The sequence below is a fragment of the Capsicum annuum genome, chromosome 6, assembly GCF_002878395.1.
Source record: "Capsicum annuum cultivar UCD-10X-F1 chromosome 6, UCD10Xv1.1, whole genome shotgun sequence".
NCBI lineage: Eukaryota > Viridiplantae > Streptophyta > Magnoliopsida > Solanales > Solanaceae > Capsicum > Capsicum annuum.
In genome coordinates this window covers 158,694,544-158,766,632 of record NC_061116.1, presented here as the reverse complement: position 1 = coordinate 158,766,632, position 72,089 = coordinate 158,694,544, and the positions used below count along the sequence as shown (strand labels likewise).

Sequence of the window (72,089 nt, the reverse complement as noted above, 5' to 3'; positions counted from 1 at the left end):
CAATCTATGGTTCTGCTTTATCTTCAAAGCATCTCTGATCTCTGATTTCTTGTCTATCCGAAGGACTAAAACTGTAGGCATCAATATTGTCATCCAAATCCTTTCCAACTTCCTTCCAAAGGACCAAAAAGGCCAGGCTGGTGTAGTCACCCAAACCTTTTTATCTTCCTTTCACCTGCCTCTCTCCCAGCTTATCAAGGCCTCTTTAACGGTCCTCGGGATTACCCAGCATACCCCAAACAATGTCAAGCCATAATCCACCACTGCTTGGCTATCTGACAATGCAATGTAATAATTAGTGGTTCACTTCTTCCTTGTCCGCCTTACACATGAATAATTCACTACAGATGGCTATGCCCCTTTGCTGGAGATTTGAGTGAGTTAAGCCGGCTTTAGGTGTTGCAATCCAGCAAAAACTGGCCACTTTGGAGGGACCCCGGTCTTCCAAATGATCTTTCGCATGGCCATTGTCTTTTGGCATTTGCTAATCAAGTTAATCTGCTATAGCCTGACTTAACAGAATACAATCCACTGTTATTGTCTTTCCATATTAGCTTGTCTGGTTCCATATAGATTCTGTCTCCTTCCAGCTTTGTTGGCGCTGAAACATCTTCTATATCCCAATCTTCAAAATGCCTTCTGAATGACAATTCCAAGCCATTTTGAGACCAGTGAAGTGCGACTCTGTTCTCTCTTCTGCATGCAAAGCTACATAAATCAAAAACTCAATCCTTCAAGGGAATGTCGTCCATTTAAGTATCCTGCGATTTCAACTTTTTCTTATTGCCCATAGAGAAGCAAATGTGTGGTAAATTTCTCCCTTAACTGTTTGATATTCTTTGAGACTCCTACTCCTTTGTTTCTATCACAGGATTTTGTACACCAGAACCTATCTTCTAGTTCTAAGTTATACCTCGACAGCCATTTAAGCAGCAGGTTCTTGTTATTAGACCAAGTTTCTTATTACCAGTCCACCCTGCTTCCTGTTCTCGGCTACCTTGCTACAGCTGGAGGGAAGTTGCTTTCTCATTGTCCCCCTCCCACCAAAATTTTCTCCTTCACTTATCAAGCCTTCTCTCATTTGTCGGCAGACTTTTTGGGACACTCTTCATGAGTGTGATTCTCCTTCCCAGAGTTGTGTATTGTCTCTTTGTAATTGCTAGCTTTTTCTCAAACTTCTCTAACCATTTCAGATACTCTCATTCTTATTCTTTGCTCCCAGGTGATATGTCAGGAAGCGAGCTTAAGTTCTCAGTTTTTACATTGTAAATGCCAAGTGCAAGTAGCGGCAAACTGTTCGCCACAATGCATTTGAAGTTTTAAAAGAACTAATATGACTCCTTGCTCCATTTGTATAGTTGTTTGTTACCAACAATATCTGAGTCATAAATAATTTAGGGTTGGCTATGAACTGACCATGTTTCTTCATTTAAATTCATCTCAGGCCAACCGTATACAAAATTAAACAAAAATAAAGTAATCATAAATTAATTAAATGTTATGACAATTAATACTTTTCCATGCTTCTTTAGAAAAATTCGCTACTTCAAACTTAATTTGCTTCCAGTTCTCCAAACACAAAAAGGAGATTCCAAAAGCACCCAAGGGTGTGGCCTAGTAGTTCAATGAAGTGGGATGAGCACCATGAGGTCTCTTCAATTCCCAACAGAGACAAACACTAGGTGATTTCTTCCCATCTGTTCTAGGCTTGGCGGACAGAGTTATCTGGTACCTGATGCTTGTGGGAGGTGGCAAGTATCCCGTGGATTTAGTCTAGGTGTGGACAAGCTGGACCGAACACCACAGTAATTAAAAAAAGGAGATTCCAAAAAGGGTGTGAGAGTGGTTAATGACTATGCGCTGTCTGGTAAGCTGAATGGTCATTAGATACGGCCTGAACACTTCGATCGAGGATTTTAAACTCACTCTTTTTTCATTGGATGCTCTCGCTTCATGAGTAGCAATTTAATCAACACACATGGACTAAAGCTTACAGCGTTAATATTCTTCTTATTTTCGTTATTAAATCATTTGATGTAGGTATCTTGATGCTGGAAGGGATATGCTTACTAGCTTGCAATATGGTGCTCGATGCACGTGTGGATATTGCCATATATCTGATGTTGAGTTTCACAAACAAGAAGATCACATGGAGAGCTTCTTCTTGGCAGAAACTGTAAGGAACAAGGCACAGTTTTATTTGACCATGTTCTGTCTCTGGTATATCAATTTATTCCTGTGTTTCGTGTAGACGATATGATACGATTATGAGGGCCTATCTACATGAAAATATACTATCCTGGTGGTTACTCTCTATCCTGGGTATTATAAAGAGATGGAACACTGGAAAAAGTAAAAGCACTAAGTACAAGCAAAACAACAACTATTCCTCAGGCCCAAACAAGTTGGAGTCGGCAATATGAATCTCCACCAGCCATGTTTCCTCATTTATATAAGGATTCCTCATGAGTTGACTAGTTTTACGTTGGCTGCCAGCCACTCCAATCCTCCTCCTTTATCCGGATTTGGGACCAACAAATGTGAGCAAGATCACATAGGCGAAGTTAAAAAGTAAAAGTACAAGAAGATATTTTTTTTTCATTTGTTCACGAATTATTGCGGTTATCAGTTTAAAATAAAACGTTCTTGAATTATTTCATAATTCCAATTTTAGTCCTTCTATTAGTGCACAAACGTTTTACTTTGAATTAGCGTGTTAAGTATGTTTAATCCTTTTGCAGCAGCATGCAGCCAAATTAACAAAAACTAGTGGCCCCTCCAGCTTAATTTTTTCCTCGAGGCCTTCCACTGCCTCCTGACCCTATAAAGTATAAACCTTGGCTTACACTGCATTCTTGACACCAAAACCTGCAAAACATTGTTGTGAAAACCTCATGAAGCACTTAGGCTAGCATTGATGTTTAAAGTAGGGTTGGGCTGTGAATCTTATAGGCGTCTAACTTAGTGACATGATTAAGGCAATTATCATTTCTCTTGTTATTTCTAGAGTGGGCCTTAATGAAAAGTCATTTAGGGACAGCAAAATTAGGTCGGTGCACAATTACTATGATACCATGTCCAGTATTGCTAGTGGACCTAATACTATAGATGATTAATGTCCGTTGTTAGTCATCTAAAGCAGTTTCAGTTGACTTCAAGTACTAGGTTGAGCTGCTTAACTTTTCTTTTTGATTGTCAACTTGTTCTGTGTCCTAACAAGTAATCCACTATTCTTTCTTTATATAGTTTTGTTAACTAACATAGACTAGCTAAATAGTAGTCATGTTTAGATTGAAAGCTTTTTCTTTCTCAGTTTTGTGCATGTACACACTTATCTTCTGTTAACTACTCACTGTTTTTGATGTAAAAGGTAAAATATTTCATTAAAGAGTACCAAGAAGGTACAAGAAAGAGTATAAGCTAGAAAATTCCCTTCTACAGGTTTTGAATGAATGCAAAAGATTTACTGTAGAGTTTATATCCAATACAATATTCTTCCTACACCATAAGTACAGACTTTGCAAAAATCTAGATTTAACATGAAGTATGTTTTCCCTCCTATCATTAAAACATCTGTTATTCCTCTCCTATCATTAAACTAATCGCTGTTCTGATATGTAAAGACTCTGTTAATAATGAGGTTGATCTTTTAATCTGATCTTAGCATAGTACAAGAGAAGTAACCTTCTGGTGTTTATCTCTTATTACTTCTATTTATCTATGAAAAAAACAAACAAACTAAAGTAATGGTAATTATATTTGACACAGCTCTTGCTTATAAGTGCTCTCTCCATTGACCTGAACAAATGCATGATTATTCTTGACAGTCATCTGTAACAAATCTATGTTTCTATGTGTCTGTCCATCTATCGATCTAATTGATATTCTACTCTCTTTTTTTCAGGTTAAATATTTGTGGCTTCTTTTTGATTTAGCTGCTGGTCCAGATAACCTGGTAGAGAATGGCCCATACAAGTAAACTCCTATAGCCTCCTTCGTATTCATTATCTAGGATTTCTTTAAAAGATTTGTGCTTCCCGTCCTCCTCTATCCACACAAAGGAAAAAGAAATATATCCTAGGGGAAAAAGAAGAAAACCCAGCACTTTCTGTTCCATTTCCTTTATTTTTTTATTCACCATAATCCTTTCCCAACAGAGATGCTTTCACTTATTATATTTGGCGGTTTTTGTTTTTCTTTCTTTAAAGGTATATCTTCAGCACAGAAGGCCACTTGTTGCCTGCAACTCCTCAAATATCCTTAGTACGTGAGCATTGTTCATACTTCGGAGCATATTGTGGGAACAGCAGTTTGATACTGAAAACTCATTCACCTGAGAGTGCAGAAACCAATTCCAGTGGCTCTCAAACACGACATGCAGATTTCAGTTTCTTATCGCGCTCCAGTTATCAAAGTTCACCCGTCTCTGGTTTGAAGGTCAGAAATTTAATGGTAAAGGATTTCATCTACTAGTTCCCATTAAAAGTTTCGTTCAATCACTGAGACTTCCCTACCATGAAATTCCCCTTGTTTGATTTAGTTAGCTAATTAAGCATGAGTCTGGTGAGAAGTTGGACATAAGTCTTAGGTCTTGATACGATTCCAAATATTGTGCAGCTTTGTCTTCAAGTTAAAAATTTGCAAGCTAAAGTTTCTTAATATTGCATCAAATATGTTCAGTCCAATGCTCCCTCTGTCCCATTGACACACTTTCCTTTTCGTTTGTGCCAAAAAGGATGCATCTTTTTATATTTGGGTAAAAGATTAGTTTTAAACTTCTCATTTTACTCATAATGAGATGATCTACAGCCACCCAATTGACTATGTCTTGTTTTAGACCCCAAGTTTCTATAAAATTTCTTGCTTAAGCGCCATATGATACTTGTTTCTTTCTGGGACCTCATCGATTTGGTAATCTTCAAATCCTTGGTACTTGCTTCCTTTAATGATCTTTAATCCTCCTTCAATATTGCTCCGTAATCTGCGCTGGAATCTTCTTCCTTGACTTTATTTGTTGGCCGCCTTCTTTTATTTCCTTTCGTCGTTATTGCTGGAAAGAAGAACAACAACATACCTAGTGTAATCCCACAAAGTGGGGTCTGGGGAGGGCAGAGTGTATGCAAACCTTACCTTTACTTCCGAAGTGAGGTAGAGAGGATGTTTCCAATAGGCCCCCGACTCAAGTCAAAAAAAGAGACCAGAAAAAGACGTTATGGAAGGACAAGAGAACAGATAGTTGCAGAACAATACTACAACAAAATAATACTACAATCAAACTACATGAAACAATAGATAGTATTAGAATCTTTATTGCTGGAAAGATTTGATATATTTGAAGTCCTTCGTACTGGCCAAACTTCTTTTAATTCTGCTTGACTAACTTCATGATTGAGTAAGTCGACTTTTCATACTTGACATCATATATTTTGAAGGGCTCGAGAGTTTAGTGTTACATAGCAAAGGTTCTCTTTTGTCTGCTTTGTACTTTTGGTATAAACAGAAAGTACCATTCATATAGATTCTTAGATTCTTTGGACGTTTAAGGTCTTAGTTGTGTAATACTATGGTGAAATAAAACACTAGCTTGGCATATATCAATAGGTAACTACTTGGATATAACAAGCAAAAATTAGAATTATTTTTTCAGAAAAGGTACACATTCATATTCTTTTTGGTTTTTGAAATTGAAGGTACACATTCATATTCTTAGATGTTACTCGTCAGGGAGAAGACAAGCCTAGCTCATGGCAAACTCCTATAAACTGCCAATTTCTCTAGTTATAGGGAGCTCATGTTTTTCCTTTTTATAATTAGCACTATCTTCAGATATGCAGAATAAATACATTGACATACTCCTATAGTATGCACTAAATGAAACAATCTCATAGTAGAAAAGTGCGAATTCCAGGTTGAACTAAATTCCCAATGTTCTTTCGTAGCAGGGAGCTTAGATGTCTTTCTCAAACCTACCCAAATTATCATCTGTAGTAACTGTTTTATCCTTCTAATCTTAAGCTCAAGGTCTTGTGGTTCCTTTGTGGTTCCTTTCTTGCTGGAATTTTGAAGTCTATAAAAGAAGGGGGAGTAATTTTATTGATCTAAATGTGTGAAATTCTTTGGATGTCCCAAAATGGAAAATTTCACATAAAAAAGGGGAGAAACTCCGTTGTTCTGTACCTTCATTCTATTTCATATAAGATACCATGACAAGTGATGTTCCCGCTGCTTTTTCCCCCCATCCCTTACTCAAGAGAAAAAAAAGAGCTAGTCAGATTTCCAATGTACTGGAAGATTCATTTTCACTCACCATGCTGAGGAAGATTTGTTTTTATGACAGGGACTCTGTCCAGGTCTAACCCATGGACAAAGGTATGGCATATCATTCAAGGCTCCAGTTGATCCAAGTAGTGAGGATGAATATTCAAGCCAAAGGGAGACAACTGAAGTTCAGAGCCATTCAGTAGTGCTGATTTCAAACCTCGATCCTGAAGTTCCCCCATCAGGTCCTCATAATAATCATGACAGTGGCCCAGCTCGTGCGCACCAAGAAGAAAGTTCCTCTTCTAAACAAAAAAGATGACTGGTCGCAACCTGTAATGGGATTTAGCCTTTCCCAGTTTGCTGTCCATTTAAGGACTTCTCAGAGTTGGCCATGATTTAGGAGGGCTTTCAATCTCCAACGTTCTTGAACTTGGGTTCTGCAAGTATATGGCGATTTGGCTGATACTCGTTGGGACCAGAAGATGGTGTTTGTGGCAAGTGCTCAATGGTTATTAGGATTCATAGTCATATATGCATCTTATACATTGAGCTGGTATCCTGCAAGAACGTTGGAATCAGCAGGTGACTTAAAATGTCTAACAAGGTATCATCCAGGACTTTTTACTGTATACTAAGTTTGCAAACCTATTAACTGTTGCGGCAAAGTTGGGCAGGACTGAATTTTGGGTGATTCAAATCATAGACAGGAAGAGAGAGTAATCAATTTTTGTACATTAAGTATTGCTAGCACCGTTCTTCGTCTGTTATTTTCTCCAGGTAATTTGGTTATAGTTCGCGCGATTTCATGTTGTAATATATCAGTCAGTGCCGAATTGACTCCATTTTTGGAGTACTTTGGACCACAGGCTTTCTGTTTCTATAGGTGTGTCAAATTTAGAATTTTTGATACTTGTAGCTGAGTTTAGCTCAAAATTGAATTAATAAATTAAACAAGCCAGTTCCAGCTTGTGAATAACAAATTTGAATTAATACATTAGAAGGCTCGACTACATGGCGTATTTGCATTTTGAACTGTTATTCATGTCTATAATGTATAGGTGAATCTTTTCCTTTAATTGTATCAACATCATGTTATGGCTAGTGCAATGGTGTTTCCTTCTGAACTTGTTTTCCCCATACTGCACTAGTTTTGTTTTTTAAATTATTTTATTTCATAATAATTATGTTGCAAAGGTGTATGGCTTTATTATTATTACAGGCAGAAAGGACGTTGTGTTTATTTATAATTATAACGTTTAAAAACATTAAGAAATGTAACACAACTTTGGATTGATATGGTATGTGAACAGCATCTGAAGAAATTAAAAAATGCGTAAGTGTCGAATATAGATATTTCTGTCAACCTAGTGTATTGAGCAAAGTATGCACTTAAGCTCATCAATCCTATTTTTGCACTTGGTGAAAACCAAAAATCTAAAGAATTAGACGAAAAGGAAATCAACGTTAAATTTAAATTTAATGAATGCATGACACGTGTTGGAACTTATTCAGTGTTCATTGATACTTAGCGCGGATAAGTATTGACCTTTCCATCTTTTTATGTTCTTTTTAAATTTAACTTGAAGGGATGTGAGTTTCAGTTTAGCTCTATTTTATATAAATATTATTTGAATTTTTTGTTCTTTGTTAAAAATTCTTGATTTTGATAAAATTGCATTTTCTCTATTTTTTTAATATTTAAGAGTTGAAAATTAATTAATATTTATGAGTCCTATAAAATATGATATTAGGAGAATTAATATAGACTCGTAAAATATATGGAAAGGAGAGTTAATATGAGGTGAATGTAATGTAATTTAATAAAAGCAAAATAAGAATTTTTTTTTTTTTTTTTTTTTAAATTTTGATAACGTCGTTTTTTGGCTAACAAATTAACAAAGATCAAATTGGCGTAAGTTTAAAACAAAAGGAAGAAAAAAGGACGGACTTATTAGGATTAAACTTGATCAAAATTAGAGAAATAATTGCACCATAAATATATTTCAAATTGTCGGCTAATTTTTCAATTTGCTTATCTTATTAAATAGTATTACATTACATAAAAGAGTTTTGTTACAAAAAAAAAAAGAATTATATTTTTTCAATTTTTTTAAGGAGTCCTAAAATATATAGTATGTTATAAAATATAAAGCAAAGAAGAAGAATAATAGAGAAAAAAAAGAGAGGTTCTTATTTTTCTTAAGGGGTGAATAACAATGAAGAAAAATGCCTTTATCTATAGGGAAAAACTAGCCTTGGGGTTTCTAACTTTTTCATAAATAAACCTTCACTATATATGGTAATACATTTATAATACTCCCCCTTGAATGTCTAATTGATACAATACGCATATAGACTGCCTCATTAAAAATCTTACAAGGAAAATCTAGTGGGATAAAACCTCATACGGAAAAAAGAGTACAACACGTATTAACTCCTTCTAATGAGAACATTCTTGAACTTTTGCATCCCGATCTTGTGCACCATCTCCTTGAAGTTGCAATTGGAAGAGACTTGGTGAATAAATCAACCACATTGTCACTAGAACGAATCTGTTGCATGTTAATATCACTATTCTTTTGTAGCTCATATATATATAGAAAAGCTTTGGCGAAATGTGCTTTGTTTTATCTCCTTTTATGAATCCTCCCTTAAGTAGTGCTATGCATGCTGCATTATTTTCATATAAAATTGTGAATATTTTGTCACATTTCAAACCGCATTTTTCTCGAATGAAATGTATCACAGACCCCAACCACACATACTCTCGGCTTGCTTCATGAATAACTACAATCTCAGTATGGTTCGATAAGGTGGATATGATAGACTGATTTGTAGATCTCCAAGATATCAGAGTACCCCCACATATGAACACATAACTTGTTTGAGACCAAACTTTGTGCGGGTTAGATAAGTATCCAGCATCAGCATAACCAACATGATCGGGACTGCAATCTTTAGAATAAAATAAATCCATATCGATAATCCCTTTTAGGTACCGCAATATGTGTTTGATCCCGTTCCAATGTCTCCTAGTAAAAGCAAAACTATACCTTGCCAACAAATTAATCGAAAAGGCTATATCAGGCCTTGTAGTATTTGCAAGATACATTAATGCACCAATTGTACTAAGATATGGTACTTTAGGGCCAAGAAGTTCTTCATTCTTATCTTGAGGCTGGAATGGATCCTCATTTACATCAAGTGATCGAACAATTATTGGAGTACTTAATGGATGTGCTCCATCTATATAAAATCTTTTCAACACCTTTTCTTTGTAGGCGGATTGATGGACAAAGATACTATTTGTCAAATTTTAAATTTACAAATAAAGGCATATTTTGTCTTTCCAAGATCTTTCATCTCAAATTCTTTCTTTAAATAATCAATTACCTTTTGAAGCTTTATTGGAGTTTCAATAAGGTTTATGTCATCGACATAGAAAACAAGCACAACAAACTCCGATGTTATTTTCTTTATAAAAACACATGGGCAAATTTCATCACTCATATAACCTTCCTTAGATAAATATTCACTAAGACAGTTATACCACATGCATTCACATTGCTTCAAACCATACAATGATCTTTTCAATCTAATGGAATACATTTTTCGAGGCTTTGAACTATATGCTTCCGACATTTTAAATCCTTTGAAAGCTTTCATGTATATCTCATTATCAAGTTATCAATATAGATAGGCTGTAAACACATCCATCAAATGCATTTCAAGTCTCTCATGGACAGTGAAACTAATAATGTTATTGCATTCATAACTGGTGAACATGTCTCTTCATAATTGACACCAGGACGTTGTGAAAATTCTTGTGCAACAAGGCGTGCCTTATACCATTGTATTTTATTTTTCTCATTTCTTTTTTGCACAAAGACCCATTTATAGCCAATAGGTTTAACACCATTAGGTGTTTAAGCTATAGGTCCAAAAATTTCACGTTTGACATGTGAATTCAATTCCGATTGAATTGCTTCTTGCCATTTTGGTCAATCATTTCTTTTTCGATATTCTGTGAAAGATTGAGGTTCAAGATTTTTACTATCTTCCATGATTTTTGTTGCACATTATATGCAAAGACATAATCCATTACTATTTCAAATCAATTCAAATTAGTTCCAACATCACTTGGATTTTTGGATAGTTTCTCATTTTCTTGAGTCTCAAGCTCACTTATTCCTTCAGGGATATCAACATTGCTCAAATCTTGAACATCCATATGAGGATATTTCATAGTGTCATTTTGACCTTTTATTTTTTTCTAGAATTTTGATCCTTAGAACCCAATGGTCTACTACGCTTCAAGCGTGCTTTGAACTCATTAGTTATGACACTAGTGGATGTTCCTTTAGGGATATCAATTTGAATTGGGACATTCTCTGCAGGAATATGTGATTTGGTGATCCTTTTCAAATCTGTAAATGTGTATGGTATTTGATTTGCAATTTTTTGTAGATAAATAATCTTTTATACTTGTTTCTCACAAATAGAAGCACGTGGATCAAGATGAGATAGTGATGAATTCTTCCATAAAATTTTTCTTTTGATATTACTATCTTCTCTCCCTAATTTTGAAAAAACTATCTCATCAAACCGACAATCTGCAAATCGAGCAGTGAACATATCTCTCATTAATGGTTCAAGATAGCAAGTAGTAGAAGGTGATTCAAATCCAACATAAATTCCTAACCTTCTTTGAGGCCCCATCTTGGTGGTGCTATAGGCACTTATACTACGCATTAAAAATTTCACAGATGAGATATAATAGGCTTTTGACCTAAAAATAATTGCAACGGAGAAAATTTATGATAATTTATCGGTCTGAGATGAATAAGTGTTACAGCACGTAAAATTGCATGACCCCAAACAGAAGTAGGCAACTTAGTTTTCATAAGCAATGGTCTTGCTATCAACTGCAAACGTTTAATTAATGACTCTACAAGGCCATTTTGAGTGTGAACATGATCTACAAGATGTTCCACTCTTATTCAAATTGATAAGCAGTAATTATTAAATACTAGGGATGAAAACTCTGCAGTATTGTCAAGGTGAAAAGACTTAATCTGATTATCGGGAAATTATTCCCTTATATTTGTGTCAAGAATTTTGCAAATGTCAAGTTATGAGATGATAATAGGCACACATGAGATCATCTAGAAGAAGCGTCTATTAGGACCATAAAGTATCTAAACAACCCACTAGGTGGGTGAATTGATCCATAAATATCATCATGTATGCGTTCTAAGAACGCAAGTGACTCAATCCCAACTTTTGTTGGTGATGGCCTCACAATTAACTTGCCTTGATAACAAGCATTACATGAAAATTCACCATTTAAAAGAACCTTCAAGTTCTTTAATGAATGTCCATTTGACTTTTCTATATTTTGTCTCATCATTATAGATTCAGGATGTCATAGAAGATCATGCCAAAGTATGAAACTATTAGAATTAGTAAACTTTTTGGTTTACAATAGAGTGTGCCTCAATTGGACAAATCTTTGTCCAATACAGGCAAGAAGATAAAATGGGAAACTTTTCTATAACACGTCTTCCCAGATACATTCTTGGTGATACCAAGATATTCAAGATTCATCTCATCAAATTTTTTGATATGATAAATATTTTCACGGATATCTTTAAAACTCAATAAGTTTCTCCAAGATTTTGGAGAAAACATAGCATTATTTATGATGAGTTTAGCTCTCTTAGGCAAAATTATAGTAGTTTTTTTTGAAGCCTTCAATTAAATTTGTACTACCAGATAGCATGATAACATTGATATTGCCCATTATTAGATACGAAAAATATTTCTTATCTTTGAATATCGCAACCGGCAACCAATATCTAATAACCAAGTCCATAGTAATATCCACAAAGCCTCTACTAAACCGAAAAATAATCTAGGTCGGGACATGTCCCCGACTCTGACAATGACAATGATAATGTTAATGTGAACTTTTTAATACTAGTTTATGGAAGGAGACCAATGGAATGTGAAAGTCTTCCAGAGAATGGAAGCTCACCACTTCACTGCAAACGGCCGACGAACCGAGCTGATCCACCTAACACTACATAGGCAAAGTAAAAGTATCTCATGTGCCTGTATCGTGTGGGATACAATATTCGGAGATGGTTAGTTGTTGAAAACTGTAAATCAGGAATAAGGGATAAAATAATGCCATGATCCACAATTTAAAAATCATTCAAAGCCAATGCACATAATCATATAAATATATAAACATGTCGTGCGGGGAAAGGGAACAAGGCTTAGCATGAAGTAAAACTTTATCCTAAACTATGTAGCTCAACCTTCATAAATAGGAACCCACGGACTATATGGGTTCTACTCCCCTGCTGAAAGGTCCCTAGTACGTATTAGCCACAAGAACCAGAGGTATAAAGGAAGACCAGGGAATGCCTCGACTACACGTCAATCTAAGATATAATTATATCAATAATATAAACTTTGCACGTGGTCATTAAGACCAAACCTCACGTCGGCAAACATGAGTTTTCAGTATAAGTCATCTAAGACGTATACCTTCACGGCTTAGCTACATAACCGTCACTAAGCTCAAATTAAAACAAGTTTCACATAACCCATTTATTTAACCAAGGATTTAACCTTTAAGGCATACCATGGGTATCGTTATTCCCTTACGCTTGCAAGCTTAACTTTATGCCATAACAATCACATTTACTTGGGGGAATGCCTCGACCCCCTTTTTCATTAAATCAAATTGAAGGAATGCCTCGACCTCTTTAGTTTATCAAATCAAATTGGGGAATGCCTCGACCCCCTTTGTTCATTAAATCAAACATAGCCAACAAGGCCTTCAAAATCCATGTTCATTGTTTAACCATTTATGCAATGCAATAGTATAGGTGAGCGAGTCAAACCAAGTAATAAATCATATTCCAAAACTAATTTCACAAGTGGGTTGGGGGAACACAATTATCCAAGACCAATTTCAAGTCCAAAACATTAATTTGGTGGATTAGCTCAACCCCCATTTCAGTTTTCATACCCATGCACCCCATTAGTTAAAAAACATTCAATTCAAAGCATGAACAACTCATGAAAACTATGGGAAAATAATTTAAGAATTAACCATTCCAAAACCCTCAACCACATTAAAACCCACATTCAATTCCATATAATTTAAACTATTTAAAACACATGCTTTTCAAAAACTAAGAATTGGAGAAGAGTAATATGCCTTAAATACCAAGGTTTATGGAGTGAAATCAACCCTTGATCCCTTAGATGACCAACTTCTTGGAAACCATAAGTATCTTGACCCTGGAGAATTTAGAGAGTTTAAGAGAGTACTTTGGGTGATAAAGTGTTGAAAATAATGCCCCAAGGGTGTTTTATGGTCATAGGTATTATGTGGGTAAAAAGAAAAATATCCAAAGTGCCCTTAATTAAAAGCTAAAAGTTATTGCTAGTGACTATGGGTCACTATACGATTCATAAGGACTCACTACGGCTCGTCACCACGAGTCGTAATCTGGACAGTAGCTGAGAGACCTCTTTTCTGGTAACCCTATGACTCATAGGGTTCAAGTCATAGTCAAGACAAAATACTTTGAGGCATCGCACTAGTTTGGCTATGGTGGAGCCATACAACTCGTTTTGACTCTTTACGACTCGTAACCCCTAGTCATATTCACAATAACAACTCCAGGCCGACATATTGGCCAGGCCACAATAGGGTCCTTAAGACCCGTAATGACACGTGATGACTCGTAGAGAGGGTTGTCGTCTAAGCAGTAAGTCTAGAAACTCAGAAATTTTCAAGGACCAAAAATCCAGGGTGTTTCATTCTCCCCTATTTAGGATCATTCGTCCTTGAATGATGAGACAAGGCATCCCTTAGCATGATTTAACATGGAATACAACCACACTTACCTTTAACAAAGACAGAAAACAAATATGTTAAGGAATACACATACCTCAAGCACGATTATCTAGAACGGGGAACAAGAACGAGTATTTGGACTTCATGTCCTCTTCGGCTTCCCAAGTAGCTTCCTCAAACTTTAGATTCATCCATAGAACCTTCACCGAAGCCACCTTCTTTGTCCGCAACCGCCGGACTTGCTGATCCAAAATCTCAATCGAGATCTCCTTATATGACAAAGAGTATGAAAAACCAACATTTTCCAATGGAACCACCAAGGAAGGAGCACCCACGCACTTCCTCAACATTGAAACATAAAAAATTGGGTGACAGGAACCTAAAAAGGGAGGCAACTCTAACTCATAAGCCATATTACCCACTCTCTTCAAAATTGAATAAGGGCCCGGATAATAGGAACTGAGTTTTCCCTTCTTTCAAAACTGCATCACTCCCTTCATGGGAGACACTTTAAAGAATACCCAATCGCCCACTTCAAATTCCAACTCCCTTCGCCTCACACCTGCATAGGACTTTTGGCGACTTTGGGCAGTCTTAAGCCTATCCTGAATCACCTTCACCTTCTCCATAGCATGATGGATCAAATCAGGATCGAACAACTTAACCTCGCCAACTTCAAATCGCCCAATAGGAGAACGACATCTCCTACTATACAAAGCCTCAAACGAATCCATCCCAATGCTAGAGTAATAACTATTATTATAAGAGAACTCGATGATAGGTAAATAATCAATAGGTAAATAATCAATCCAACTACCACCAAAGTCGATCACATAAGCCCAAGGCATATCTTCCAATATTTGAATGGTCCTCTTTGCTTGTCCATAGAGGTGGAAATCGGTGATAAGGATCATCTTAGTTCCCAAACCCATCTGAAAATAATGCAAAAAATAAGACAAGAATTGCATGCCACAATTAGATATAATAGAAACGGATGCACCATGCAACTTGAAAATTTCCTGAATGAACAACCTTGCATAATCCTCTATCAAATAATTAGTCTTGACTGGCAAAAAATCAGTGGACTTAGTCATCCTATCTACGATGACCCAAATCGAATCAAACTGATGACGAGACTGCAGAATACCGGTGATGAAATCCATATTAATTACTTCTCATTTCCACACGGGAAACTCAATTTCTTGAAATAATCCACCAGGCCTCAAGTGCTCCATCTTCACTTGTTGACATACCATATACTTGGACACAAAATTTGCCACATCTCGCTTCATGTTATTCCATCAGTAAATCTCTTTCAAGTCACGGTACATCTTCGTCAAACCAGGATAAATAGTATACCTCGACTCATGAGCCTTAGCCAAGATCCTCTTACATAGTCTAACAACATTGAGAACACATAATCTACCTGGATACCTCAGGATACCATCTCCACCAATATCGAAAGCTATCACTTTCTACTGACCAACATCATTCTTGATCTGTATCAAGATAGGATCCAAAACTCGTTTCTCTTTCACTTTAGTACCAAGAGATGACTTTACTACCTCTTGCACAATCACTCCTCCATCTTTGGAGTCTAAGAAACGTACCCTAAGATTTTCCAAATGGTGAATATCCTTTACCAAACCCCGCTTCTCATCATCAACATGAGATAAGCTCCCCATAGACAACTTGCTAAGAGCATCAACAACAATGTTAGCTTTACCTGGGACTCATGTCGTAGTCCTTAATCAACTTAAGCGATATCCTTTGACTGATATTCAACTTCTTCAGGGTGAACACATACTGCAAACTCTAGTGGTCTGAGAAGATGTCAACATGAAGCCCATACAGGTAATGGCACAAAATCTTCAAAGCAAAGACTACCGCCAACAATACCAAGTCATGAGTCAGATAATTCTTCTCATGCATATTCAGCTGCGTAGAAGCATATGATATCACCCTACCATGCTGCATTAATACACAACCAAGTCCCACACCGGATGCATAATAAACCACGAAGCCACCAGTACCCTCGAGCAGGGTCAAAATAGGAGCAGAAGTCAACTTATCCTTCAACTTCTCGAAACTAACCTCTCAAGCATCAGACCATAGAAACTCTACTTTCTTCTGAGTAAGTCTAGTCAATGGAGCAACAATAGAAGAGAAACTCTCGAGAAACCTCCTATAATATCCGGCCAAGCCTAAGAAGCTTTGAATATCGTTGGAGTCACGGGCCTCAGGTACTTCTTAACCACTGGAAATTTTTTGGAATCCACCATTATCCCCTCATTAGAAACAACATGACTAAAAAAGGAACAATACTCAACCAGAATTCACACTTAGAAAATTTAGCATACAACCGCTGATCCTTGAGAGTCTGCAATACTATGCAGAGGTGATCGACATGATCCGCCTCACTCTTGAAATATACCAAAATATCATCAATGAACACAATTATGAACAAATCCAAGAACCAAAGGGATAACTGATTCATAAGGTCCATAAATTCTATCATGGCATTAGTCAAGCTAAAAAATGTCACCAAAAACTCAAAATGACCATACCGAGTTCGGAAAGCAGTCTTAGAGATATCCACAACCCGATCAAAGATCAATCTTAAAAAAGTACTTAGCTCCCTAAAATTGATCAAACAGGTTATTAATCTTAGGAAGAGGTTACTTATTCTTCACAGTCACCTTATTTAGTTGGCTGTAATCTATACACATTTGAAGAGACCCTTCTTCTTACGCACAAAAAGTACCAGAGCATCCCACGAAGAAATACTTTGTCAAAAAGATCTTTCAACTGCTCCTTGAGCTCTTTCAACCCAGCTGAAGCCATTATATAAGGAGGGAAATAAATAGGATGAGTGTTCGAAAGAAGATCAATTCCAAAATTGATTTCTCTATTGGGAGGAACACCGGAAAGGTCATTAGGGAAAACCTCAGGAAATTCATTAACCATAGGAACAAACTGTAATGAAGGACCATATGAGTTAGAATCTTTAACCCAAACCAAATGATAAAGACACCCCTTTGAAATCATTTTTCGAGCTCTAAAATATGAAATGAATCTTCCCTTGGGAACTAAGGAACTCCCTTCCCACTCAATCACTGGATCATTTGGGAATACGAAACTAACCTTTCATATTCTACAATCAAGAGATGCATAGCATGAGTGCAACCAATCCATCCCCAAAATCACGTTAAAATCTAACATGTCCAACTCTTTCAGATCCATTAGCGTCTCCCTACTACAGATAGTTATCGCACAACCCCTATAGACTCTTCTATCCACAATAGAGTTACCCACTGGGGTGGACACAGAAAATGGATTAGGAATGTACTCATGACCAAAACTAAAGTGAATAGCCACATATGGGGTCACATAAGAAAGGGTAGACCTAAGATCAAGCAGCTAATATACATCACAAGAGAAAAGTTTTAGCATACCATTAACAATATCAGGAGATGCCTCCAGATCCTGTCGGGTGGAAAGGGCATACAAATGGTTCCGACTAGTGCCAGAGCTAAAAGTATCACCCTTTTGTACAGGAGCTAAAAAAGCAGCAACCCAGAACTTATTAGCCCCAGTAGCAACGATGCTTGAAGGATAGTTCCTCTGAATATGGCCAGGCTGGCCACTTCTGAAATACTTATTCCTTACCTCATCACAAAAGCCATGATGAAACTGTCCATGCAATCTACAAGGAGGATAGGTTGGAGCTAACTGGGCTCCTTATGCCTTAAAACCACTGTTGCTCTGAAAAAAGGCGATCAATGAATGGGTTAGGACATGATGCACTAGCCGTGGAATGCAAACCAGAATTCCCCCACTTTTTCTTAGACCACTGTCTGCTATTTTTCCCATTATTCTACTGACCTTCATTCTGCTCAGAGTATTGGGATCTCTTACTTTGCCTCTCCCCTATCTTAGCTTGTTTTTTCTTTTCATCTTGAACCTGCTGTATATACATCATAAGCCTTGAGATGTCCATGTCACTATTCAGCAAGGTGGAATTGCACTCCAACACCAAGTCTCAAGACAAACCTGAAGTAAATTTCCTCATCTTAAACCTCATACTAGACACTAGCTCAGAAGCATAGTGGGAAAACTGATAGAACTTTAGAGCATACTCTTTCACTGACATCTTACCCTATTTCAGATTCACGAACTCCATAGTTTTTGCTTCCCTCAACTCCTGAGGAAAGAAGCGATCAAAAAAAATACCTAAAAAATTATCCCATAATGCTGGCTTAACATCATCACCCCTAGACTAATCCCACTTCTCATACCACTGATATGCCACATCTTTCAGCCGATAAGCAGCGAAATCCACACCCTCCACATCGATAGAATGTATCACACGAAAAATCTTCTTTATCTTATTTATGAACCCTTGAGGATCTTCCTAAATCTTAGAGCTAGTAAAGGTCAGGGGATTGAGCCTCATAAACTTCCCAACCTGAGTAAACTCAGAAGAACTCACAGCAGCACCAACAGGACCAGACTATCATGATCGAGATATCACCATCTGGGTCTACAGATGAATAGAACGACGAAACTTAACATTTGTAATATCTTCTAAAGGTGACTGAGTAGGGATGCCACAAACGGAAGAAGGATTAGTGGGGATCGATGGAACTCCATGAGGGAAATTAAAAGCAACGACCCTAAACTGAGTCTAAATTCCATAAGTAGGACAAGTTCCATCCACGTTGTCCTCAAGCGGGATAGATGAGTTTCCACGAGCATCCTAAGAACTAGTTTTGCCCTTTTTGATCTTTAACTTCTTGTTCGACTCTAGGATTGATTCAGTTAAACTTTAAACATTATAAAAAGTTTTTACATACATAATTACACAATCAAACCATTAGGAACTCATTAAACACATTAGAGTCTATCAGATCAACTAGAACAACACCTAGCTCAATCTAGTAACACTAGTTTTCTCGTTTGAACTCTAAGTGACCAAGTTTAGTACAAACTTGTTTAAAAACACCTTCAACATTGTAATTAAGTACTTAAACACTTATATGCTCAAATATTTCATTGTTAACACATTAAGCACATAATAAGTCCTTATAACAAGGCTAAATAAGCTCAGATAACAACATTGAGGTACATAAATCTACCTCAGATCAAGCTTGGAGAATTTAGAGTGTTTGAAAAAGTTATTTGGGTGATAAAATGTTGAAAATAATGCTCCAAGGGTGTTTTATGGCTGTGGGTATTGAGTGGGTAAATTGGAAAATATCCAAAGTGTCTTTAATTAAAAGCTGAATTTTTTTGCTAGTGACTACAGGTCACTATACAACTCGTAAGGACTCATTACGACTTTCACCATGAGTCGTAGTCTGGACAGTAGCCAAGAGACCTTTTTTTTGATAAAACTACGACTCACAGCCTATGACTGGTAGGGTCCAAGTCATAGTCAAGACAGACTACTTTGGGGCATCACACTGGTTTGGATACGGATGGGTCCTAATGACTCATTTTGAGTCTTTATGACTTGTAGCCCCTAGTTGTATTCACAATAGAACTCCAGGACAATATACTGGACAGGCAATGATTGGGTCCTTAAGACTCATAATAACCCGTGAAGACTTATAAGGAGGGTTATCTTCTGAGCAATAATTCTAAACTCAGAAATTTTCAAGGAACAAAACTCTAGGGTGTTTCACCTTTAAACCTAAATTAATCTTAAATCCCAAAGATGAACGGTCAAATTTGTATGTGAATTAGATCTTAGTCACTAAGACCATGAACAATGTCTTTTACGGTCAAATATTAGCCTAACCCAAGTAACAAGGCTAGCCGAAACTCAAAAATTCATCTAAGTCTTTCTAAGTTTCAAGATTTAGAATAAGGTGACAGATGAAGGCCTCTTAAATCTACAGGAGCTAATTTAAGTATTTGATTAAAAAGGAGGGTCAGCAGGGCTCGCTATTAGTCTAAAAAATCCATGCTGAGAAAATCACCTACCTAACCTAGACTAAGGCTTTACAATCCCATACCAAGATATTAAATTAACCAAAACTAGTCCTAAAGTATAACAATAACTATTATAAGGGAAAACATGGCCAATCTCTATGAAAAAGAACCCAACCGACTAACATTAACCAATAAAATACTAAAATATTAAATAACCCATAGCTAAAATAATACATTAATACTATAATAAAGCTCAATCTATGAGGAAAGAAAGCCTAGTCTGCCTGGCCTCCGCTAAAACCTAGTAAAAGTCTACTACTTCAGAACTTTTCCCTTTTGAGAGGCCTCCAAGCACTGTCACGCTATCAAAATATTAATTTATGTATTAATATGAGAACAACAAGTCCATATTGCATATAAATGCTCTGGGCCAAAATTGAGTTAAAAATCACACAGGAGACCATTTATGAAATCAAAGAATTAAAATCATCAACGCATCCCTCTAAGCTCAAGGATCATTTAACCTCAAACATGGGTGAAACCAAGCTAAAATTATTCCTAAATAAAACTCATCACTATTATAGGGATTCAAGGTTAACCATAGAACTAAATTAGAAATTTAATCAAAACTTACAAAAATAAAATCTCCAACTCACTTCCAATAACTAGGATCTCCCTCTCAAGATTCTTAGATCTCTAGGGTTATTAATAGTGTTGAACTTGTAATAAATGAGCCAAAACTAAGAAAGCCAATATAAGTAGTAGAAATGGTTTTAACAGCTAAATGACCTCTAAAACGGTCACTGCTAAAACATTTGGAGATCGCTAAAGCTGCCTAGACCTCAAGTGGATGAACTCCACTTAAGAGGTCACCTTCCAATTAAGCAACCTATACTAAAGCGGTGCCAAGCTTCTAAAGTAGTTGCACCAGATGCAGCAAGCATCATCAACTTTACAAAATTGCAAAGTTGTCGATCGACTCCTCGAGATTCGCTCGAAATCTCATGAACACTAATAAAATATGCCACCCTAGTAAATTTGGTAATCCATACTCAACCATACTATTGAAATTTCCATTTAAGATTATTTTGATTAAAAATTGTCCCACACCCAAACCACTCAATAACCCAAAAGGAGTCTGAGACCCTCGAGAGCTGAGCCAAGGGTATCTCCAGCCTAAAATTGACATTATGGAGATATCAGAACTATCGAAATTGGAATATGAGTTTATTTACCTAAGGTTTAGGTCTGATACCTTTTTTTAACAAAGAAAACTCCAATATAAAAATTGGCTCTAAACACTAAACGAACTGTCCGATAACCGAACTGTTAGTCCTAGCACGTCATAAATAACTTAGGGCAGCCAAGGAAAATCTCTAAACACAGAAAATGCACAGAGCACCGATAATAAGCTAGACAATTATTACATCTCTGTACCTTTTGCTTTTGATTAAATGGAAAAGGGTCAGAAATATCCTTCAAGTATTGAAATCGGGTCAGAAATACCCTTCGTTAACCTATTGGGTCAGAAATACCCTTCAAGTATTGAAAATGATTTAAAAATACCCCTTCATCCACCTTTATGGCTCAAAAATACCCTTGCAACTAACGGTTTTTAAAAATCATAATTAAAAATTTGAAAAAGGGTCAGAAATACCCTTTAAGTATTGAATTGGTTCAAAAATACCATCCATGCACCTTTATGACTCAAAAATACACTTGCAACTAACGATTTTCTTAAATCATAAATAATTTTTTTAAAATATGTGAAAACTTTCACTTGGTTGAAACTAAATTAATTAAAATGTTATATCCAATCCGACCCCAACTCAAGCTACCCGATCCGAACCGTATAAAATTTGCCCCAACTAAAACTATCTGGTAGTATGTGTAATTTTTGATATCAAATGTAGGAACTTTGTTAACTTAGAATCCGCCAATCTAATGTAATGTTGTGAAGAATCCACTACTTATAATGTTAGTTTCGTATTTCTTTGTGATGTATATTTCTATGTGTTAACTAGCAAAATTAATTGAGATGTCTTGATTGTGCCACGTCTTAAGCAACACTATTTTTTTACTTTCTCCATTTCATTTTACGTGAAACCTTTAGTTTGTATCGAAAAAATATTACATTCTTTTCAAAATAGTTGTCTCTATTTTTGTTTATACATATCAAATTATCTTGCCATCACTGGAACGTGCATTCCCCGTGAGAGACCACCTCGCTCCTTATACTTCATATCACTCACCGATCAAAATTATGATTAATTGTTATGGTTTCAGAAGGATATATAGAACCATCTTTCAAGAGATTGAATGCATGTATCTTTTAAAGCAAAATAGAAGTATTAATGACAAGTAAGATAGGAAGTGCAAAGAAGTAAATTAGTATCTTAAGCAGCAGTCTCAGCACCCACACAACCGGCTACATCACATTTATCTGTATTTTGCATCAGGTGAAGTCAAACAAGTCAAGCAATATTATATTCAATACACATACTTACCATATGCGTTACCTATTTGTCTTTGATTTCTGAATCCAGCAGTCACAGTGATGCAAAGCATCATAAGGATCCAATTTCTATCAGGAATGTATATCTGGCCAAGGAACTTTTTTGATGTATGTACTACCAAGGATCCAATTTATACGATTTGGATTGGGTAGTTTAAGTTGGGGCCGGATTGGATATAATATTTTAATTAATTTAGTTTCAACCAAGTGAAAGTTGCCACGTATTTTTAAAACATTTATTTATGATTTAAGAAAATCGTTAGTTGTAAGAGTATTATAAATGTGGATGAAAGGTATTTTTGAACCAATTTCAATACTTAAAGGGTATTTTTGACCCTTTTTTAAATTTTTAACGTTAGTTGCAAGGATATTTTTGAGCCATAAAGGTGGATGGAGTGGTATTTTTGAACCATTTTTAATACCTAAAGGGTATTTCTGGCCCAATAGGTTAATGAAGGATATTTCTGACCCTTTTCCGTTGATTAAAATATCTTTGAGGATTTCAGCACCTTAGGATTACTCCATTGAAATCTTGGATATTTTTGTGCCACAGGACTATTAAATGAGTTATTACTGTTGTACCTAACAACATTTACATGTTCGTCATTGTTCACTCATGATTTATATGATTACCTCCACACATATCACGATTTTTAAGTTAAAGTGAAGATGGAGAACTTACCTAAAAAACCTCGAATTTTTATGTGAGAGCTATAATTTGTTGTGTCAATGAATTTAAAGCTTCATCTTAATCGACTCATGCTGCTTTCTTGATAATTATTTAGTCAGATGACTATTGAATTGTATTTTTCAAATTTTCATTGAGTTGTTGTGTTACTTTTATAGTTGTTTTGCTCATTATAGATCCTCTTCATGTTGTATCAATTATATTTCTTGCAGACGGTTTAAGGCTATGATAAAAAATGTATAAAATGTTAGGATCTAAAATTCCATAGTGTGGACATTTTCTTTACATAACACCATCTTTTTCATGCCCAGAACCTGTTTGTATAAAATTGCTAACTTCTTACTTCATTTTAATTATTTTTTCTAGTGCAAAGTACTTGTTAAGAAATCTTTGGGTCATTTGATCCCATTTAGTAATGGAGCCTTTTGACAAGCTTCACAGCCCTGTCTTGTCTTCTCCTTTTAGTGAAAAAGAAAAGAAGTCATAACTTGATAGTATCTCTTATGACTTCACTATACTTACAAGTGTCAACTAGTTCAAGAAATTTAAATAGATGGGTATGAGGATCTTGACTTACATCATCAGTAAATTGACAAGAATTTTGGATAGTTTGAATCAAACCTGTGCAAATTTAAAATTTATTTGCTGCTATTGGTGGCCTCCGCACACTTGATTCTCCTTTAAAATGATTTGGTCTTGCGTAATCTTTAAGTATTCTATCACGTCGTGGTATTACCTCATCAAATTGTTCTTCCACTTGATGTGGTGGAAGTGGGTTGTTAATATTATATATTAAGCTCGTCGTTCTCCATTTCTTTTTGGAAAGAAAGTTTAGATTGAGAGGCTTGTTCTTTTTGCAATAATCGGAGGAAATTTTTTAATTTCAGGATTGTACATAACTAGTTCTCTTGAAGAAAAATGGGTCATGCACTTCCTAAAATCTCACTTTAAAATTAAAATAATTGTAGAAATCAAATAGTCTTAAATTAAATGGTAAAAGAAGGAAAAATAATTATTTAAATTTTTTAATACTAAACTATCCCAAATTAGTAGTAAAGTAATTAATCTGTAGAAGACTTTGTCAATTCCTGGCAATGTTGCAAAATATTTGAAGAAGCACTAACGTATATATATTTTTAACTTGCATTATGTCAAATAATAATATAGAAAAATATCAAACCCACAAGGAATGGTTTATCTATTTTACAGACATTTCTAGTTCTAGTTACTAATTGAGAAAGTCGGAAATAATTGAGTGGTGAAATAACTAATTAATAACTTATAAGTAGAGAAAATATTATTTTTCACAATATGTTAAAGGTGTCGGGATCTTGCTCACTTGATATTTCTAGTATAAAGTAAATTATTTATTCCTTAATTTTAGTTTCGCATAAAAGTATAAATACCTCTCAAGATTATATTTATATATTATCTCTGAAATTGCACAATTAAATGCACTCCTCTTGGTCATACAATCTAATCCTCAATATAGTAATATTAAAGAACCAGAAATATGTGTTTGAGCTAAAGCATGCTCTTAAAAGTAAGTCTCTTTCGATTACCTTACTTATAATAACTAATTATTACACTATTCACCTCTCTTGATTATAAATAAGTCTAGAACTAATTATAACATAAAAGAAATAGATGTCATTAAATAAATATTAACAATCTATCAATACCCAATTAACGATATTACTTTTTTCGCCTCTCGATGACAGAATTCGTTATATGTTAATATGGAGTACAAAAATAGATAAATGTTAAAAAATTAAATAACATCTAACTGTCAATAGGATAAAAAGTTAAATAGAAAGTTTCAGCTCAAGTACGTGAAATTTAGAAATAATACTTGCTATTATGTAGAAATATCAAGATCCATCATTTTTCCAACACAATAGAAAATTACTCCATACCAAAAATAATGCTATTAATGAAAATATTTCTCACGAACCAGTTTCTCAGGTTATGATGACACCTACTTCAGAAGAATTTGTTAACTTGAAATAAGGGAGAATGATAGTCAAGGAGTATGCCTTGAAATTTCATCAGCTGTCTTGGTATGCTCCTGAGTTGGTGTCTAGAATGAGGGCTAGAATGCATAAGTTTGCTTCTGGATTGTCCCATGAGTTGATCCTTGAGAGTAAGGCTACCTTGTTGAACAAGGACATGGACATGTCCAGATTGGTTGTGTATATGCAGCGGGTTGAGGAAGAAAAAAGAAGCAGGCAAAGATAGGGGAGAGGCAGAGTAATAAATTTTGGTATTCAGAACAGGGTGAAGGCCAGTAGTAGAGTGGGAAGTGGTCTAAGAAAAAGAACTGGTGGAATCCCAACTCCTATTTAACGCTAGTACTCCCTACCCAAAGCCGTCTGGTGATCAACGTTTTTAGGGTATTGATACTTTGAGGGAACAGGGTACCCAATATCAGTCCAGTGGGGCCCAATCAGCACCATCCTACCCCCTGTAGATTTTATGGTCAGTACCACCATGGTTAGTACGAGAAGGGGAAGAGAAGAGCCAATATTTTATATATGGTTAGATTGGACATATACAACGGGATTGTCACTCTAGAGTTGCTTCTGGGGAAAACAAGGTTCATGTTGCCTCTTCATCAGCTCCTACACCAAAGAGTTCCACTTCAGGCTCTGGTACTGGTCAGAACCGTCTTTATGCTCCCAGTACTCATCAAGAGCCTGAGGCATCTCCGGATGTTGTTACTGGTAGTTGAAACTCTTTTCCTATGATATATACTATTTACTTGATTTGGATCCATTCTTTCTTATGTGACCCCATTTGTGGCTGTGCATTTTGGTTTAAGTCCCGAGTGTATTTTGAACCCCTTTTTTATTTATACCCCGGTGAGTGACTCTGTGATAGATAGAAGGGTCTTTAGAGGTTGTGTGGTATCTATTGGTAATAGATAAACTCTGGTGGACTTGATAGAGTTAGACATGGTTGACTTTAATGTTATATTGGGGATGGATTGGTTGCACTCGTGCTATACTTTTCTAGACTGTCAGATCTGTAAGGTCATGTTTAAATTCCCTAATGATCCAACTGTTGAATGGGAGGGAAGTTCCCTAGTGCCTAAGAAAAGGTTCATATCATATCTTAAAGGTCGAAAATTAATTTCCAAGGGTTATCTCTATTATTTGGTCTGGGTTAATGATTCTAAATTGAAGGCCCTTCCTTACATTCTTTCCTAGTGGTAAATTAGTTTCCTGAATTTTTCCCTAATGATCTTCCTGGTGTCCCTCCCGATAGGGAGATTGATTTTGGTATTAACCTTATTTCGGACACTCGTCTTACTTCTATTCCCCCGAATAAAATGGCTCCAACTGAGTTGAAGGAACGCAAGGAGCAGTTGAAAGACCTCTTAGACAAGTGTTTCATTCGTCCTAGTATGTCCCCATGGGGTGAACCTGTCTTTTTCGTACGTAAGAAGGATAGTTCCCTTCATATGTGCATTGATTACCGATAGTTGCAAAAGGTGACAATAAAGAATAAGTATCCACTTTTGAGAATTGATGATCTCTATGATCAACTTCAGGGTGCCAAATTCTTCTCTAAGATCGTTCTTTGGTCTGGGTAACATCAGTTAAACATTAGGGAGGGGATATCCCTAAAATAACTTTCCGCACCCGCTATGGCATTTTGAGTTCTTAGTCATGTCTTTTAGGTTGACTAATGCCCCTACGGTATTCATAGACCTAATGAATAGGGTCTTCCGTTAGTTTCTAGATTCGTTCATGATTGTCTTCATTGATGACATCTTAGTGTACTCTAAGAGTAAGAAGGAGCATGTCAATCACCCCTGCCTTGCATTACAGACCTTGAAAGATCAGCAGTTGTATGCTAAGTTCTCTAAATATGAGTTCTAGTTGAATGTTGTGACTTATCTGGGTCATGTTATATCTGGTGAGGGGATCATGGTGGATCCTCAAAAGGTTGTGGTAGTTAGAAAGTGGCCTAGACCCATGACTCCAATCGATATTTGGAGCTTACTGGGTTTAGCCAGTTATTGTAAGAAGTTCGTAGAAAGATTTTCTTCTATTGGTTCTCCATTAACCAAGTTGAATCAGAAGAAGGTAAAGTTTTTTGTGATCTGATGCTTACGAGGGTAGCTTTGAGAATCTAGAAAATAAGTTGACTTCAGCTCTGGACTTGACTCTGCCTGAAGGCACTGAGGGTTTTGTCATCTATTATGATGCATCCCAAGTGGGACTTGGTTGTGTACTAATGCAGCATGGCAAAGTGGTTGCTTATGCCTTTAGATAGTTAAAGGTCCTTGAGAAGAACTATCCAACTCATGACTTGGAGTTGTTAGCCGCGGTGTTCGTGTTAAAAATCTAGCATCACTATCTGTATGGGGTCCATGTTGATATTTTTTCTGATCATAAGATCCTACAGTACAAGTTCACCCAAAAAGATCTTAATCTCAGGAAAAGAAAGTGACTTGAGCTACTCAAGGATTATGACATGAGCCTTCACAACCATCCAGGTAAAACTAACGTGGTTGTTGACGCTCTTAATAGGTTGTCAATGGGTATCTTATCGTATGTGGATAAGAATAAATGGGAATTAGTGAAGTATATTAACCATTTAGCTAACCTTGGAGTTCGTCTCTTGGACTCTGAGGACGGTGGTGTATTTTTGAAATAGGTGGCGCAATCATCTCTTGGTTCTGAAATAAAGGAGAAACATGTATTAGACCCTCTCTTGATGAAAATACAGGATGATGTGGGTAAGCAGAATGTAATGGCCTTTGAGATCGGTAGTGATGGTATCTTGAGGTACCAAGGGAGGTTGTGTGTTTCCATTGTCAATGGGTTGCGAGGCAGAATCTTGGACGAGGCCCATGAATCATGGTATATGGTTCATCCCAGTTCAATAAAGATGTATCATGACCTTAAGGAGATTTATTGGTGGATTAACATGAAGTGGGATATAGCCAACTTTGTGGCTAAGTGTATGGTGTGCCAGCAAGTGAAGGTGGAGTACATGAGGCCCAGTGGGCTAATCCAAGAGATTGAAATATTGGTGTGGAATTGGGAGATAATTAATATGAATTTTTTTACTGACCTTCTGCGTTCGTGAAGTTAGAGTGACTTCATTTGGGTCATCGTGGATAGGATGACTAAGTTTGCTCACTTTTCGTCGGTGAGGACTAATTATTTTGCCGAGGACTATGCAAAGTTGTTCCTTCAGGAGGTCGTAAAGTTGCATAGTACACCTGTCTAGATTATTTTGAATCATGGTATTCAATTCTCATTGCATTTCTGGCATTTTTAGCGTGGTTTGGGGACTAAAGTGAGCCTTAGCACCGTCTTTCACCCACAGACAGATGGGCAAGTAGAAAGAACCATTCAAACTTTGGAATATATTTTGCGATCTTGTGTAATCGACTTTGGTGGTAGTTGGTTCAACCACTTTCCTCTCATTGAATTTGTCTATAACAATAGTTACCATTCTAGTATTAGTATGGCTCCGTTTGAGGCAATGTATGGTAGGAGGTGTAGATCTCCTATTGGATGGTTCGATATTGGTGAGACAGAAATGTTTGACCCAAATTTGGTTCACCAAGCTATAGAAAAGGTAAAGGTTATTCGAGATAGGCTTAAGACCACCCAAAGTCGCAAAAGGTCCTATCTGGATGTAAGGCGAAGGGACTTGGAAGTTGAGGTTAGAGATTGGGTGTTCCTTAAGGTGTCTCTGATAAAGGGAGTAATGCGGTTTGGGAAGAAGGAGAAGCTCAGTTCCCGATAAGTTGGCCTCTACTTGGTTTTGAGAAGGGTTGGTAATGTTGCATATAAGTTGGACTGACCCTCTAGCATGAGTTCCATTCATCCGGTATTCCATGTGTCCATGTTGCAGAAATGCATGGGTGATCCTTCGTTGGTTGTTCTCTTGGAGAACATTGGTATTTTGGATTCTTGGTCCTATAAGGAGGTCCCAGTGAAGATCTTGGATCGGCAAGTTCGTAGGTTGTGAACGAAGGACGTGGCTTCGGTAAAGGTTCTATGGCAGAACCAAAAGTTTGAGGAAGCTACTTGGGAAGCTGAAGAGAACATGAAGTCCAAGTATCCATTCCCATCCCCCGCGCCGGAAAATCGTACTTAAGGTATGTGTTGTTCTTAACATCTTTGCTTTTTAACTTATTTAAAGGTAAGAGTACAGATGTTTGGGCTTTAAATCTTGCTAGTCAATGCTTTGTCCCATCATTCGAGGACGAATGATCCTAAGGGGGGAGACTGAAACACCCTGGATTTTTGTCCTTGAAAATTTCTTGAGCTTTTAGCTCACTGCCCGATGACGACTCATCATACGAGTCATATGGTGTGGTTACGGGTCTAGGGACCCAAGTTATAACCAAACCAGCATGGAAATGGATAAGCTCTGCTCTGAGTACTAGTGACTCACTACGAGTCGTAAGACCATGTTATGAGTGGTAGGGTGGAGTCGTATGTTGTCCAGTGTCTAATCCCTTTGGGTTTTATCTTGGATACGACTAGACCATTTGAGTAATATAGTTAGGTCACTAGTGGGATTATGCAGTCGTAAGATGGACAGTGTATGAATGTCCAACTCACTGTTTAGGATACGACTAATGACCGTGAGTCGTATGATATGGTGACGAGTCGATGGGTCAACTCGTAACAAAGGATGACCTTTTTACAGTTTTTAGTTGGGGGTACTTTGGGCATTTCCTACTTAAAACCCTTAAGGCCCCACATCCTTGAAACACCTTGGGGTATTTATTCTACACTTTACAAGATCAAAATATCCTCTTTACTCTCTCAAAATTCTCTCAAGCAAAATTGGCTAGGGTTGCTCCAAAATGGTCATCCAAGGGTTCAAGAGTCAATTTCTCTTTGTGAATCTTCATAATTCAGGCATGTGACTCTTCCCTCATTGTTAGTTTACTAAAATCATATCCTTAAATCATTGTTCACAAATCATTAATGGTAGTTGTCAAACCAAGGTTGAGGGGTTTGAATACATATAATTGAATATTGCTTTTTATGGTTTAAATTGTGATTATGCATGTTTTAATTATGGTTTTGCACATGTGGGTGCATGTGAATGGTGATTTAATTAAGGGGTCATGGGTGAGCCCTAAATTTAATGATTTTGGGTTTGATAATGGCATGTCCTTAACCTATTTGTGAAATTGTTAATGAGAATGATCCTGTCACAAGTTGAATTGTGCTTTTGAACTAAGGCTTTGGCATAACCATGATAATGGTTGATGAAGGACTTTGTAAAGGCCTTGATGGCCATAGATTGATTTAGATTGTAACCTTGGGTTTTGGTTAGCTAAATGGGTTCGAGTCCCAAATGTTAAATTAACTTGATGTCCATGTTTGGACAATGGGTTAGAGTCCCAAATGATGAAATTATTGTTATGACATAATGTACACTTGCAAGTGGAGTTGGTATGACAATACCAACGGGGTACCTATATGTAAAATAGGTTAATAAATATTGATGCATATTAAATGTTTTAAATTAAGCTTAAGAGCGGGATGTGTAGCCGAGCCATGAAAGTGGAGGTCCGAAGGACTAACACTGGAAACTGTGCTAGCTAGTGCGGGTGTCTAAATGACCGGGAGGTTCGAGTCTCCCGTATTGGTTATATAAATGGGGGGTTCGAGTCCCCAATATTGTATACATTGGTGCTTAAGTAACCTTGACTATGTCAGGAGGTTCGAGTCCCTCATAATGGCACATACGGATATGAATATTCTCTGATTCGTGCAGCTACACGCATTGGGGCCCTTCCAGCTAGGGGAAAACTGGTCCCATATATCCCATGAGTGCTTTATTTTATGACGGTTATGCTACATAACTCAGGTTAAGGTTTTTTAAGTTCATGCTAAGCGTTGCTCCTTACCCCAGCATATGATATTATATATGTATACGTGTTTCATATGATATTATGCATTGAATGTTTTATTAGTTTTGAACTGTTATCATGGCATTATTTTGTTCCTATATCCCTGATTTACATACTAGCTCTCCAACCGCTAACCGTTTCAGATGTTGTATCCCCACGCGATGCAGGAACTGGCCATACTTCCACATCTCCTGCTCACATAATTGGATTCGGGATTAGCTAGCGAGTCAGATTAAATGGTGAGCTTTCACCCATGTTTATATTGTGGTTTTCTTTTTATGTTTAGACTATTTTTTTGATATTGGGTTTGGCTATCGTCGGGGGCAAGTCCCAACATTTTATCGACCTTCAGTTTTGTAAAGGCTTTATTGGATTATTGTGAACTTGGGTGGTTTGTTTGATTGTTTGGTGATGAAAGGTTGTCCGGTTATCGGTGGTTGGTATGGACATATCATGAATTATCATTAGTTTAATTATGCGTTATCTTATTATATATTCGAAATTCATCTGACATTCGAGGATGTTGTGTTGGCTCGATTAAGTAAAAGGGTGATCTCTGGTCCACATTTGACTTGAGATACCCGTTATGGCCAGGCCCTGGTTCGGGTCGTGACATACAGCTAAAGTGTTGATTCACTGCTTAAGCAAAGGGAAAGGAAAAGGCAAAGGTCGCTAAAACGGCACCCTATACACCAAATTTGCGCCCTCTAAAGTGGACCTAACCATTAAAACGACCTTGACCGCTAAAGCAGACCTCAATCGAGTAGCCAAGGCCGCTGAAGTGGCTCAAGGTACTAAAGCGACTACCGGTAAAGCGTCTCTTTGACTGCTTTAGTGTTCATGTCAAATATCAAGTACCAAATTTTTGCTAAGTCCAAATAAACTCTAATCGGATGCGCGAGATTCGATGGAACCTCGCGCACATAAATGAGCCATGCTATCATACACAATTTAACATTCTGGATTCGACAGAGCCATCAAAATTTCCGTCTGAGGTTAGTTTGAATAAATATGGGTCCCATACATAGTTTTATTTTAACCAAATTCTACCCAATAGCCCAAAATAAGTCTAAAGCCTCAGGACCTCACCAAGGATCACCTTAGCCTAAAGTCAATATTGCAGAGCTGATGGCACCGTCGGATTTCTCATCCGAGGATGTTTACTAAGAATTTTAGTTTGAGACCAATTTCTGAACAAAAAAAACTCCAAAAAGGTTACATGAGCCTAGAACTCAAAAGAACTTTTCGATAACCCAAATCAACAATTTCAGCAAGTCATAAATGACCTATAGCCATTGTGAAAAGTCTCGAAACGCCAAAAATGCACAAAATTGAGAAAATAAACTGGAGGGTAAACTTTTAATTAATTCACTGAACATTATTTTATTCTTTTTATTTTATTTTTATAAATTATGGGTCACATTGTAATGCTTTGTGCTATTTACTTTTAATATTTGTACTTTCTACATATTTTCTTCATCTTTTTAATTCATGGGTCCCATGAAAACCAATTATCATTTCTCTTAATTTATTTTTCCTTATTTTAACTAGTGGGTCCCACACTGAAGTATGTTGCACTATTTGCTGCACCTTTCTTTCTCAGTTTCTTTTACATCATTTTTTTTTTTTAACCTGTGGTCCAAAGACAAGAAAAATTTATCCAACTCTTTCTTATGTTCCAACAGTTTTTCGTTCTTCTCTTTTATAGTTCTTTAGTATCTCCATTCGTGCTGAATCTTTTCTTGTAAATTGGTACTTTACTTTCTTTCACCACATAATTTCATAGATGATGTTTTCTTATTAAATCATAGCATTTTTTGAAAAAAAAAAATATTAGTACTAAAATTAAATAACAACTTAATTTATATATGAAATTTTTTTTCTCATCAACAGCTCCCACTATAGGAGTAAAATGATCAGAAGTTGCAGGTGAATAGTTGTCTCTTCAAATAAGAAAATTCAACTGCTCCTGCAACATATCTATATTCCAAAAAAGAAATATAACAAAAGTAGTATCAGTACAACCACACATACAGGAATGTATCATCGATCGATCAGGATTAGATAACATAAACATCATATTGAAATCATAGAATGAAAGCATGAAAATTTATATGATAGTTTAATTCTAATTCATAATTCATATGTTCATACATCACCTTCCTAGGAGTTTCTGTAACACCCCAAAAGTCCCTAAGATCATGTCTCAGACTTAGCATAGAAAAATAGATGAAAATAAAAAATTTCTCACTAAATGACTTACACAATGAGTCATTGTCAGAACTAATGACCCGTTTTGTGATCCATCCAGAACATCCAGTCTTAAGTACTGAAGGACTGTTTCATCACAGTGATAATAGTTATTGTGATGAGTCATTCTCAGTCATAACGAGTCATCCCAACATTAGTTCCAAGTAAAATTTCTTAAAGTCTAGAAGAAAAGTCGTTGTCAATCATGATGAGTCATCGTTTACTTCCATTATCAGAAAGTCCTGAAAGTTAAAATTTAGGCCCACTGACCACGATATCTAGCGAGAGTTGTTAGGTGTCACGATGAGTCGTCATGAGCGCCCCTTATCAGATTTTTCCATTACCAGACTCCTCACAACAACTTAGATGATGCATCGTTGTAAGTGACGACGAGTCATCTTGAGACTCGTCTGTTGTGATTCAACATTTTTTAAATATATTTTCTCGGAGATATTTTGTATTTTTTCTATTTCTTAAACTTATACTACGCTATTTTAAGGGTATTTTGAGAGGGATTAGTCAGTCCTTAATTCTCATTCTCACCCAAATACACAGAGAAATAATAGAAAAATGATTCAATTCTCTCAAGTACCAAGATTCTAGAGTTCTTTTCTTAAAGCTCCAAGTCCAAGTCCTTACCAATAAATTTTCAAAATTTCATATATGTGGATATTAAATGACGGTCTCCTTTCACCCTCATACCCAAAGATGTTTTCAAGTTTGATTTTTTTTTTTTTATGAAATTCATATATTAGGGCAAGTTCTCAAGTATTTCAATTTATGATTTTTTTTGTATTTGTGCTTCTAAATATCTTATGACCATGAATATCAGTTTATGCATGATTTTAAATACGGTTTTTATATGTTGGCATGTTATGAACACACAATCCTAAACTCTTATAAATAGCATGAAAACATCCAATTGAAACATATTTTTAGATGAGTATTAAGTATACCATGTTTATCATGATTTTTAGATTTATTAAATTGCATATAACTAGTTCCATGATTTCAGTCATGTCCAGTAATAGTAAGATTGAATTAGTTTATGCATTTTGCTCGACTTTCAGTATAATTATGAGTATATGTATATGATTATGGGAGTATTACTTTGCTTTGAAAGGACACTGATTTAGATAATCTAAGTCTCAAACTATATACCACTATAGGTTAAAAGGGATCCTCGCCAGTTGAGAGCATCTCCTGTAGCCCAAATGGGCTCATGAGTGAATTCATATCAGTCATAGCTCTTATCCTTGGTATGATATAGAACACCCTTTCAAATTGGGTTACAAGTTCGATTTCATATTGCACACATAATTTATGTCGGTTATGAAAACCTTCCACATTCTCAGACTCAGTATTGTACATGACCCTTAGCTCAGGTTTACCTATATTCCATTATGACTTTTTAGTATATCATTCCATATCAGTAGATAAGTATATTTATGCATCTCAGATAGGGTCATCATACTTTGGTTCAATTTTACATATATGCTGTTGTTGTTGTTGTTGAATATAGCATTTTGGCATTTATCAGTGTATTTTCTATTAGCTAGCTCACATGCTCAGTACATTCAAGGGTCGTTTGGCAGTGTATAAGAAGAAATAATTCATATAATATGTATGATATTACCTAGTACTATGTTTGGTAAGATTTTGGGTTTATGTATAACTAATACATGTATTAGTTATACATAAACCCTAATTAGTATCATAGGGTGTATAACTAATACCTTCCATTTGATGGTATTGGTAATAGATAGGATTTAATACGATGGAATTAATTGTGTTAAGACAGAAAGATCCCTCAAATATTTTAAGCTTTTTTTTAATTTTATATTTGTACCAGTAAATTTAAATAAATAAATTAGCTTACAAATTTCATTATTTAGAGAGAGTTGTTCATTACTAAATAAAATTCAATACCAATAATAAAATATTTAAAATATTGTAACACCAAACTTGATGAGGTTTTAAATTTATTTCAAAATCTTACTGACATTATTCACATGCTACTAAAATTTATTTTACATATTTTATGTTGCGTATTTATTTATACTAGATAGAGAAGCCCCTGCAGGCACAGGCCCCATGATGAGGTGAACGATAAGCGGAGACAATTTATATTAGGCTGTATCACAAAGTAGCAATATAATCACGGTAAACAGTGGTTGTACATTGAAATGTCGATTGTTGTTTACATCAAAAGACAAAAAGTTAGTTTAGGCAGCCTGCTAATTGATGTTGGTATAGGGAAGCAAAATGCATCTGTATTTGCTATACCATTTGATGAAGTGGATAGTTCTAAGCAAAATGTGAAGAAAGGTTGCCATATAGTTACAGCTGCAGAAGAAGAGAAAACAAGTGATGCTTCAGTAACATGAATAGTATGCATACAGTGACATATAACATATAATTAAATATGAAAGGGCAATTAATCGTGTGAAATAGTGATCTGAAGAAGGGTATTTAATCCATGAATAGCTACATGAATGTAGAGGATCCATACACACTGTATCTCCATTATACTGTACTAAAGCATATAAGAGGATCGATACACACTGTATATCCATTGTATTGTACTAAAGCATATGCTTTGCTAGACATTATTTTGGATTTACGTATCCTATATTTAAATGGTCTATCAATTCCTCTAGTAACCTTAATTTAACTCAGTAGAAAGTGTGTAAGAACTTATGTTGATATTATTATCATTTTTCATGTTCTACTATGTTTCTAGTATGACCATTTCTCTTTTATAAATAGTAATTAACTGGTATTTTAACTTTTGTATTTATAGATGCTTTGATAAATTTTTTCTCTGGTCTAGTCCCTTAACATTTCTCAGTTGTGATTTTTAATCACATACTTATCGTCGTTCTATAATATTTGTCAGAAATTATCCCGAAGCTGGGTATATAGGGAAAAACAGTGACATAACTTATTGTGTGGAGAGCAGAACAGAAATAGAGAATAGCTTATTAACAACAGAGTGAATGTAAAATATTGTGCAGCTATTATATATCTCCATAAGCAGCCTATCAAACAACCGGAATCTATGAAAGGTGCGCATAGCCTTTGAAGCAGCAACTTTATTCTTTATCTACCTATGATCGATAAGAATACATTTTTCCCTTTTAACCTTTTTGAATTGCGAAAGACAGATGCTTCATTCAGGGAAAATCTAGCACCTAAACATAACATATACAGATTGAGGTACATATAAAGAGTCGAGATGATAACAAACCTGCAGAGTACTGTAGGTTAATTAAAGTTCCATAACTTCTTCACATACCTGCGAAAAACAAAGACAAGAGGCTAAATTTCTTAGTAAAAACCGAAGTTGAACCATCAAATTCTCCGAAAGTCCCAAACTTTATAGCACTTAAACATCAACAGTTAAAGAGAAACCAAGTAAGCTTTTTATTCGAAAGGTTAAGTTAGCATCACGCCACAAAACCTTGGGGAAAAGTTACAACTCAAGAAAATACATAATCCAAGAATATGTCCACATTCTGATGTAATTATTCTTTTACAATGTCCACATAAAAGAGTATATTTTAGGATGTAAATATTGGATAGTTCATGTAAGTAGCTTATTTCCGAATAGAATGTTGCTCGAGATTTTAGCGCTTAACCAATCTGGAATAGTTACATTGTACATTATTTTTAACTTACAGGCAAAAACAAAAGTAACAAAGTAGCTTTTTGTCATACTGTTTTATGATAGGAGGATTTTCATTAAACAACTTACGTGCGTTGTGAATATATCAATAAGCCACCTGCAAGTATTAACATTACAAAGGTATATGTAGCCGTAACAAATTGAAACTCACCTGAGATAAAGAAGATGACGAAAGAAAGCAAGGCAGAATTTAAAACCGATTTATATATTCGATGAAGGAAATGCCAAAAGTAACCAAAACTAATACAAGGTAAACCGCTGGAAACACCAAAAGTAAATGGTTTTTCCTGGTGGTGCAGTAAAGGGGCATATGATTATTCTATTTACCTGATTGTGTTGAGTATATATTATATTTTTTAGTGTAAGTTAGACCTGCTTATTTGTTATTAGTAATGCTGAAATGGTAAAGATAATGAATTCATAATAAATGTTAAGAGTAATTGTCATGCTCAGGTACACAGGAAACAGAGTATGGTAGCAGATGAAATATCAAAGTATTGTTACCTTCAATCTTTTTTCATGGGTGTGGATGGTTTAATTTTCTGCCTCTTACCTGTTTGTTCTGTTTCAGTGAATGACGCAACAGCTAGCGCATCTGGTTTTTGGTCTGGAAATCTGAAAGCTGACTTTTATAATTGGAGTTTAAACAGTTTACGATCAAGTTGGCGATTTATACCGGCAATAGACAGTGGTTGTTTCTAAGTGGAAAAGGTAAAAGATAGTACATTAAATAGGAGTTACTGGTGGAATGAAATTGTAAGAGGAGTTTCGCCGTAGGTAATACTATGTATTTTTATACCTGGACAACAACTATGTCATATTTGATCGACAGTTAGGGACAATATTCTTTCTGCTAACGCTTCTGACACTGTTGCTGTAATTGTCCCGTTGGAATCTGTGATGTCAATGTTGAAGTCGCACCTGAAAGGAAAAAGACAAAGCTGCAACATCAAAGTTTCAGGTGTGGAGGCAAATGTACAGGATGAATCTATTTCACTGTAGAGTAATAGCATGTGAACGGGTAAAGAATGGAACAACATCATGCAGACAAGTTGTAATATTCCAATTTATTATTTTTTTTAATGAAGAGTTAATTGGTAATTCTAACCAATAATTGATATTAATTAAGGAATTAAAAGAGAGCAAGCCAAAGATCTAATCTTTTTCTTCAGTTTCACACTAAAACACTACAAATAGAACTCTAGGGCTATTTCTTTTTATCCCATTATTCTGGAGAAAGAAGAAAAGCAACATAGAAAGGTAGCTTGATAGATATTAACTGTCAGGTATGAGATTTTCTCTATCTTTCGCCTAAATTAATTTTATATAGTGGTAACGTTCTTGTCAAAAAAAAGAAATAAAAAGAAAAAAAGAAAAGCTGCCATGTATGATCAAGAGATATTGGACATAATTTGTAAATTGGAGATCTCATGGGTGGGTGGTTGCTACTGTAGTGAAAGAATTAACATTGGCTAATGCAAATTAGGCAATGGAAAAAATACATAGAAAAAGGAATCAAAGTATGTAACTCAGGCATAAAGTATATTTTCTTTACACATGTTTCAATTTTCTGTTGTTAACACTTTAAGCAAATCATTAGGGAATATTCATGATGAGGCAATCATTAGATATTGATGAGAGAAATCATTGGCTAGTATTTTGAAATTCTTTGTTTGGCAGCCTTCCCTTGTTAGATTATCCTTAATTCATGGGTTAAGATGTGAGATATTAAGATTTAAGTCTAAATTTAAAAGTTAGCGATGTTGAGACTTGACCCCGAATAATAGAATTTGTATTGTTATTTAATATTGTTGCATAGATTAAAGCCATTGGAGGCTAGTTGATTGGTGTTCTATGCATAGTGAGGTTGGAGAACTTGTTGTTAGCGAGGTAAGTGACACTTTAAGCTTTGGTGCTAGCTTTTTAAATTGATTTTTAAAATATATTTTTATCTGTCCGGTCCATGTGTTGGGATGAGCGTGTACTTGGCAGAATCAATGGTCTTTAAGGCCAGCCGCATATACTTTATGTTAAGAATACTAATTCTCCTTTTATAAATTATTTCATGATGTAATATGCTTGTGTACTGTGAGATTGGGGCATTATGTATGCTTCTTAATTCCTTTGGGGCATTGTGTATGCTTCCCTTGAGCATTGTGTATGCTTGTTGATTTTATATGGGACATTGTGTATGTTTCCCTTGAGCATTGTGTATGCTCCCCCTGAGTATTGTGTATACTCTTGATATATTTGATGTATTGTATATGTTTCCCGAAACTTCTTGTGTTGGCTAATTATTTTGATTTCAAATGGTGATAAGTGCTTTGTATGAAATTGTATTGAGATATATGGTTCTTGATGAAGGATTACTGAGCCTCGTTGGTTACCTTATTATGATATAGTTCCGTGTGTAATAACTTTATGTTCTTGGTAGTGTTGTATTTTCTAATACTTGTCCCAGGAGTACTTAAAGCAGCGAACCGATGATCTTATTGAGTTATATTTACATATAGTACACTCCTTACTTACATGCCTATAGATACCGTTGCGGAGGGAGAGATTAGTGGCTGACGGTTCTTACGCGCGAATTCCATTGTTGAGGTGAACCTTCCCAATTGGTCGTGAAGGCTGTCATTCAGCGTTAGATCTTTTAGATTACATTTATTTTCGTTGGGTTTGCATGCCCGAAAGTTGAACTCATGTAACTCTGTTTAGATGCTCCATGAACTTAGAGTGAGACTTGGGTTAGAGATTTGATATCTAAACTAATGCCATTTTCATAAAACTTTAAGTGGTATCTTATTGGATAGTTACTCTGTGTTAATGATTATTTTATGCATGTGGGGTTGTATATGTGTGTTTGTAGACCATGTGAATGTATGGAAAATTGGTTCTCCTGACAAGTGGTGTTAGCGGGAACCAGTCACGTCTAAGGATTATTTTGGGACGTGGCACAAGTTTTGTTGTATCATTAGTGATATGAACCTGGCACAAATCACTATTTTCTGAGTTTTAGTTGGTAGAAGCTGTAAATTACAGAACATATAGGCATGTCCTTATACTTCATGAGAGCATACTCTATGCAAACCAAACAAACATTTCCACCCCGCCTATGTCATAAAAACATCTTGGTGAAACAGACGGATAAGCTTGTCCTAGTTGACTATTTTCGAGCAAATTAACTCATTGTGACTCAATAGCTAGGTTGAAACGCAATTTGCTGTAGGCACACCTGGATGGAGACAGAACAGAGCTTTTAAGAACAACCGAGGTTATGTTAATTTTACGAAACAAAGGGCACAGTGCTTTGGGTGACAGTGTCCATAGTAGTACAGAATGTAAAATATAGCAACCGAGAGCAAAGAAATCATGGATAAATTTCTATCGAATCCCAAATACAGTTTCTCAAATGTAGGTTTTTCTAATACTTATTATATAATGTGAAACCTTATTTCAACTTGAACTGCTCTCTCTCAATCATCAAATTTGCAAATACTTTTAGTTCCAAATATAATATCATTTCAAACAATTCCCTAAATTTATGAATTCTTCGACAGTGAATGACCTCAATTTTAAGAAACTGAGTTGCAGTAAAGGTTGTAGTTACCTGGGGACCAATGGCCGGTGTAGTTTATAGTTGAAACAGTGGACCATTTTTTGTTTTAGGACTTACATAGTGATTGCAGTTTGAACAGGCAAGAAAGTAAAGTGATTAAGAATGATCGCGAAACGATATTCTGCCTTCCACAGGAATAGCTTGTACCTGCAACATAAGTGTATGGGAACATCAAAAACTTATTGAAAGTAGCTGTGATAAAACTCTGGATTATAATTCTGAAGTGTTTATGTGTTCAGATATGTATCTTTTAAGGTGGCCTAAAAAAGTAAAAATTAACCTTTTTGTAAGAAGTTAATTAATGTAAACCACAGAATTAGTACATGCCAGAGAATAAACATTTTCACATTTCTCATTGTAGGAAGGGATTCTTTTTTCATGTAGGAAAACTGATCATCAGAATGTAGTATGCTCAAAGTTAAGCTGAATCAAGTTTCTTACGTTATACTGTTAAGCAATAACGCATACACTATGATGGAGTTATACTTTTGGTTGTGTCTCTGCTCTGTAACTAAGGTTGGTCATTTCAGTTCGGATACGGAAATAGTCAGTACATACATATACATATTGTGAAACAAACTAACCGTAGACAACGATTGTCGAATGGTGGATACAGATTGTACTTGATTAATAGGTGCAAGATTCAGTGAGGAGGTTGATGATGAGGAGCTTCTTAAAGTATAAGACGACAACATTTGTTCGTTCTGCTTCACCCTGAAAATGTTAAATTTAAACAGGGCAAATATTTTCGTACATCTCTATTAAGGGAGAGTAAGTTAATGTATACCAGTTCATCAGTGTAATTGCCTACACGTATTGAGGATTTGGTAAAATTGTTGTTTGATATCTTGTTGCCAATCTCACTGCGTATGTGAAAGACAGAATTTTTTTTTAGTTGAGCACATAGAAAGAAAAACTAAAAAGAAAGAGTGAATAGAATATTGTAAATAATATACCGCCACGGAATTCAGTGATGCCTATACGCTTGTCAAGAATGACGGGATGCTCGTATAGGTGATCCAATAAGGGAGTCCTTTCATTTTCAGCTAGGTCATCCGATATAGTAAATAGAAAAGGTTTCTTGCTGGTCGGTATACCAAACACAGAAATTGTTATAGCGAAAGCATATTTTACCAAGCAGACAGAAGGTTTGGTGAACTTCATGTAAGGAGGAGCCTAACTTACCTTTGATCCTTCACAATCGCTTCTCAAAAGTGTTTGCTCTGGTTAGCTGTGTATTGCAGGGCGCTGCAGTTAACTACTACTGCCAGTAAGTCTGGTGTAATGGGAAGCAACATGTTGAGTAGCAGCTTGATTAGTACGGGCTATTTAGTTAATGGGGGAAAATGACAAAGATGTAAATTGGGAGCTTACCAAATTCAGCACCTGGATGTTGTTGTTCAATCGCTGAGAAAGAAAGTGTGCTCAACTTTTCTGGAGCAGGCAGTGGTGCTTCCAATCCATCGTTGTTGGTAATCGGCTCAATAATTGTGTATTTGTCAGCTACCCATTCGTACGTACCGGCTTATATCAAGTAGCCATGGGGATCCCTATCTTTCGCACAAGAAATAAGATATACATGGAAAAGGAGGAAGAAGTTCTCGTATTTGGGAATGTCATCGCCGTATAGCACTATGGAAACCTGTTGTTCCTGTAGTTAAGTGAAAGGGAAACGGATTCAAATATGCTGAGAATTATAGAGGAAATTAGTAGACTTTTCAATCCATCTTTACTGTGGTGCAAATTTCTTTTTTCATAATTTTGCGGATTCAAAAGCGTTATTGTACTTTTTTATCTTGCACGAGTATTATATGAAATTGGACAAATAAGTCTTTGCTCTTGCGAGGGCAAAACTTGTCAATTACCTGAAACTTGCAGGTCCAGTCTGTGGTTTCTTTTGTGATGATCCATTATGGTATCCGCTATTGCATTGTCAAAATAGAAGATGAATTAGGTATCAACATACATAATAAAAGAGAAAAAAACTGATAAAAGCTGCCGGTACAGGATGGAAAAACAGCGGGTGTTGCAAGCCAGCAGCCGAAAATATTGCAGCTGGCTCGAAAATCAAGTCTACTGATTCCTTTATCAGGAAATGTATCAGGTCGTACCAATACTTTAGATATTTGTATGGATAACGTCAGTTTAAATAAGAGAAACATATGTCGAACAAAAATTCGAAGCTTTTGAACCAACCCAATCAATCTATTGCTGGGAGATGCAGTCTCTTAGCCGAATTGGAAGTGGACTAGGGGTTCCTTTGTATGCTGATAATTGTACTACAACGGTTGATCGTATCTCATATGCACGTGTACTGGTAGAGATGGATATAACGAAGGACTTTCCCAAGGAAATAAAGGTGGAGGACCCTACTGGTAGAATATTTGGTCAACCAATTGAGTATGAGTGGGTGCCATTATACTACCCAAGTGTTTGAATGTAGGGCACAAATGTCAGGCAAAAGAGGATAACGCAGCCAAACCTAAGGGGAGGCATGGGATACAGAAGGTAGTATGACACACCAAACAAGGACAAGAGACCAAGGATGCACCAGAGGTCAGAGGTAAGGGGAAAGCTATAGATGGTCCGGGACCTAGCGGCACTAAAAATCCAGATGCCACAGTAATGAGAGGTCAAAATACAAAGCCTCTGAATCAATAAAAGGTTGTAGAAGATGGAAATGAGCCATTGAGTGGAAAAGAATGGACAAAGGTAAGAGGAAATGCAAAAACAGGTAGAAGCTGAAACTCAGATCACTTCAGTCAATGTGTTCAATGCCCTACATTAGCATGATACTAGATTTGGAGGAGGGCATAATAGATGTGGTTTGGAGGAGAAGAAGGGTAGGGATAAGAATACTACAATACCTGTGCATAGATAATACTAGCTACTTGGAATATTAGGGGTATGAATAAAGTTTACAAGTAAAAGGAGGTAGGTTTGTTTATCAGGCAAAATAAAATTAGTGTTCTTGCTCTACTTGAACACAAGATTAAAGCTCACCATGCTAGAAGAGTAGTTAATAAAATAGCTCCTGGGTGGATTTTTCTAGATAACTATGCATCCAGCGACAAAGGAAGAATTTGGATCATTTGGGATCCTAAAATTGTAGATTGAAGTTTGGTGAAGAGTCAAGAGCAATATATTTATGTGGCAATACAGTTTCAGGCAGTGAGCTACAAGTTTTTATTTACTGCTATATATGGGCTGCACTCAGTTGAAACTAAAAAACATTTATGGACTGACTTAAGACAGACACATGCTGGTACTAGTACAGCTTAGGTTGCTATGGGAGATTTTAATGTTATATATAGGGAGGAGGATAAAATGATTGGGGCGCAGGTTCATGAGGCTGAAATCAAAGATTTCAGCACATTCAGTGAAGATATTGGCATGAATATTTTAAAGCATAATGATAGGGAATACACATGGTCTAGTGGGCATACGTACAGTAGGATTGACTGGGCATTGATGAATGCAAAATGGATGCTTTATATTCCAATAGTTAAGGTGATGGTAATGGACCTAGGATGCTCTGACCACTCACCCTTGAGTCTTTTACTAGCACAAGAGGAAGACAAGAGACCTAACCCATTTAGGTTCCTGAATCACCTTGTCAAACATGAGAAATTTCATAAAGTGGTTGTAACAGCTTGGGGGAGGAGTAACATTAAAGGTAGTATGGCAGAAGTTAAAAACTGTGAAGCAGGCACTGAGGAACCTGCATAATACTGAGTTTAGAGGAGTGGAGGACAAAATTAAAAAGTGTAGACAGAAGCTGATAGATTTACAAAGCACTATGAAGCAACCTGGGTAGCCGATGAGTAGTGTAGAAGAGAAGAAAGAACTCAAAATTAGACTAGAGAAGTGGATTTTGGTGGAAGAGAGTATTGCCAAGAAAAAGTCCAGGGTCTAATGGCTACAACTTGGGGATGGTAATACAACTTAGTTTCACGCTTGCTTAAAGAATAGATATGCTCAGAATGGTATTACAAGTCTGAATACAAATGAAGGAGTGGTGGTGACTAAGAGATGTGGCATAGAAAGAGAGATCCTGAATTTCTATAAACAACTATTGTGAACTAGTGCTAATAGTTTACCTGCTGTGAATCCAGTGGTTATGAGGGATGGTCAAACTCTAAATAGAGCTCAACAACTCCATTTAGTTGAGCCTGTATTACGATAAGAAGTTAGGGATGCTCTGCAGGGGATAAGGGATGATAAAGCACCAGGATGTGATGGATTCAATGCCCTGTTCTTCAAGCAGTCATGGCACATCGTGGGGGAAGAGATCACAGATGCAGTCCTGGAGTTCTTCAACTCAGGTAGAATGTACAAAGCCATAAATTATACTACTGTGACCCTAGTGCCAAAAACAGCTAGACCATATAGAATCACTGAATATACACCTATCTCTTGCTATACTTTGCTCTATAAAATTATTGCTAAGATTCTCACCAATAGACTACAGGGGGTTATGAATGATTTAGTAGACCAAAGTCAATCTGCTTTTGTACCTGGAAGACTAATAAATGATAATATTATACTGAGGAATGAATTAGTCAAAGGCTATGGTAGAAAACAAATTTCCCCACGATGTATGTTGAAAATAGATATGAAGAAAGCTTATGACTCAGTTGAATGGGGATACCTGAGACAGGTTTTAGAGTTACTGCAATTCCCTCAGAAGTTTGTGGAATGGATTTATCAGTGTATTAGTACTGTATTATATTCCATCCTGCTAAATGGTTGTCCCAGTGTTCCTTTTCCTACCAAGAAAAGATTGAGACAGGGGGATCCATTATCTCCATACCTGTTTGTGTTGATAATGGAATATCTATCTAGGCTGCTGAAGAAACTGAGGGGTATTCCTAATTTTAATTACCACCCAAAATGTGAGAGACTTCAAATTATCCAATTAAGCTTTGCAGATGATTTACTATTGTTCAGCAGAGGAGATGCGTTATCAGTCAGATTATTATATGGAGTATTCATGGAGTTCTCACAAATATCAGGATTGGTTGCAAACAATGAGAAGAGCTCCATATATTTTGGTGGAGTCCCAAAAAAGGTTCAGACAGAGGTATTACAGAGTCTTAAATTTGTACAGGGTAGTTTACCTTTTAGGTACTTAGGTGTGCCACTAAGTACCAAAAAAGTGTCTATCCTACAATACCAACCTTTAATTGACAAGATTATGGGGAAAATTGTGAGTTGGACTTCTAGATTACTATCCTATGCTGGCAGAGCTCAACTCATCAAAAGTATATTATTCTCCATCCAATTGTTCTGGTCTCAGATATTCATTATGCCCAAAAAAGTTGTTAAGTGTATTGAAGCTTTATGCAGAAACTTTTTGTGGTCTGGAGGAGTTGACATATCTAAAAAAGCTCTGGTTGCTTGGGAACAGTTATGTAGGCCTTATGCAGTAGGGGGTTTGAACTTTCTTGATATTCAGACATGGAATAGAGCAGCAATTAGCAAACTTCTATGGAACTTATGCAAGAAGAAAGATAGATTATGGGTGAAGTGGGTTCACTTATATTATGTTTCTGGGAAACAGGGAACACCATGGGGGTTCAAGCTCTTCAGGCATCATGGCTTGTGGGGAAAATAATGCAGGCAACTAAAACCTTTAAAGCAGCTAAATGGACTGAGCTAGCAGTGCAACAGATTGAGAGATTTTTGATAAAGAGTCTATATCAGAAGCTAAGAGAGAATATCAGAAGGTGGAGTGGAGGAGATTGATATGCAATACTACAGCTTGTCCTAAATGGATTTTCATCCTTTATTTGGGACTGCTTGGTAAATTACTGACCAAAGATAGACTAGTAAAGTGGGGATGTATTGAAGATGAGATGTGTGTGTTATGTGGAAGTGAGCCTGAAAGTATTAGTCATTTATTTTTTCAATGTACTTTCTCTGCGCACCTATGGAACCTGGTTCTTTCATGGCAAGGAGTGGGAAGGTCACCTGCTAAATGGGAGGAAGAAGTAGCGTAGGTGATAAATCATTGTAGAGGCAAACAACCGTAGGCTATGCTCTATAGAGCAAGTTTAGCTGCCTGTGTTTATGTCATTTGGCAGGAAAGGAACTTGAGAATTTTCCAGGAAAAATCTATGGAGCTTAAGGTACTTGTGAGGATGGTTATCCATGACCTTCATGCGAGGGGCAGCAGAGAACCCAGAGTGCAAAATGCACTTCTTAGAGTTAACTACTACCCTTGTATCTAGAAGGCCTGGTAGCATGATAGTTTGAACTTGTGTAGCAAAGTAGCTAGGTAGCTGGAAGAATGTGGCTACTTCATATTGGGAGATGTCAGTATGGAGTAATTCTGCTTTGTACTGCTTACTTGGTAATAAATAAAATTTATTTACCAAAAAAAAAAAAACTTTAGTTTGAATAGGAAAAGTATATTCCGAAAAAAAATTCAAACCTTTCGAACCAACCTTGCTGATCCATACAAACAACTTCCTTTTGAACTATGTAGTTAAGAGAAATGAAAGGTTACATGTCATAAATTAGTTGTCCATCCAAAATCGAATGAACAAATTAGAAAGGACGTATTAATGAATATTTCAACAACCTGATCCAAAAGAAGAAAGAAAACGTCGGAAAAGTGATTGACCAGCAATCAACATAAAAGGTAAATATGATAGCAATAGTTAGTACCTCTCCGCTGATTTAATTTCCAAATTAAAGAGTCACTGCAACAGATGAATTTACCTGGAACAACAAGAGTAAAAGCAAACAATAAGCAAACAATCTAAAAATTTTCGAGCACCCAGGGTAAGAGCCTTCATCTTATAGTTTGCCTATTCTCTAACCGATTCGAGATATGCATGTAGTTATGGAATTTCAAGACATAGCAATAGATTGCAGTGGCATAAAACACAGCAAACTGACTATGAAATAACCATTTCAAATTTTTTTAAAAGAGAGAAGAAGCGGGGAGAACACAAATTTTGCAATACGTATACCAGATCAACCAAACGACCGAAAGAACGGATAATCTAATGGGAAATTTAGTTAGAAGAATCCAACAACAGATAATCAAACAAAGAATGGTGAAATTTATTTATTACTGCATGTTGAGAGCTGACGTTATAGCATAAACAAATAATATAACAGTCAATCAACATCCAAGACTCTTCCTTTACTGCTATACCACTACTCTTCGATTAGCCGTATCTACAATTCATTGACATACCCCCAACCCCCAACCCCCAACATTATGGTTCACCTGTAAAAACTGTCAGCTCTGTTGTTGGAGTTCAACTTACTAAAAGGTACTGCTACTATGTGGGTCTTTTCTTTTTGGAAAATCTTTTATGTTTTGTACTGATGTTGAGGTAGTGATGCAGATCTGAAACTGTACTGATCTTGTACACTTTGGTTGGAGTGCAACCAGAGGCGAACCCGACATTTAAACGTGACGGGTGCACCTCTATATTTAAATATAGTAATTAATTATATCAAAGTTTGATATATAATTTTTTGAAAACTTGTTAATTATATTATTTTATAAGCAAAATTTTAATATTATTGAATATAATTAATTAGATTTAATATGATAAAAATGTGTTATTCACCGTATTTAAATTCAATGCATTATCATATTTTGAACAATAATAGTAAGTTTTTGAAAAATATAAAATTCGAGAAATTTGTTTGCTAGATGGTTGCAATGAGTAACGTTCGATTTAAACCTATCTCAAACTATAAATTACTAATTTTTTAAATAAAAAATAACTCAATGATCAAAAGATTAAAGAAAATAAATATTATACTGTATAAGATAGGGAGAATATCTACCTTTTAAAGTTGGAGAGAAACTTGCATTTTGAAATAAAATAAAAAAATAGGTCAATAATATCCACAATACATAAAAAAAAAAAAGTGTAAATGAAAAAAGAAGCAAATAAGAAAACGTTGTTGTTGGGGTTCAAATCTGAGCAAAAAGAGCAATTTTCAAGTGGCAATCCCAACCATCTCACCATCCAAATCAGTTGTTTGTGCACGATATATATTTAATATAACACCCTGATATATATATAGATATACGAACTATATATACAGAGTTTTTCTCGAGCCTAGCGGGTGCACGTGCACTCCCTACACTCAATGTAGGTCCTCCTCTGAGTGCAACTTATTAAACATACAACTAAAAAGTCACATAGGCAATAAAATTAGAATTCCATACTGTGAAAGAGAAGGGGAAATATCAACAATGAAGAGAACTTACACTGTTTGGATTGAAAATGTGAGAAAACTCGGAAGATTATCAAAGGTGTGACAATGAATTTTCCTTGCTGTAGTGAGACAAAACCAAAGCCTCAGCTGTTGTAAGAGTAATTTCTAGAATTACACGTACAATATCAAGGGACAGCTGTTGTATTAGTTTAATTTTGAGACTACACCTGTACCAACCCAAATACGAAATGACTTGTGTGCCCTTATCTAATGAAATGACAAAACTAACCCTTGGAAAGCTGGCAGGACAACCTCTACCTGCCAGCTTCCATTATCACCTATTCACCACTTCTATATATTAGTAATTAGTCAGTTTACCGATTTGCTAGCTATATATGTTTAAGATTTTACTAATAGAAAAGGCAAATATATGACCCTATGACGTTTGTGATCTTAATTTAATTTATTATTTTTTGATTATTTGTATTTTGAACATCTTATAAAATTACATACATATTAAAATTACAACTTGCAGTTTTTATTTGTAAAAGTAGATGTTTTATTCAATTTTACTATTGTTTGTTGTCTTTTTTATTTTAAAAGTAGATGTTCTATTTTTTTTAAATTGAAATGTGATTTTTTTGAGTGAATCATTTTATTAAGATGGAAATTATATACCCTCAAATAATTTAAGTGAGAATATCAACAAAAATAAATTTTTAAGAATAAATAATAAAGCTTTGCAAAGAAAATACGCAAATTTATAGAATGTGGAGGGTATTTTAGTAAATAAACAGTACTTTTAAATAGCAATACATATTACTTTTAATACATCAAATCAAATACTGAATAGGAAATAAGCTCAGCACTATTAATCTCAACATTACTAATTTCAGTATTACAAATACATCATATTTAATACTATGCTTATACACTCTATCAAACAACCCCTCAAAGTATAAATCGCATACCCCTTTTTTTGTATTGTATCGTGTTATGATATAGGTTGGGACGCTCAGCATTAGTCTTGCAGTCAATACATTCTTGTTCCATCTCAGTAGTTGGTAGTGGTGAGTCCTCATCATCTGAGAATGAGAGCCTTTACAGTATTTCAGTATTATTCTAGTTTTAGTTATTTAGAATTAGCTAGGGACTTGTCCCAACAGTTCATCAGTTAGTAGAGGCTTTCAAATAGATAGTTAGTTATTTCAGCTTTATGGGTTGTGTTAGATATTTTGGTTTTTCATTTCAGTATTGGGTTTGGTTCAGACTTCTTTGATTACATTATTTCAATTTTAGCCTCGGCTCAGTATCCCTTATAATCAGTGTTTTAGGGTTCATGTCATGTCATAAGTTAGCTTAGGGTCACTTGTGGCTCTAAGCACTGTGTTACGTACAGGGTGTAGTCTCTGATCATGACATCTTTCAATTATATTTTATTAGCTTAAGTGACACATTTAACTAGAATTCAATGACCAATTCAAGTTCAATCTAATAACCCTACCTCCTCACCAAACATGTGAACATTATCCAACTAGTCAACTCCTTATAATTTTCAACCAAGAATTAACCCATGATTTTTTACTTTGACACCATATACACACAACGAGTATTGACTCCATAATCAACTCCACAAGTAGGTAGTTGCCACTATCTGTCTATCCTCTTATCTGATCAAGACTATGTCAAAACAATTGTCAAAGCATAAAAGTCACACAATACGTAAGAAAAAACTCAATTGAAAAATAATCACTATGACACTTAATGTAAATCAAATATGAGTTATAAGCAACCAACATACAATAAATAATTTTAACTAACAAATTCTCATACACAAATAACCACTTAAACAATAATTAACCTCAACAAGACCAATCTTCATTCTATCACAATTATAATCACAAGTATAAGTTCAACAACAAAAGTGAGGGGTTTATGACTCCTCTAAATATCACAAGTGCATACCGCACCAAATGATTGATCACTTAATCATCTTACAAGGATAGTTTAATGCTACCTCGATTCACTACAACACTTTACGTAATGCAAATAAGTAAATGACTATAAATATGTAACCATATAATCATAATCATTATAGTCTTTCCTCAAATTTGTACACACATACTAAGAGGACGTATATTCTCAATAGTCATGACCTGATGGGGACCAGCTTCATTTATGTATTATACCGACGTGGTACCCGAGCTTACGAATATCATATTATTAATCACAATCATTACTACATCTACTCACATCTATACGCATATATCAAGGGCACTTATTTGTCCAATAGTCATCACCTGCAAGGGATCAGCTTCATCCATATATCATACTGGTGTGGTATCGATCCTCAGAGTATTAATCAGTGAGCAATATATATCGGAGCGATACTCAACCCTTTGAATATCACAATATGTGAACATCTTGATCAATATCAACAAGACTATGATGAAGTGCATCAAATATACAATTACACAATTTAACTAGAAACATAGTCAGATTCAATGTTCACCATTTTATATATATGATCAATATCACCCAGCTCACCAATCACAAATATGCACGAAGGCCAATTCAATAGATTATTCATACAAACATTATCAATTACATTCATCAATAACAAGTATGTATGAAGATCAATCAACAACTTATTAATAAAAACATAACCACAAATATTCCTCAATTACAAGTATGTTCAAAGACCAATCAGGAGCTTATTCATAGAAGCATTATCTACCAAATCGAATCAATACTCTAATTCAACACACGTAAGTTTATTACTAATCTGATACTCTTTTATTCACATCAAGACCTATGGATTTAGCTACTAAATAGTAACCCTTACACTCAAGTCTTTACTAGGTTCAAAAAAATATTTCATTAGTCTATTATTCAACTATTTGACTCAATTTAGCTTACAATTCTATCATTAGTTATTCACTTTTACACATTTACTTTCTAACACTTAGTCAAACTTGACTTTAGGTGCTAAAGTTATGATACCACATCTTCTTATCATGATCAATTCTCATAACTATCTTTCAACAAGAATATTCTATATTCAAAACACGCACAATAGAGAATTCACCCCTTTAAAGATATTAAAGATGATTTTTATAGATTACAAGCTCATCCAATTCCTCTATTATTACTGTAATAACCTGTGCCCTTAAGTTCATTATGGAATATACGACTCACTCAACAAGTCGTGAATACTCATTATAAGTCATAAGATTAAATCGTAGTCAAGACAGTGTGGGATGCTTGAGGTTTCATTTTAGTTACAACTCGTACTAAACGAGTCGTAGTGAGACTACACGAATCATGTGGTCTAGTTGTAGTCATCTCAGTGGGGTTGAAACAAACGTTTTTGATCACATGACGACTCAGCTCTACGATTCTTTATGAGTGATTATGATTCATATAGTGAGAGTCATTGCGTCAACAACGTAGGACCCCTAAGTTTCTACTCAGACTACAGTTGACTATGAGTCATTTGGTACGACTCGTATCCAAACCATTGTATACCCTTCCTGTTGCTTCCAAGACTATGAGTCACTGGAAAGACTCGTAGCCAGACTTTATAAGTCATAAGGTGATCCGTGACGACTGGCGGCTAAGTTTCAATATGTTTAGTTAAGGGGTCTTTTGGTCTTTTCTCCTCTTAAAACTTTCAACCCATGAGTTAAAACATAAAAGAGGCATTTTCCCCCTATTCTTAATCAGTTAAAGATGTCCTTTCTTCTCCCACTCTTAAGAACAATAAGTCTAGGATTTCTTATTCAAATTCACTACTCAAGTCTCCAAGTCTAAATTCCCTTCAAGAAAGTCAAGCAAATCTAGGTATGTGGGGTTTGAGAAAGGATAATCTTTCATCCTTATGCCTAAAAACTTGGTTTTAAAGTTGAATTTATATGATTTCAATTAGGGTTCATAGCCAAATTCTCATATTCTTGAAGTTATGGCATTATCATATGAATTTAAAGTTTAAAGTACATAAGAGTTTTCCTTTATTCATGTTTTGACTTGCATGATTGTTAATATGACATGATTTTCATTACTTTGACTTGAATTTTGATGAATTGATGAAAGATTCCAAATTGAGTATTGAGCATAATATTTTGCTATGAGTTTTTATGAAAGAATGCATGAATTTCAAGACTTAAATACAAGTTGTCGAGTTACAAAAAGTTTAAGCTTATAAGTTCTATTTAAGTATTACTACATGATGAAAGTTCAATTTTTGATCTAATGATCACATTTAAGACTCAAAATCCACAACTTCACGCCATGAATATGATTTAAGTAAGAGAAGCATAGTTAGTTTTCAGTTTGCAAACTCATATGCTATTTTAAGGTGGATTTTCTAAGTATGAGTATATATATATATATATATATATATATATATATATATATATATATAGTATTTAGCACCGAGAAGGGGAATCTGGATTTAGCTCATCCTATTTCCCGAAAACTATGAGACACCATAGGTGTAAGGGACCTCGCCAGAGAGTATCTTCTTTTCCCAATATAGGCTAAGTTTAATGACCACTTAAGTTAAGGTTCTATTCTGATAGCAATTGTAGGAAAACTCTCCTCAACGTGGGTAAGATGCTCTACTCCATGATAGCTCACATGATTTATGTCGGTTATAAGAATCTCCCACCAGAAAGAACACAAGTACAGATTTTAAAAACTAAGTGTAATGACTCACTAAGCTTATACATTATGCTTTATCATTTATGTTTTATGATCTTTCAGCTTTTAGTTTTATTCATGTCCAAGGTGAGTCCTTTTACACTTAGCATCCATGATTTGAAAGTGTATTCAATTCAATCTTATTTATTCATTCACCCTCATATACTCGGTACATTTTAGAAGTACTGACCCACATATATGTCTATGTGCTGCATTGTCAGATAATGTAGGTCCTGGTGGTCGTTCCCAGCAACAAAATTGATTGCGGACATCATCTCCTACATTTGGATACATGGTGAGACCTCATAGTCCGAGGATTAAGTGTATTACTGTTTCAGACTTTATGGATGTTAGTTATTTCATTTCCTTTATGGGTCTGCTGGGATCTGTCCCAGTGACTTTTCAGTTATAAGAATAGGGGCTTATCAAACAATGTTTATTTAAGTTAAATAGATTTTATTGAGATTTCTAAGTTGTAAGATTTCAAAAGGGAGGTTTTAAACTTTGTTTCTTTTGGCTGTTGTGTATATCTTAGCCTACCTTCCTATGAGTTCAGTGCCAATTAGATATCATGGGTTAGCTTGGGGTTGTTCGTAGTCTCAAGCACCGTGTGACGTCCAGGGGCTATTCTCGGGGTGCTACAGTTACTAACCACATATTCTCCTTGTAATTCATCAAGTACATCATACATACACAAAATACCCCTCAAGGAATTTATACAAGAATGTATCAACACATAATTAAGTCTTTTTCACTTATTTCATGTTTTATCCATTCAAACTCCTTGCCCATAAGCCTAAGCATGATTCTCCCGTATAATCTCGATTATGAATATGATTTCTAACCATAATCTACTATTCATAAACTATAACCTACCTCAATCATATCTTATAACAAACAACCCACACTACAGATGCTCTTTCCCTTTCTTCATGCATCAAAATATTCAATTATCAAATAAACAAGCAATTAAGTAATTAATCAATTACTCTTTGAATAAACACTTTAAAAATTCAAATCCACTAATTTTATCCTTATTTACGGTCTATACTATTACCCAAAAGTCAATTAACCATTGACTAATTCTACCATACTCATATTATCCCCATTAATGGAGATTTAAAGCTAAAGATCCAATCTTTATTGGATTCAGGGTATCCAACCATTAAATTTTTCAATTTACAATAATAAATTCATACTGGGATCGTTAGTTTACAATCTAGAAGCAATTCTAGGTGACATTACACATACGCATAGGTTTTCCCATAATTTCATGAACCTAGGGTTGTAATACCCAAGAATTTCATCATAATTTCTCATTCTAATAATTTTAAAAGAAGAACGGATAAATTGATGTTAAAAGGGAATAAAAATCTTATCTCAACGAAGAATTTTTATCCTAACCTTGACAAAATCATCCCTCTAGGTCTTTGAAACGAGGTTTTTGAATGAAAAATCCCATACCCGTCAAATTAAGCATTATATACTACTTGGCACCGGTATAGCGGCTTTTCAATGGTGGCATAACTGTTATAGTGATCCCAACCCACGACAACTTCTCAGCATGAACACCTTTTAATAAAATATCATAATGTTTTACTCAAAAAGTGGATTAACAAACAAATAATGGCTTCTTTGCCTTACTGGTTTCACCTTTAGGGTGACATAGTTCTGAAAATTTTTCTCCCTTTTCCTCTTTGCTAATAAACTTCAGAACATATTATCCTTCGAATAATTCTACTATATAGTAACTAACATGAACTTATTTTATTATATCATGATTGTCAGGAATTTATGAATTTAGTTATTCATAATTATAAATGAAAATACCTATTCTTGTAGGTTTGATGATTCTGATCTTTGATTTTTCATAGTTGAGTATAAAATTGAATATCTTATTAAATTTTTTGAGAGATTTTTGGTTGTGTACAAGGAGGCTTGCTTTCCGTGTATAAAGTCTTGCCTTAGATTTACCGTCTGGCTTACATTTATAATTTACAAAATGAAAATCCTAACACTATTCCTATTCTACACTTGTCAAAAAAGGTGAAAAACTAATAATGGCACTTGCCAAAAAAGTCAAAGGCTCATAATGTTATACAATAATTTACGTCTCTTAAAACTATCTAATAATTCTCATGTCACTTTCATAGCTTTAATATCTTGTCTCCTTGTCTCTTGCCTTTATTTTTTCATTGGTCCGTCCTTTTTTATGTTGTTTTCTATCTCCTGTTGTCTATCTTCCAGCTGGTTTCTTTTCATTCTTATCTTTTTGGTTGATTTTTGTCTTTATCTTTCATTCTAGTTGGACTTCTGGGATAATATTATCTTCTTTGTTACATCTCGAACATTGATGATCTGTATATTTATGTCCTATTAATTTGCAATATCTTGTCAATAATTCTTCTGAAATAAATTTCTTCTTAATTGCTTTTGTAGTTGGTTGTTTTTCTGGATTGAGTAATGTTATTATCCATTTTTGAAGATTTTCCATATCTAACTGTCGTAGCTCCCTTGAATTTGAATAGATCATTAGTTGGTCTCGCGAATAATAACTCCATATAGGGTTTCCATTGAGATAATTATTTGCTAGCTCTTGAATAATTGTAGATGTTTTAATAATTCATTTATTTGCATAGAAATCTGGTATTTCTACCTTAGGTATTTTTGGATGTTGTCCAATATCTTCTGGTATAATCATATCTCTGGTTAATTCAATTTTTACAACTTGTATAATTGGTTTTAATTTAGTCATATAATATCTCTGCTGGGGCAGTATAAAACTTTATAAATAATAGGTTTCCTTTGGTTATTTTTTTATGGGTAAAAAGTTCTCTATATACTTCAGGTATAGCTGATAATTCATTTCCGTCTTGGGTATACATGGTATTAAGTAGTCCGTAACTAAAGCAAGTTCTAACTAGGTTTGGATTGATTTTTGGTAGAGCGATTAACTTGTTGTATCCTTGTAGTTTTTGAGTTATATAGTCTGTGTTTGGTTCGTAGATATTTATAGCTCTGGGTTTAAGATTTAGGTAAGTTTGTATTTTGTGTATATTTTCTATGTATGCTCGGGTTATATGATTATAGGCCTTTTTGTCTTGGTTCAAACTTTCTAGATATGAGGTAGTTTGTAGAGGTATGAATAAAAGGTCTTTTGGTATAAATGGTTTGTCAAATATCTTGTTCAGATTTAATCCTTGTCTACTAACTCCTTTACTTGTACCTGCAGATGTAAATTGATAAAGATTATGGGTTTTATGGAGTGTCCCAACGTCTTCTTTTAGCTCTGGATTTTTTATGTCTTCCGATCGACATAGCTCTGCATTTTTATAGTCATGCGGCTGACTTGTAGCTTTAGACTTCAGTTTACCTTCATTAGTCTTTAGCTTTTCTACCTTATTGCCCATACTGTCCACTTTCATTGAAAGCGTAGTTAGGGTTTTGAGTATTTCTTCTAGTGTATCATTTTCTGTTATATCAATCTGTGTAGCTTTGTCTTGATATATAATCTGCAATAACATTCTTGTTAGTATTAATTACTTCAACTGTAAATGTAAAGTTCTATATATTTAATACCAATCTCCGTATTTCTTTTGTTGTAACTGAATTTTTTATTTTCTTAGTTAACCACCATCGTACCTGTGTATTATTTGTTCGTAGTATAAATTTGTTATACACAATATATGGTTCAAATGCTAATAAACACTTATATAATGAACATAATTCTTTCCTATTTATTTCCCATTTTATTTCTATTTCATTAAATGTTCCTGAATAATATCTACAATGATGTTCTATTTTTTCGTTTTCATACCTATATTTGAGTACTCCTCCATAGCTATGCTCACTTGCATCTGCTTCTACTATATATATAAAATTTTTATTTTCATCTGGGAATTGTAATTTTGGTAGTTTTTTACAAAGTGTCTTTATTTTTTGCACTTGTTTTTTTATCTTCTTCACTATAATTATATTCTATATCCTTTTTTAATTTCTTTTGTAATGGTTTTAAATTCTCTGCTAGTTTTGGTATATATTCTATTACCTGGTTTACTAATCCTAAAAATGATTGTAACTTCTTTTTTGTATCTAATTCTTCTTTTGAATTTATTATTTTTCGTACTATATGCTGTTGCATTTTTACTCTGTTTTTATCTATTTGTATTCCTAAGAATTCTATCTGGGTTTTCATTATTTCTGCCTTTTTCTCACTTAGGCTTATTCCTGATTTTTCTATTATATTTGTAAATTGTTCTAATAACTTTAGGTGTTCATCTTTAGTTTTTGAATATAGTAATATATCGTCTATATACACTATACAATTAGATAGTTGTTTAAAATAATTATCCATAAAATGTTGATACCTACCTGGTGCATTTTTATATCCAAATGGTAACACATTTCATTCATAAAATCCTTGTAAAATCCTTTTATTTGTCTTATATTTAGTATTTAGTTTGGTATTGGGTAATTATATGTTATAGTTTTTTCCATTTAAATTCTATAGTCAATAACCATTCTTCTTTTTCCTCTTTTTTGTTCACTATGTTTATTTACTATAAATGCTGGGTTAGTGTGTTTGCTATTACTTTTTTGTATATATTATTTTTCTAATAGTTTATTTATATGCATTTCAAATTCTTTTAGATCGTCAAAATTATACGTTAGTGATTTTTGAGTTATTATACTAACTTTATTTATTAGCTCAATTTTTACAGTAGTTTTATGCTTTTCCCATCCTTTTAGTGGATCTTCACTATATAGTTTTTTTAATTTATTTTTGATTCTTTCTACTTTATCTATTGAAAAATGGTCATTTCTTCCTTATTATAGAGAATATAATTAATTCTATCGTGTCTTCAGTAATTTTTATATTTTTTAATTTTTGTGTAATTTTTTCACTTCCTTTTATCCAATCTGTTTTCTTTCTTATTTTATTAGTAACTCTTTTTGCTCTTACCTTTTGTTTGCATGGTGTTGTAAACCACCAGTGTGTTTTAGTTATTATGTGTGGATATAGTTTATCTAAAAATGGCATTCCTAAAAGCATATCTTTTGATGTTAATTTGTAATTATAAATTTCTTCTATTATTAATATTTTATTCCATATTTGTATTTTTACATTCCTAGCTTTATATGTAATTAGACTTCCTTCATTATTAAATCCTTTAACTACTATTGGTGTTCTTAACTTATCCCATTTACTTTCTGGTAAACAGTTATATCTACATAAATTGGCTTCTGCTCCTGTATCTATCATTGGCGTATAATATCTATTATAATATCCTTCTACTATTATCTTCATGAGTACATATATTTTCATATTAAAGCTCTTTTTATTAACAATTTTTGTTTATTATACTTTATGGTTAATTGGGTATGTTCTATATTGTATGATTTTACTTGTTCCAACCATTTTATTCCTAATATTATATTTGCTTTTTGTGTTTCTTCTTTTACTTCAAAATTCAAATTCCATTTTTATCTTTTTGACTCCTATTATAATTTTTTTTTCAGTCGTATTTTTTAATAATTATTAGATTTCTTGGCAAATCTGGACATTTATCATTATTTGTTTTAATTTCTTTGGTTTTTACTAAGTATTTCATTATATAATTATCTTCCCGTCCTGTGTTTATTAGTATTAAATATTCTTTTTCATCTATTGTTCCTATTATATAATATTGAGTTAGGTTATGTTTTGGAGGTATCTCATATGCTATTCTTTTTTATGTTTCTGATTTTTCATAAGATATTCTCTTTGGTGTTCTTATTCTTTCATTTACTATTTCTAAATCTTCTTCTATATCTATATTCTGGTAGCTATAATCATTATTATCTATGATTTTTACAAATTGCTCAAAAGGGCTTTCTATTTGTATTTTGTTTATTTTATTTTTTCCAGTTATTTTATGCTTTGTTGTTAATACATATAAATTTTTACATCTTGCTGTAAATATTTTACTTCCTAGGGGTTAATTTTGTTCCTGATATTTTCCAATATAGTACTAATGGCTTATCTATATTTTTATCTGTTATTGGTACTGAATAATTTGCACTTATTTTAAATTTAAATTTTTGGTATATTAGATTCCCTCTTATAGAACTTATTATGCTTTTTTCTATAGGTTTTACGATCCTACCATCTGCTAAATATAGTTCTATTCGTGTATCTATTCCTTCTCTAAAATATGCTTTTATTAATACTTCTGTTCTTCCAAGGTGTACATATTTTATTGGGTCTTTACTTTTTATATCTTGTATTTCTTTATTAACTATTCTTTTTGTTACTAGTGGTATACGAGCTTTTCCTTTCGCATATCTACAATCTATTATATGTTCTTTTTGGCTTACTACGTAGTATTCTTCTTTCCGTCTATTAAATATATTCCTTATTATTGGTATTTTAAATATTTTTTCTACACTAAGTCTAATTCTTTTCCTTTTATTTCTTCAAATATATTAGTATCAAATATAATTTTTTGATCTATTTCTTCTTCATTTAAATATTCTTCCTTTTTTATTATTTGTATACTTTCTTCGGTCATTTAATTTATCTAATTCGCTATCTATTTCGTTATCTGTTTCACTTTCTGAGATTTCATATATACTATCTTCACTTTCTAATTTATAATCTATATAATCTATTTGCATATATTCTGTATTTTCTATCTTTATTTCTAATATTTATTTCTTTTTTTGGATCTTTGGGTACTTTACAATCTTTAGCTAAGTGTCCTAATTTTCCACAATTATAACATTTACATTCTTTTATAGATTTCTTCTTTCTATATGGTCTTTTATGTTTATAGTCTTTTACGTAATATCTTTTTCTTGGGTTGTTATATTTATATTGGGATTTCTTATATTTATTATATTTCTTATATCTTTTTCTTTTCTTGTAGTATTTTTCTTCACATCCAAATTGGAGTGCTATTTTATCTTTGCAACATGCTAAATTCTTTATTAATATTTTTTTCATTTTTAATTCTAAGATGATCATATTTTGTTATGTATATGATTGAAAGGAATATTTTGAAATAAGCATCATATGAAATAAAATGACTAACTACTTATCTGATGAAATGATAGATAAGGTCAAGATACTTATTTTATATATACTTAAGGATATAGAAATAATAGATATAAGAAAACTCATATGACAAAAGATATTTGATTTTGAAGATGAGTTACTAAATACTGAAAGGATAGAACACGAGTTAGAAAATATAGATTTTGATGGTAGATATTATTATTTAGATTGGTATTACTCAAACTAAAATGATAAATTACGAATACTTAGAATATTGGAGGAGAGATATGGAGCAAATAAGATTGATAGAAATACTTATGAAAAAGAATCTACTCGACTACATAAAAACTAGAAATATGGAGCATATAGTATACCTTAAAAATAATATAGAAGAATTAATAAGGTTAAAACAAATAACTAGGGAATGCTATGACATAGCATTTCAACAAATATAATAAATCTAGTACTACAAGTAAATCTAGTACTACAAGTACCCCCTTAACTTTTGAAAAGAAGACTCGAAGATCATTAGTTTGGTAGGTATTGAGTCCTATAATTCTAGCGAGAGTGATCATTTTAAGTTGACCTTTGTAAAAACTTATATAGAAAATCAATCAGTAAGGATGCGTTCAACTTATCTTTTTGCTAGGAATTTTGTACAACCTTAATTCATATCTAATGCACTCTGATACTAAGGAATTGACTGTAACACCTATAGCAATTAAGATTCCTATACCTTTACTGCGTATATTTTTATTAACGACGAAATGGGTCGTTACATTTGTGAGAATGACCTAACAAAAGGTCAGGTAAGAATTTGGCATGTCTACGTAGTAGACGTTTGGACATGCGATTTCATCTCGTGATTTGAAATTATGAGATGAAATCCTAAATTCTCCAAAAACCTTGACTTGGAATTTCATCTTATGATTTCACCTTTTTCAAATAAAAAAATTGAATGATAAGTTTATATTTTACGAAAAGACCTCAACAAAAAGAGAAGGTATGTGCCATGCGAAAGAACTATTTTAAAGAATAACTAATTACTATTATTATTGACTAGTGAACCTTTATAAAATTATGTATACTTGAAAATTTGTAATTACAAACATTTATATAAAGGATACGTGGAGATATGCAATTTAGTAATGTAATGTCTCACAATATTACGATATCATATTAATGAATCATAGTTGCTAATTTGCTAACATTATGAGCATTGAGGAAAATTTAATAGTTTTCATAACTTGTGAGATTTTATATGTATAAGAAAACATAAAATTTAAAAGGTTCAAATTGTATGTTCAAACAATACTCTCAACTTTGTCTCAAATGATTTAATAGTATGACCAAATGGGTCAGCCCATTTGAGAAACCCAAACTTGAATTTGTACGATCATCTAGTCCCAAAATTTAAATCCTTTGACCGTTGGCGCCACGAATCATGCTATTTCCCATCTTCTCCAAACTTACAAAACTCTAAACAGGTTAAAATCAGTCCACGCCCATTTATTAGTATGTGGGTCCACTGCCTCGTCATACCTCATATTGAACAAAATCATTCGCCTTTACTCTCGTTTTGGTGCCACAGATTATGCTCATAAGATGTTCGATGAAATTACTGAACGAAACCCTTTTCTTTGGACTTCTATGATTCATGGGTATGTTGAAAATTCTCAGCATACTGAAGCTTTTTATGTTTTCCGGGATATGCGTGTGCAAGATATCACGCCTTTGAATTTCACTATATCATCTATACTGAAGGTGTTTGGACGACTGAAATGGTCGAGAGATGGTGAGAGGATGTTTGGGTTTATTTGGAAATGTTGGTTAGGTTTTGATTTGATAATGCTGAATTCTGTGACTGACTGTTTCATGAGATGTGGGGAAGTTGATTGTGTGAGATGAGTATTTGATGAGATGGAGGAAAAGGATGTTGTTTCTTGGAACTTAATGATATCGGGTTATGTGAATAATAGAAGACTTGAAATTGCACTAGAGTTGTTCGATAGCATGGATGAGAAAAATGTAGTTTCTCGGACTAGTGTGATATGTGGCTATGTTAGGAAGGGAAATATGGTAGAGGCTAGGAATATTTTTGAGGCTATGCCTACTAAGGATATGGCTGCTTGGAATGTGATGATTTCGGGGTACACTGATGTTGGTGATGTGCACACAGTGAGCTTTCTATTTCAGGCAATGCCAAACCGTGACACTGGAATATGGAATTTGATGATATCAGGGTATTGTAAGGAGGGTGAGTTGGAAAAATCAAAGGACTACTTTGAACAAATGCTCCGTAGGAATGTGGTGTCGTGGACTATGATGATAGATGGCTATGTTAAGTCTGGGAAATTGCATGAAGCAAAGTGTTTATTTGATGAAATGCCGGAGAAAAATCTCATTACATGGTCTACCATGATTAGTGGTTATGCTAAGAATGGGAAGCCTTCTGCTGCCTTAGAATTGTTCAAAAACTTTAAAAAGCAGAGTCTTGATCTGGATGAGACTTTTATTTTAGGTGTCATCTCAGCCTGCTCTCAATTAGGGATTGTAGACGCAGTTGAGTCAGTAATAAGTGATGATGTAGGATCCAGATATTTTTCTGATTCACATGTTGTTAACAGTCTAATAGACCTCTATGCGAAGTGCGGAAATATTGAGAAAGCCTTGCAAGTATTTGAAGTGGCGGATAAAAAAGATTTCTGTTGTTATAGTACATTGATTGCTGCGTTTGCTAATCATGGTTTAGTTGAAAAAACAGTGTCTTTATTTGAGGATATGCAAAGAAAGAACTTTGATCCTGATGAAGTAACTTTTCTTGGGATTTTGAGTGCTTGCAACCATGAAGGACTTGTCAATGAAGGGAGGAGGTACTTTAAACAAATGGCTGAAGAATTCAGAATCCAGCCCACAGATAAACATTATGCATGCATGGTTGATATCCTTGGCCGTGGTGGGTTCCTTGAGGAGGCCCATGAAATGATATTGAGTATGCATGTGGCACCCACATCAGCCGTTTGGGGTGCAATGCTTGCAGCTAGCAATGTTCACCGTAATGTCCAGTTGGCTGAAATTGCATCATCTGAGTTATTCAAGATTGAGCCTGAGAATTCTAGAAATTGCATTCTCTTGTCTAATATTTATGCTGCTGCAGGAAAATGGCGTGATGTAGCTAGAGTAAGGGCACTGATTAGAGAGCACCACGTGAAAAAAATTGGGGATCTAGCTGGATTGAGCTGGGTTCTGCAGTGCCTGAGTTTGTAAGGGGAGATGTATCACATGTGGATGCAGACAGGTTATGCTTCATATTGAGTCTACTAAAAGAAGCTATGAAGCTTTCAGGCTATATAAAAGATAAGGATCTGCATCCAATTTCGATGGTATACCCTCTTATCTATCTCTTTCAAGTGATACTGAAATGGACGAGGAACTCTTTTGAATGATCTCTGCCACAACATGCTGAGGTACTTCCCCTGGATGTAGAATTTGAACAGTAACGTTCTTATCTTAAATGTTGAAAATGGTTAGGATTTTTAACCTGGCGCTGAATGAAATATTATTTAAACCGGCTTATATGTTTTTTAAAGAATTAACTGTAACAACCATAGCCAACCTTGAAAGGTTCTTGCTTCCGAGGAATGTTGTATATTCCTTTCTTTTCTTTTGGTCATTATTATGATTATTTAAGACCGACATTTGATATAGCCGCCCAACAAAATGCCTATATATTTTTGGTGAACTTAAACCTAACTGAGGGAAGGTTAAGGAACAGCTCTGGAGAAACACAGAGAATAAAAATGTCCTACCAGTTATCTTGAGATAATTGGATTAGTGTCCAAGCAAAGGGTGGAGGGGAATTTGGTCATCGTTTCTCCGTGATGTTCTTGTTGTCATATGGTTTCAGTAGAAAAACTAACTTTTTGAAAGAGATGTATGGGAATGACTAACATATTTGGTATTTGAAAAAAAAAATAATCAACTTACTTCACGCGATAAACTTAAATCTAAAGAAATAGAGAAAACAAAAACACATTATGTTCTTAGGAAGATCCAGCCTTGCTAGATTTCATGGGGTATGTGATGTGATACTTGTTGTGCTATAGAAATATAGCACTTTTGACGCTTAAAATAAGGAAAATATGCAAGTTTCTGAGACCTTTTTGTTAGATTTGATCGGTTTTGGGTATGTTTTGCAGAAAATCATGTTTTGGATGATATGTTCGTGAAAATGGTGAAAAAAGGTGTTTTTGGCCACTTTTGGAGCAATAATGGATATTTGGGATGTTTCTGGATTGATCGTGATTAATGCATGTTCGTGAGCTGAAGAAGAGCTGAAAAACTAACTCCTGGCACCTACTAAGTTGACCTACGAACCGCATGTAGACAGAGCAGGTGCCAGAAACCCAAAATCTTGGGAGATGACTTGCTGGAAAATGCTCCATCCGCAACCTGCGATCTGCACCTGCGCCCTGTGCCAGTCCGCAGGTACCACCTACGCCCTGCCAGACCGCAGGTATAGAGAGCAAGTGGCCACCGATCCTCGGGCTTTGTTTTTAGGTTTTCTCTTGTACTATAAATACCCCTTATGTACTTTTTAGTAGAGGTTTCACACTTTTAACGCTTAAAAACATAGTTTGATTTCAAGATCCATCTTTGATCTTGGGATTTCTCTGTATTGACTTTGATTGGTTATTTAGTTTATGGTTGTGGGTTTTTATTCATCTTATCATTGTGATTTCATCTTATCATTGTGATTTCATCTTTGCCTTCAAATATGAATGTTATTGATTTCTTCACAATCATGAGCGGCTAAAACCCATAGCTAGGGTTGTGGAAACCTCAGCGGATTGACGAAGTAGGGAAAGTGTGATTGTTGATCTGAACCAACACTTATGGTATTTGCTTTATCTTTGTTATGATTGATTTTTTAATGGGTGTACACATTAGGATCCCGCCTAGATATTGCTACTTACTCCAAAAGAGGAGTAGTGACTAGGAAAAGATAAAGACAATAGTAATTTGGGAGTTAATTATCGATCCATTGCCGCACAGTGGAATATAGTGAATGACCATTAGCTTTTATCTAATAACTTGAGACTCAAAAGATAATAGTTAACTGGGATCAAGATAAGAGTTAGTAACGCGACACCCTGAGACTCAAAAGGTAAAGGGTGAAATCCTCCTACTCGTCCAAAAGACTGCAGGAGGTACATAACTTATCGATTCTGCATGCAAGGTATTAAGTTGGTTCAACAATGCACGATAAGCTTATGGAGTTGAGATGTCAGGGGGAACACAATCCTAGCATTCATTCACGAATGATTTCCAACCAAGTTAATATTGTTCTTTGCTCGAGACTACTACAAGCAAATCCCCCATTTACTTTTCTTGTTTTGCCCATAGACTATAGCCACTGAGTTCTGCTAATCCACGTGTTACCTTGGGATTCGACCCCAACCTTAGTTGGGTTACTATATCTTGACAACGATCGTACCATCATCTAAAATGAGGTGTTGCTTGGAAGTTATCAAGAAATTGGCGCCATCACTGGGGAACACGGTGTTAATTTGTGGATTAAAGTTGTTGCAGTTTTTGTTTTTTTTTGTTTTTCTTTTTGTTCTAGTTGGCATACGTCGGTGTATGCTTAGCACCCGGAGTAGAAACAATCTCTTAATCCCAGTGAATCCGAATCAAGAGAGGAACCTACAAACACCTGGTAGGATGTCTGAGCTGAAAAGAGTTGATAATCCTGAAGGGGTTTGTGATGTTGTACCTCCGCCCGAAGGAGTACAAGATATTATTGATCGTCTAGTCGGTGAGCTTTTAGCTCAAGCTGAAGTTGAGAAGATGGCAATGGAAAAAGCTAAGTGAGTAGCTAGGGAAGCAGATCTTACTAAGCAGAGACAAGCAGCAAACCGCCGAGCAACAATTGGTGAAAATCAGAACAGAGCCTGAGGTGCTCGTGTTCAAGTAAACTCAACATATCAGTACATGTAACCATATATAGATAATGAAGAAGACATGAGATATGTTGAGCCAACCGAGGCTGGAGCCATAGTACCTCTTGTTTTGCCCCCAGGCATCAAATTTGACATCACGAGTGCCATGATCCAATTTTTAAATTTGAAGGGTGTGTTTGCAGGATTGCCTACTGACGATGCAAACTTGCACCTTGCAAATTTCCTTGGGATTTGCACCTCGCATACCATTCAGGGGTAGATCAAAAAGCACTTAGACTGCGGTTTTTCCCCTTATCACTTACAGGAGAAGCATCCTTATGGTTGGGAGAATTGTCAAGATGCTCTATCAAGACTTGGAATGAGTTGCGCAGGCAATTCTTAAACAGGTTCTTTCCTCCATCATGGATGTTGCAGCTAAAAGATGAGATCTATAATTTTAGACAAATGTAGTCAGAGTCTATGTACGAGGCTTGGTTCAAGTTTAAGAAGAAGCTGAGGATGGTGCCAAATCATCAGTTGACAGGGACAACCGTATTAGAGATATTCTACAGAGCCCTGACCATCAGCTCTAGAGCCATGACAGACACCATATCTGGAGTAGCATTTTTGAGATTACGATAGGAGACAATTGGTGGATATAAATTATTCATATAATTTAGTACATAAAAATTATATTTTTAAATAAAATATGAATAATTATATTCTATCCTAACATATTTTTGGACGAATTCTACAGGAAAAAGAGTACAAGAAGAATACAAGAGAAGAAATAAATTATTAAAGAAATAAGTGAAGGTTTGAAGAAGAAGTTACAAGTTGATAGTTACAACCACCGCTTTAAAGCTTACTTACACCCATCAAGTAAAGGAATGAAACAAGTGAAGGTTTGAAGAAGAAGTTACAAGTTGACGGTTACAACCACCACTTCAAAGAATGCATTCGTTGATTCACATTATAATTTTCTATAAATAGAGGCATTTCTTTGATTATTAATCATCCATCAATTAGCAAAAACAAAGTGTTGGTCTCTTGTAATAAATATTTCTTCAAGTCTTTTCATATATCTAGTTTCTTAAATTTAAGTTTTTTTTTTCTACTTACATAATGGAGTGATCTCTTTGTGTTGGGAGCGTTGAAAAAACTTGGTATAATATTAGAATATAAATCTTATTTTAGTTCTTTCAAGACTTGATTTTATTTAAAAACTAAATACTCCGTGTTGAAATACCTGTACGAGAAATTAGTGTTGCTTGATATTTTATATTATAGTTATAGTTATATTAAGGTTTACTTCCCACAAGGAAGAAAACTAAATATACTATAAGTATTTCATAAAATATAAGTAATAATAATTTTTAGTCACTTGTTATTTCAAATCTTTGAAATTACTTCTTTTGATCCTTATCCTCACGGAAGGATTATTTCTGACTATTTCTTAGATTTAAATAATCTCTAACTTATTTATCTCAATTCGTATCCTCGCGAAGGGATTGACTCAAATAAATTTATTGATTTGAGGGGTCTTTATCTTATTTCTTTCAATCTGTATCCTCGCGGAGAGATTGTCTCAAGTAAGTTTATTGATTTAAAGATTACTCTCAAGGGGTCTTTATTCCTCATAAACACATAAATCAAGTCTAGAAAATTATTCTACAATTTTTTAGAAATTACTAAAATAGTGATTTTATTATAATAAACATACCAAGTGAATTCAACAACCCCCAACTTCCTCTCCAAGATAATCTTTTAAGCACAATTTCTTTACTTATTTTATTGTCAAACTTAAGAAATTACTCTCTTTTCATCAATTTGATTCTCAAATAGTAGTCAAAATACCATAAGTTTGTAGCATAAATTTTCCAATCTCTGTGGAACGATATCTTAAACTATATTAGATTTTCAAATTTTTGGTGCCGTTGCCGGGGATTGGCATACATCTACTTCAGACTAAGTGTTTTGATACTACTTTGAGAGCTTACTTTTCTATATATTATTATCCTATAACATTTCCTATAATCATCAAATACATTATTTTTATAGTAATATTATGTTAATTGTATTACTATTTATTATTCTCGCTAATCTCATTCTCATTTTACTTTATTTATTTTTATTTTTGTTGAACTTATTTCACTACTTTGTAAGTTTCAGGTAGTTTATGACCCGTTCCTCTATAAAAAATTTAGCCAATTACAATCTATAAATTGAAAGAACAATTCGTTGGCGTAGGAAAGAACAAACATCAGCTTCTCAAAACTTTTGCAGGATGGAACACCGACCGGATGATGAAATGCCACCACGAGAAAAGCAGTTATCTAATTTCTTGCAGATTGAAACTGAACCAGTTTATCAGGCTTGGAAAATATTAAAAGCAATGTTAAGAAAATGTCCACATCATGGCATACCTGAACATATACAATTGTATATTTTTTATCATAGACTAAAGCTTTCTTCTAGAAATATGATAGATGCAGCTGTAGGAGGCTCCATCATGGGTAAAACCATAGAGGAAACACTACAAATGATGAATGAAATCTCAGAAAATGTTATTCAATGGCCATCTAATTGCATAATCATAAAAAAAGCTGCTACGGTAAATCAAGAAGATACTTTAAATACACTAACACAACAGATTGCTTCTTTGACACAGGAGTTTGAATCTTTTCAGGTGAATGCGCATCAGAAAGTTCAAGTTGAGGCTTGTGACATGTGTGGAAGAAATTATCTGAACCATGAATGTCAAGCAACAAATCAGAAGGATGAACATGTTAATGTCCTCGGATATAAGCCATACTATTTTAGTAGCCCCTTGACACAGAAACATCCAAGCTTTCAATGGATTAATCCTAGTGGTGCTGAAAATCCTCAAAGCTTTCAAAAATAATCAGTACAAGGTCCACCTAGATTTTAGAACCAAAATCATGGAACACTAAATTTCAAATCATATCAACAAACAACTTCCTATCAACAAAGACCCTCACAAGCCCATCCAAATATTGATAACTTATTGTATAAACACATCAAAGACATTGATGAAAAATTTGAGATTCAAAAGATAGCTTTTAAAAATCTAAAAAATCAATTAAATCAGTTGGTAACTCTTGTGTTAGAAATGATTCAAGGCCCCTTACCAAGCAATACGAAGAAAAATCTGAAAGAGCACCTTAAATCCATCACTTTACAGTCAGGTAAGAATCTTGATAAATCTTATGCAGATATTCAAGAAAAGGATATGTCAAAGCAACATGTAAGTAAAGATAAAGATGTTGAAATGCCCACAGAACCATCAAAAGAAAAAGAATAAATAATTGAAGAGAAGAATAGTAAAAAAATGACTTCTACCCCTGTGACAATTTCTTTTCCTAAAAAAAATGAAAAGAAAGAAGCTTGAAAAGCAATTTGCTAAATTTTTGGATATTTTAAAGAAAATTCATATAATATTTCATTCACTAATGCTCTTTTGCAGATGCCTTCATACGCCAAGTTTTTTTTTTTAAAAAAATTGTCATGCAAAAGAAAACTTGAAGAAGCTTTTGTGCTAGTACTTACCAAAAAATGTAGTGCTATACTTCAAAATAAGCTACCATAAAAGCTCAGTGATCCAGGTAGTTTCACAATTCCATGCACTTTGGGAGGAGTATATTTTGAAAAAGCACTGTGTGATTCTGGAGCTTCAATAAATTTAATGCCATTTTTATTTTTAGAAAATTAGATCTTGGAGAAATAAAAAATCACAAGTGTTTCACTTCAGTTTGCAGATCGAAGTACAAAAAAAACTAAAGAAATTGTTGAGAATGTTCTTGTCAAAGTAGATAAATTTGTTTTTCCTGTAGATTTTATAGTACTTGAAATGCAGGAATGTCCTGATGAACCAATAATTTTGGGTAGACCATTTCTTGCGACGGGAGGAGCAATCATAGATGTCCATCAAGGACAACTGATTTAAAGAGTGGATGAAGAAAGAGTTATTTTTATATGTAAAAAATATTAATATTTTCAGGAGATGGGATTTCATATTCATGCTTTTCAATTAGCATGATTGAGAAGATGAATTTTAAGATGACAAATTAACTCTAGATTTTATGAAAAGATGTTTGCTCAATTCTGACGTACCACAAGATGATAATCCAACCATTAGAAGCGAGGAAAATGATTATAAGAATAAGGAAATACATTCAGAAGGAGTTCAACAAAAATTTAAACTCAAAATGCTCCATTCGCATTTAAAATATGCCTATCTTGATCCTGAATTATTTCCAGTGATTATTTCATCTTCTTTGACTGCTACATAGGAAATAAATTAATTGAAGTACTACGAGCACACAGAAGGGTCATAGGATGGATGGTGTTAGATATCAAAGGAATTAATCCGTTTATTTGTACACACAAAATTCTCATAGAGGATAACTACAAGCTAATAGTCCATCCACAAAGGAGATTAAATCCTGCAATGCAAGACGTGGTTAAAAGAAGATAATAAAACTTCTAGTGGTAGGTATTATCTATTATATTTTTTATAGTCCATGGGTAAGTCCTATTCAGGTAGTACTAAAAAAGGGAGGTATGACAGTCATAAAAAAATGAAAATAATGAGCTTATACCTACTAGAACGGTCACAGGATGTAGAGTTTGTATTGATTATAGACGTCTCAATGATGCCACTAGAAAAGATCATTTTCCTTTACCATTTATTGATCAAATGTTATAAAAGGTAGAAGGATATAATTTTTATTATTTTCTTGATGGATATTCAGGCTATAATCAAATACCAATTGCACTAGAAGATTAGGATAAGACAACTTTCACATGCCCTCATGGAACATATGCCTATAGGAGAATGCCATTTGGTTTGTGTAATGCACCTGCCACATTTCAACGGTGTATGTCAGCAATTTTCTCAGACATGACCAAAAAATTCTTAGAGATTTTTATAGATGATTTTACATTTTTTGGAAAATCATTTAAAGATTGTCTTTATCACTTGACCTTAGTCCTTAAGAGATGTGAGGAGACAAACTTGATCCTTAATTGGGAGAAATGTCATTTTATGGTTACAAAAGGAATTATTTTTGGACATAAAATCACTGCTAAAGGGACAAAATTTAATAAGGATAAAATTGATATTATAGCAGAATTACCCCCTCCCACAACTGTTAAAGACATTAGAAGTTTTCTAGGACATGCAAGTTTTTACAGACAGTTCATTAAAGACTTTTAAGAAATCTCAAAACCTCTCACTAACCTTTTGATGAAAGATGTTAAGTTTGAATTTTTAATTGATTGTTTAAAGGCCTTTGAAACACTCCAGAATAGATTATCAACCACTCTTATAGTTGTCTCCCCTGATTGGAATCGATCTTTTGAGATTATGTGTGATGCTAGTGATAAAGCAATAGGTGTTGTTTTAAGCAAAAGAAAGGATATGATTTTTCATTCTATTTATTATGCTAGTAGGACTTTGA

The 72,089-nt window shown here is 34.6% G+C and overlaps 2 protein-coding genes and 1 long non-coding RNA gene across 18 annotated transcripts in view; 2 read left to right on the top strand and 1 right to left on the bottom strand.

Moving 5' to 3' along the window:
- LOC107873144 (alpha-mannosidase I MNS4) overlaps positions 1 to 7,271 on the top strand; it is a 32,781-nt gene extending 25,510 nt beyond the window's left edge. Inside the window, exons 14-17 of one of the 2 annotated variants that reach the window (XM_016719881.2) lie at positions 2,041 to 2,176; positions 3,905 to 3,975; positions 4,209 to 4,437; positions 6,338 to 7,271. In XM_016719881.2, the coding sequence (XP_016575367.2) occupies positions 2,041 to 2,176; positions 3,905 to 3,975; positions 4,209 to 4,437; positions 6,338 to 6,580 (679 nt within the window). In that variant the 3' untranslated portion in view covers positions 6,581 to 7,271. Of the gene's footprint in view, positions 1 to 2,040; positions 2,177 to 3,904; positions 3,976 to 4,208; positions 4,453 to 6,337 lie in introns of both variants that reach the window. The other variant, XM_016719880.2, reaches the window with a different exon arrangement.
- Positions 7,272 to 35,528: 28,257 nt separating this feature from the next.
- On the bottom strand, positions 35,529 to 49,058 carry LOC107873142. Of its 15 annotated transcripts, none has more exons than XR_007056436.1 (12): positions 47,978 to 48,151; positions 47,407 to 47,460; positions 47,184 to 47,320; positions 42,600 to 42,656; positions 42,109 to 42,385; positions 41,920 to 42,010; positions 41,691 to 41,818; positions 41,522 to 41,597; positions 41,319 to 41,448; positions 40,726 to 40,881; positions 36,681 to 38,039; positions 35,529 to 35,776 (listed from the first exon to the last, which is right to left on the bottom strand). It is a non-coding gene; the product is annotated as an uncharacterized LOC107873142 (long non-coding RNA). The 15 variants fall into 15 exon arrangements; XR_007056441.1 differs by lacking the exon at positions 47,184 to 47,320 and having other exon boundaries at positions 36,681 to 37,816; positions 37,918 to 38,039; positions 47,978 to 48,150; XR_007056444.1 differs by lacking the exon at positions 47,184 to 47,320 and having other exon boundaries at positions 36,681 to 36,728; positions 37,672 to 38,039; positions 47,978 to 48,148.
- A 12,851-nt stretch (positions 49,059 to 61,909) lies between these two features.
- LOC107873141 (pentatricopeptide repeat-containing protein At4g02750) lies at positions 61,910 to 65,393 on the top strand. Its single transcript, XM_016719878.2, has 2 exons — positions 61,910 to 64,131; positions 64,864 to 65,393. Exon 1 carries the CDS (start codon positions 62,585 to 62,587, stop codon positions 63,929 to 63,931), a length of 1,347 nt encoding a protein of 448 aa, XP_016575364.2. The 5' UTR covers positions 61,910 to 62,584; the 3' UTR covers positions 63,932 to 64,131; positions 64,864 to 65,393.
- The last annotated feature ends 6,696 nt before the right edge of the window (positions 65,394 to 72,089 follow it).

What these genes read in the sequence shown, in the direction of transcription:
- LOC107873141 (XM_016719878.2), top strand. Translation starts at nt 62,585, where the DNA reads ATGGAGGAAAAGGATGTTGTTTCTTGGAACTTAATGATATCGGGTTAT.